Below are 72089 nucleotides of genomic sequence, written 5' to 3'. Positions count from 1 at the left end.
GCGAAGAAATTAGGTCGGTTGCTCAAGAATTAAGGGAAATGCAAACAGCCACAATAGAAACACTTAGAGCGGAAATCAGTACAGTCGCTAAACAATGCTCTGAAAAAGCTACACAATTACGCGACGAGTTTAAAGCAATGACAGTAGAATTTTCGCGCACAATGGATGAGAGGATTGACGCGAAATTCGAACAACAGAACACTCAAATTAACGAACGTCTTAGTCTTCACATACAAAACAGTGATACGCGTTTCCGCAAATTTATTGATGATCAAAATAAAGTAAAACGTCAAGTAATGGAAACAATCACTACTCAGAGACAGGAAGACAAACGTAAAATGTTTGCGAAGGCGAAAACATATGTAGACAACAATATTGCCACAGTGTCCGACGAAATTAATTCCATCAAACAGTCGAACACAGAATTACGTGACGAAATTTCGGATCTTAAGTCGAAAACAGACACATACACAACCGATTTTCAAACAGTGACCGACAGACTCGACCAATTAGAACTAACACAGGATTCCGATGTCGTGAAAGCTGATGTTAGAAAACTGAACGAAACTACACGTAAATTGCAAAACCAGATTAATGCCACTGACACTAAAACCGATGATCAGGTAAAAATACTGACTGAAAAATGTGATGAATTGGCCAGTCGTATTAATGTCATCGAAAGTACTAATGACAATAAATCAGACGATACTTCACCGGTTTCATTTAACCAAACACCTGAATTTCAAAATTTACAGCAAACAATTAATGAGATCGATTCGTCTAATAACACCTTGCGTAGAAAATTGTCAAGTTTACAACAGGAGGTAACAGAGATGAAAAACACTTCAGTTAATAACACATCACAGCAGACGCCATTTTTCGAACATTTGCCAGACTCACGCAGCGCGTGTAATTTGAGTAATCTACAGAGAGTACGGGACTTAGATTCCGAACAACCACAGTTCAACAGATTTTCTTGCAATCCTGATCCCGTTCCATCACACAGAGACGATAATTTCGATTACAAACATTTTCTGTCAGTAAGAAAATTTAAAGTGTTTAAAAACGACAGAACACAGATTCACCCGCTAGATTGGATTCAACAATTTAGCTTTGCTTTTCCACCGACTTGGCCTGTAACGCATAAACTTGAATTTATTTTTAGCTTTTTGGAAGGCGAACCGGCAACTCGTATGAGACCGATCGCGAGGCAATGTTATTCAGTAGAAGAGTTTCAGAATGCGTTTCTATCTGCGTATTGGTCGAAGACGACACAGCGTGGAATTAAAGATCAGTTAATTGGCTTACCAAATTATGAGAACTCCAACTTTCCCAGTGTCACTCAATTTTTTGAACACATGGTGCAACAAAACCAGTACCTAAGTGAACCTTATAGTGAATCTGCACTTATACAATTATGTATCTCTAAATTGCCACGATCATTAAGAGTTTCACTTCTAACCGGTCAGCAAAAAGAAAACATTTCGGCATTCAGGGATCTGCTGCAGCTTTTAGAAGTGCAGCAATCTGATTATTCTTTTGTAAACAAAAACTTTTCGTATAATAACCAAGGTCAACAAACTTACAGTAATTATGATCAGGGACGTAATTTCAATAGGAAAAGTAACAGACGCTTTAGGAACGACAACTACCAGAACTTAAATCACAGACAAAATTCTGATTATCAATATCGTCAAAATTTTCAGCAACAGGAAGCACATTTCGGTAACAATAGACGCTTTCCACCATAACAGCATGAAAGTCAACCGGTTAACATACCTAACCAACAATGGAATGCACAAGGTCAACCAGGCTTTAATGTTTCACCGCGTGGACGTATAGTCCCTGATAACAACAAATAGTAGCACACGGCAGCAAGGAAATAACTATGTACAGAGAAGACAGTATTTAAATTCCTATCGCAATGCACCGTATAGGAATGACTATTACGATAGACGTAAAAATAATGACGACAGTTTTCAGCGTACATCTAACAACAGTCGGTCATACCAACAGCAAAATTATTCACAAGAACCTATTCTCATGAATGAACCCGATAGTAGGTATCATCCAGAGCGTAATACGTCTGGAAGAAGTAATAGAACTGTTCAAATTGTAGAAATGCCACAACATCCTCCTGATAATAATAACACGTCAGATAGAATCTGACTAGATACTGTAAAGATCACATCTTCCAGTAATACAAGCACTACTTTTGACACGCAAAATGTTGTTCACGAAAATGTAATTACGTTTGACGACATCAGAGACACTCTTTTGCAGGAAAGACCAGTTGTTCAGAAAATTATTTCGCATCCTGTCATCGAAATTAAAATTGGTTCATCGAAATTTTCAGCAGTAATTGATTCCGGATCACCTATGTCAGTGATAAATGAAGAGACTTTTAACGAGTGTAACAAAGAGAATACGTATCCCACATTACTATTAGACAAAACCAAAGTGAAAGGAGCAGTATCGAGTAAAAGTGTAGACGTTAAATTACAGACGCATTTATCATTTTGTATTGGAGGTCATACTTTTCACTCAAATTTTTGGATTGTTCCTTTATTGACAACAGACGTAATTTTAGGTACTAATTTTCTCGTACAACACGACGCAGTGGTTGATTTTCAAAATTCCTATTTAATGTTGAAGGACGAAAATGTGCAATTGGCTTTAGAATTTCAGCATTCACTATCAGCAGAAGAACAAACAATTAACCGCACAGAGGTCATTTCCGCAACACGTAACATAGACTGGAAGCGCGCATTGTTCACAGACACGTACGTACATAACTATCATACTCCAGACGAAGCTGACTACGACGTAATGCAGATGATTTCCGACAAAGTTAAACAAAGCAGTGCAAATACCGATGACGAACGAACGCAATTACACAAAATTCTTTTACAGCAAGCTCCAGTTTTCGACAACATTCCTGGTACTATGTCCGGCTTTATGTACGAATTTCAAGTCAAACAGCACGATACATTTAAAGCAAAGCATTATCCCATTCCATATATCCACAGAGAACAAGTTAAAAAAGATTTGCAGGATATGCTCGACCAAGGAATTATAGAACCGGCAGTTAGTCCGTACATAAACCCGCTACATATTGTTAAGAAAAAAGATGGCTCACTTCGCCTTGTACTTGATTCACGTCACATTAATGACATTATTATTAATGAAACAGATCGACCACAGACATTAGAGGAACTTCTACAGAAATTTCACGGTACAGCTATTTATTCTACACTAGATTTAAAATCGGGATTTTGGCAAATTCAACTTCATCCGAATTGCAGAAAGTATACAGCTTTTCTCTGTTTTGGCGACTGTTATCAATTTTGCAAATTACCGTTCGGCTTAACTATTTCCTCTGCAGCTTTTATTCGCGGTTTGAACACAATACTTCCGACAGAACTTAAAGACAGAATTACGACGTACGTAGACGACATTCTTATTGCAGAAGCTAACTGGTCTGAACATAATCTGATTTTAGAACGACTATTGCAAACTTCCCATGCACAAGGACTCACAGTTAACCTCAGTAAATCGCATTTTGGTAAAACTTCTATAAAATTTCTTGGACACGTAATTTCAGCAGAAGGCATTGCGCCTGATCCGGAAAAACTTCAAGCTTTACGTGACATTACTGTTCCTACGACGAAGAAACAATTACGCAGTTTTTTGGGCTTAATTAACTTTTTTCGTAAATTTATTCATCACTCTGCTTTAGACACGCCTAGATTATGCCAATTAACAGGTAAAAACACTATTTGGTCATGGGATAAGCAAGCACACTCTGAATTCGTGAACCTGAAACATGCTTTGTTGAATGCTCCACTTTTATCGCACCCAGATCTTACCAGAAATTTTTCCATTGCCACCGACAGTTCCAACACAGCTTTAGGCGTACACATTTTTCAGGAAATTGAAGAAGATGGGTCTACAGTAATCAAAAACATCGCTTTTGCAAGCCGCATTTTGTCACCTGCTGAACGAAATTATTCCGTTACTGAACTAGAAACATTATGTGTTGTATGGGCTTTTACGAGATTTAGACACTTTCTTTATGGCAGACATACCACCGTTTACACAGATCACAGAGCTATACAATTCTTACTTTCGGCTAAATTTACTCATGATAGATTAAGCAGATGGAAACTGTATTTACAGGAATTTAATTTTACGATTGTTTACATTCCCGGCACACAAAATGTAATAGCAGACGCATTATCCCGTTCTCTCAGCAACAATCAGCAAGACGTAGCAACCAACTTCTGCAAAGCAAATTTCAGCGTTATGTACATTCAACAAGTTGCATTTGAAAATTTTATTTCATCGTCATTACAAGACATAGCACGAGAGCAGAATAAAGACAATGTGTGGAAAGAAATTAAACACCTTTGGCAAGATAAGAATAATGTTACGATTAGGAACCACTACACTGTACGCAATGACATTCTGTTTCGCCGTTCTCATCCAGACAGCAACAATTGGTTATTATGCACTCCTGACGAACTTGTTAACAAATTAATCTGGTATACTCATTTAAGTTACGCACATTACGGAGCAAGAAAATGTTTTCTTATATTGAGACAGAACTGTTATTTTACAAACATGGAAAAACGTATACGACGAGTTTTAGCGTCATGTAAAATTTGCCAGAAAGCTAAATCAGACACCACTTCACACATTCCTCCATTATATCCCATTGTACCTGTTAAATTAAGACATATGGCCGCAGTAGACATTTTTGGTCCAATTCCGAGAACTAACAGAGGTTTTTGCTACATCTTTGTCGCTGTTGAACTCACTTCAAAATTTGTTACTTTCACTCCGTTACGTAAAGCTACTGCCAAAACTGTTTCGAAAGCATTTGTAAAGCATTTTCTATTTCATGTAGGGCATGTGATGAAAGTAATTTCAGATAATGGATCACAATTTCGTTCTGCTATATGGACACGCATGTTACGAGCTAGAAACATTTCTCCGATTTATATATCCAGGTACCACGCTTCTTCGAACCCTTGTGAACGATTAATGAAAGAAATTGGTAAACTGTGTAGAATATACTGCCACAAAAGACATGTTAATTGGGACACACACATACACTCATTCCAAGATGTAATTAATTCCATTCCAAATGAATCCACTATGCTATCTCCGTCTGTTATACTGAAAAACGTTGAACCACCAAACAAAATCAAAGAGTTAGTAAATTTTCCTACATCTCGTCGACTAAGACACCACGAAATAATTGACATTGCGCTGAACAACATCAAACGTGCCGCAGAGCGCCGGAGAAGACAGCAAAAACAGGTTTGTAGACGCCGAGACTTTCACGTTGGACAGAAGATATTAGTACGTACACACTATTTATCCAGCAAATTAAAAGGTAAGTGCAGTAAATTTGAACTTCTATACGCAGGTCCATATCGGATTCGCAGCATTCCTCACCCCAATGTTGTACACGTCGAAACTTTGAGAACCAGAAAATCGAAAGGCAATCACCATATCTCCAATGTTAAACCGTTTATTGAATGAACATACTTTATGATTTATCACACTGTAATACATTTTCAGATATTTATGTGAACAATTATTGATGATTATCGTATTTTTTCTTGGCAAGTGCCCAGCAAGGTAAGGTTAGCAGGTCGCTCTTCTTGTCGTTACACATCAGACCGTGCATATTTTCCAGATGAACTTACACATTTTGTGACCACTTATGCAATTACATTTATGTGACTACCTATTGATGATTATCGTATTTTTTCTTGACAAGTGCCCGGCAAGGTAAGGTTAGCAGGTCGCTCTTCTTGTCGTTACACACTAGACCGTGCATTTTTTCAGATGAACTTACGCATTTTATGAATAATTATGTAATCCTCTGTAATGACGCATTAATTTTATCAAATTCTCTCTCCATTGAAGTCTTTAATTAACAAGCCGAGCACAACGAATATCACATTTTGTCTTTCTTATGTATGTACGATTGTTTTCATGTTTTGTTTGTATGCACTGTGAACTAGTTAAGGTATAACACACACCATTTGACTTTTTGCCCTATGATATCTCAACATCGTGACTGTTTTACATTTTCCTTTTTTTTTTTTTTTGCTGCTGCATTGTGATATTCTCTGTACATTTTTTGCCTTTGAACACTGTCTATGCTTTTGACATATTACGTTTTTCTGTCATGTTATGCTGTATGCTTAATTGTGTCACCATTAACCAGTCATTATTTAATGGGTATATGATTTAAATGCAAGACATTAATCTTTGTTCGTCAATTTCAGAAAGAAATGATGCGTAAAGGAAATGAATTAAACAGAAGTGGGAATTTCACCTACGGAATAAACGAAAGAAGATGCAATAAGCTAATGAGGACGAGTAAATGGATCAGAATTAACAAGCATTAACCAGAATATATTATACACATCGCAGAATAGCAGTCTTAACTAATTTTTTCTTTCGGAATACAAGGCGATTGATGCAAGCTGTCAGACAGAACTACACATTTTAGTTTTAAGTGATGAAATATGCTAGGGATTAGGAATAGTTGTGTGATGAATAATGAAATGATTTTTGCAGATGATAATGAATGCTGATAATGAATAATGATGAAGAATATGGTACTATGAATAATGAAGTTTTTGTTTACAGGTGATGATAATGATGAAGTTATGATGATATGAATAATGAAGTTTTTTCTTTACAGATGAGGATAATGTTGAAGTTATGTATTTATGCTATGTAGTTATTTAAGTATTTGTTGCAGTTTACTTTGACAGCAGGTGTTATATTGCGTAGTAGGATGACTGAAGGTTTTGGAAAGGACAGCCATGGAACACATATTTTTTATACACATTTCACTACCTGTTAATTCGAAGTTCACTACTTTTCAGCATAGTCTGCGTTTCTTCTTTCAGCTCAATAATCCATTTTGTATTTTTTCCAGGAGAAGCTTTTCATGATACTTACTAAACTTGTTACTTATTATACCTGTTCTAGTACTTGCAATTTATTTTTTTTTACCCATTTGTATATAATTTACAAACGTGATCACATATAATACCTTGTGTCACAACCTTGCTACAGCTGACTCATGACGAATGACGTTACACATTTTTTATTTATAGGAACAACCTAGAAGCAATTTTTTCTCTTTATTTTTGTTTTCCCTTATAATTACGCAAGCAATGCATTGCTAGCACAAAAAACAAAATGTATTACCAGTCCCATATAATGTCACTAGTTTATGATAATTCTGCATAATACTAATTAGCTCTGAATAGTATGTCACTTGAATAATGACTTCTTATTGTAATGAGACTACTTATTATGCCCATGATTCTTAATGCTATGATTGTAATTAACTGATTTTTAATAATGACTTGTTAATTCGATAATTGATGGCCACTGGGTGCCAATAATTAGTGTCACTTAATGAATTATGTATTAATTGTCATTAATTAGCTACTGTATTCAATTCTGACTTCATGTTTTTAATAATAGGCCACTGAGTGCCAATAATTAATGTAACTAAATGTTTTGTTAGTAATTATGCCATTAATTAACTACTGTTTTCAATGATGACTTCTCCTATTAATACTGAATGATGATAAAAGTTGCTAGGCCACTGAGTGCCAATAATTAATGTAACTAAATGTTTTGTTAGTAATTATGCCATTAATGAGCTCCTATTTTTCAATGATGACTTCTCACGATAATACTGAATGATGATAAATGTTTTGTACTAATCAATAATTGCTAGCCACTGAGTGCCAATAATTATTTGTAAATATGTCATTTGAATGAGGAAAAATGTTTTGTAATACTCAATACTTGATGGCCATTGATTGCCACTCTTGTCTGTAAATTAATTAATGAACATTTTTCTGTAATATTACATTCATGGTACAGAAATGTTCAATAACTGAGCTATGTATGCCGCATACTACTTATGTAATCACCTATTAAGGCTTGTCTGTTAGTTAATGTCCTTCAACTTCTGAGCTAACTACCCTGAATTACTGTAATATCCATTTGTCCTATACATCCTCCTAATCATGGAGCACTATATTTGGTTTTGCACTAATTCTACGTTGGTGTGCCTCTTAAGAGCATGGTGTTGACACGACATGCTGTCCACCACCGTAAGCGAAGAAGACGTTATTATGGTCCCACTGTTTGGTGTACCTGATGTACTGCCAAATGATAGCATGGAATAATACTACGACGTTTCACTGTCTTGATACGCTGATAAATACTTCTGGGAACGGAACTGCAGATTGTATCACTTAGTTGTGATTCTGTGGAAAGATATGGACTTTCAGTGCAACTATGTGCAAACTAAAGTGCTATAACCATGATGCAATCCTTTCCTTTCCTATCCTAATAGTGAAAAACGTTTTTAGCTAACATCATTTATGTTCATGGCCTATACATTTTTTCGATTTATTGAACTCCAGTGCGAGTACACTTATGTCACCTGTCGACACGATTTTTTGCTATTATGTTTATTTATTGTGAAAATACTAAAGACATTTTTTGATTTGTTCTGAAGTGCAGTATGTGTGCACTCTTGTCATTTATATTGTATATACTTTTGTGATTTGATGATTTTTTTTTGTACACTTGCGTTTATTTCTTATGAAAATGTTCAAAAATTTTCAGTGCATGTGCACTCATGACACTTGTCAACATGATTTTTTTTGCCTGTTATGAAACTGCTAAAGAATTTTTCAGTGTGTGTGCATTTTATTATCTGTCAAATAATTTGTATATACATTTTTCCTGATTTGTTTTGTACTTATATTTTGTCTTGTCTGTAATGTTTTGTAATTGGTGCATGCGCACAACATTTAATTCATGTATTACATCCAAATATTTTGTAAATGTTAATTAATTAAAGGAAAAATTTGTTACGATGGCAAGTCCAAATGACTCACCATCGCTGCCAAATTTTTGCCCCCCCAGTGGAGGGTTATGAAACACGTATGTTGTGCGGCAGCGATGCTGAGACATTGTAGAATCTCTGACCAGAGCAGTTGCGCTCGACTCGCAGTAGCGAGCAGTCAGTCAGTCTGTGTGCAGTAGTCAGTCCTCAGTAGTGCTAGGAGTCTGTGAGTAGTGGTAGCCCAGAGCAGTCGGCGGGCGTCGGCACAGCAATGGTCGAGATTCAGGATGAGGTATAATTTTATTAAATAAGTATTCATGCAGCTTTGCGCTCATCACATAATCTAATCTATATTCGTTGTAATTAATTTTCAAATCGCCCCAATAATAATCTGATTTCAAAGCAATTTTTAACTAAACAATGATTCGAATTCCTTCCATTTCCTTTAAAGAAAATTTTCAATTAACTTCAAAAAAAAAATTAATTATTGCGATGCATCTCCTCCTGGCGCAGAATAAGAGCAGATATTTCACATGCAGTTACACTAAGGTAAGAAATTAATTCTGATTTTTGCACAGGGCCAAACACCGACATTTCGGTTAAATTAAGTTTGATTATCACTGTAGTTTCATTGTCATGGGAACATCTTACATTTTGTGTCGAGAGCTTATTCTTGGGTCAGATTGCTAATTTTTGTTTAATTGTCATTGTCATTAATATTTTTGCGGGAAGGTTACGCTTAGCTCCATTTCTATTAAGTATTGTCATTCGAATATTTTTGTGGGGAGGTTACACTTAGCTGTGGCACCATTTCTAATAAATATAGTCTTTCAAAATTTCAGTGGGGAGGTTACAACCTGCGACCGTACAACCATGTAGACCTTAGTTTCAAGTCACACAAATAAATGCAGGGTATTCCCCTTAAAATAATTAAAAGGTAAAATTACAAACCCTTCAAAACGTAAAAAAGTCTCAAACTCAGTGAACAGACATCATGCCACGCGGCTCATGACCAAGTTTATAAATCCGAGTAAAGAACTTCATTAAAGACTAATGGTGAAACAGCAAACTATCACACACACGAGACGAGAGTTAAGTTTCACTAGGAAACCAATTAATCTGGAAGTACGGCAGAAATAATGGCCTTGGTAATTCACTACAAGTAAGAGTCACAGTGGTATATAGAGATTTTCACTCTGCAGCGGAGTGTGCGCTGATATGAAACTTCTTGGCAGGTTAAACTGTATGTCGGATCGAGACTCCAACTCGGGACCTTTGTCTTCTGCGGGCAAGTGCTCTACCAACTGAGCTACCTAAGCACGACACTTGGGTAGCTCAGTTGGTAGAGCACATGCCTGCGAAAGCAAAGGTCCCGAGTCCGAGTCTCAGTCCGGCAGACAGTTTTAATCTGCCAGGAAGTTTCACAGTGGTATAGATTATCGCCAACGCAGTGACTGTCACTAATTTCCACCAATGAAATAAGGTACAACACGGCTGTGTCCAAGATTAAGCACAACAAATTAAATTGTTCCAGCGATCCATAAGGCACCAACAGCAGGGGCACAGATATCACAGCGCGAGCAATACTGATCTCAAAATTTTCCAGTAACGGTCCTTGCAAGCAGGGAAACGATGAGGGCAAAACTGCAAGCGTACAGGTCCGCACGATATGTATAAAAAGGGAACTGCAAATTCACTGAAGGTCGTTTGAGGACTGCGTCGATACAGCAGCATAATTGCCACTAACCAAAGGAGTAACAAGTCGATCTCAGCACAACCAGAACAAACGGCCGAAGGAACCGTTGCGCACGAAATTCCACGCGCGATACCCTTACGCAGCGCCCCTCCTGCCCCTTGTCACGTCACAACTCACTGCCGGTCTATTTCATACTCTCTGAGCCAGCGATCATCTACGAAAAGTGCAAGATAAATTCACGCTGCCTGTCGGGGCTACAGTGAAAGAAGACCCCGTGAAGACAAAGATAAAATGAACTGGAACCGCCGCGGCTCTAAAGTACAGGATTGTTAGCACCAAGCGAACTATATGCTCGTTGGTGGCCGATGTCTTTTTCAGGGAGACTCTAAGCAACGCAAGCACGGCAGATGTGTGCTCTTAGGAATCTGGTGACAGATTTCATCTGAGTAGCACCTTTTCTCTCTGGCCACGAAGTTCAGCTCTGACAACACATAGACCTTTCAAACTGCCGGGCAGATTAAAACTGTGTGCCGGACCGAGACTCGAACTCGGGACCTTTGCCTTTCGCGGGCAAGTGCTCTACCAACTGAGCTATCCAAGCACGACTCACGACCTCTCCTCACAATTTTACTTGCAGAACTGGTTAACATCGCAGCGCCGGGAATTTTAGGAGACAGCCATTCACCGCCTTGTGTCACAGTGGGACAAGTGTCTCAACAGCCAGGGTCAATTCTTCTAACATACAGGTACTGGTTTCTGTAATGATGTCTCGGGCGCGATTCTTTTTGAACGCCCCTTATAAATGCCCATCCTTATACTGCAACCAAACGTTAATAACAATCCTCGATAAATATAGAATTCCCCAAAATTCACGGTAAGTTGGAAATACATGCAACTGAAATTTACTTCAACTGTTACGCACCAGCATAAACTTGGACACAATAGTTAATAATGCAATGTTAATGTAGACTTAGAGAAAGCTTTTGACAATGTTGACTGGAATACTCTCTTTCAAATTCTGAAGGTAGCAGGGGTAAAATATAGGGAGCGAAAGGCTATTTACAATTTGTATAGAAACCAAATAGCAGTTATAAGAGTTGAGGGGCATGAAAGGGAAGCAGTGGTTGGGAAGGGAGTGAGACAGGGTTGTAGCCTCTCCCCGATGTTATTCAATCTGTATATTGAGCAAGCGGTAAAGGAAACAAAAGAAAAATTCGGAGTAGGTATTAAAATTCATGTAGAAGAAATAAAAACTTTGAGGTTCGCCGATGACATTGTAATTCTGTCAGAGACAGCAAAGGACTTGGAAGAGCAGTTGAACGGAATGGATGGTGTCTTGAAGGGAGGATATAAGATGAACATCAGCAAAAGCAAAACGAGGATAATGGAATGTAGTCGAATTAAGTCGGGTGGTGTTGAGGGTATTAGATTAGGAAATAAGACACTTAGAGTAGTAAAGGAGTTTTGGTATTTGCGGAGCAAAATAACTGATGATGGTCGAAGTAGAGAGGATATAAAATGTAGACTGGCAATGGGAAGGAAAGCGTTTCTGAAGAAGAGAAATTTGTTATGATCGAGCATTGATTTAAGTGTTAGGAAGTCGTTTCTGAAAGTATTTGTATGGAGTGTAGCCATGTATGGAAGTGAAACATGGACGATAAATAGTTTAGACAAGAAGAGAATAGAAGCTTTCGAAATGTGGTGCTACAGAAGAATGCTGAAAATTAGATGGGTAGATCACATAACTAATGAGGAGGTGTTGAATAGGATTTGGGAGAAGAGAAGTTTGTGGCACAACTTGACTAGAAGAAGGGATCGGTTGGTAGGATATGTTCTGAGGCATCAAGGGATCACCAATTTAGTATTGGAGGGCAGCGTGGAGGGTAAAAATCGTAGAGGGAGACCAAGAGATGAATACACCAAGCAGATTCAGAAGGATGTAGGTTGCAGTAGGTACTGGGAGATGAAGAAACTTGCACAGGATAGAGTAGCATGGGGAGCTGCATCAAACCAGTCTCAGGACTAAAGACCACAACAACAACATAGTTAATAACAATACAATTGGCCAAAATTCAAAGTTAGCTGCGAGCTACAGCAAACGGCTACCACAGCCAACAAGAAACAAGCAGCCAAATTTCTCAGGAAGTGTGGGTCAAGATAAGGTTCGCCAGTTTATAAGTAACAGGTCTTAAACTTAATGCGTTGAGAAGTGGAAATACGAGTTACAACTTTAAAGGAGGTATAATGAGGAAGAAACTCAGGCTTGGCAAACAGGCCTTAACCTCCTGAGCTATTTAAATTCACCAAACAGATCCAACTACTGGTTCCCGTTTCAACGGCGACTCTCCGCCGCGGCACGCCTGGAACGACCAACTTCAGTTAGCTTGAGCCACCATGAGGCCGTGCGGCGACGTTAGTGCCGCCATGCGAACAAACACGCCCTGTTCCGGGACACAATTCGTCTGACAGTCTGTAGGGAAGCAGCATACTCACGCCGTATAAAATTCACATCAGCCTTTCCATTGTGTGCCAGCCAGTCCGCTGTAACTAGCTCTGACGTCATAAATGTTGCGCAATACTTTAAAAATCAAGTAAATAACCCGAAACGTTTCTAGCATGTCAGGAGTAATACTAAATCAATATGTGTTGGATATCAGTTCAATAACTTTAACCATTTTTCCAAATTTGGATGTTTTTCAGTAAAAATCATTGGCGCAACAGAAAAGAGCTAGAAACTTAAAAATTTATATTTAGATTCCTTTTTCATAATAATTTAGTAGAAACAGTATTCTGGATCTCACAAATTAAAATTTTATTTGAAATTCATGATTTTCTGGTTTTTGTCTTAGAAATTAAGGAAGCAAGATAGATTAAGTAGGCGAATAAATAAAGCTAGGATGTTTAAATTTAAGTAGAAGGGAGATCCGCTATAATCATAAAGATGTGAGAAGTTTCAACTGAATAACTCTAAAACTATAGCGATAGCGTATCTCCAAAGGGCAAGTTCAGAGCTCGTCTACTGCGTGTAGTGTAAATAAATTAATTATCTCGCCCAAAATATTTGACTTAGCCACGTCAGACTTTTATTATGATTACTTACCTGTGTGCTGATTGCACATTTAAATTGAGAGCTTCATCGGCCATCAGCAAAGGAAGCAATGATTTATTCGATAACTTAAAGTGGTGCATTACTAGCCCAGCGGCTAGTCGGGAGAGCGGATTTGATCAGGCGTTCCCTTAGCCTTCCGCACCGCTGCTTTATATATAAGAACGCTGCGCGAGAGAGAAAGGCCCCAGTTCTCTCCAGACGCTGATTAGCGCACCACCTGTGCCGGGAGTCGCGTCGCGTCGGTACCATTGTTATAAACAGCCTCGGATGCCGTAATAAGTTACTCGGGATACGCGTAACCATGAAATCGTTTTCGAGTGAAGTGTTAATTCTGGGATGACTTTAATGATCTATCTTCGGTTTGCGTATGTCGTATTTTCATGTGCCGCCGCGGGACAGACATTCTACCATTATTTAGCATGGAGTTTCATGAACATTATCATCAAATTATGGCGAGCATTCACTTAAACATTTAATTTGAACAGTTATAGTTGCATCAGCGCATTAGACTCTGAACTGCTCTGGTAGTTGGATTGTGTGAACCCTTTTTGATCTGTGACTTTCAGAATAGAGTGAACATTTTAGAGAGAATGGTTTTTGATTATGAATCCCAGACAATCTCCTAATTCCTCAGAGCTATAAGCTGTAGCTATAAATGTATTTCTCAGATGAAGTGGGCACTAGGAATTCTAATTACAGACTTCACGTTTTGCTAATCACTTTCTGGTTGCCAATATTGTAGTTAGAGAGCCAGTGTTGAGAACGGCAAACAACAGCATTAAATAAATAAATAAATAAATAGTAGGAACATTTTAATAACCAATAATTCCACCCGCTGCCCCACATATGTTGCTAATCGGCCGGGAAATGCATCTTTTCTACATTACATTCTAAATACATAACAAATATTCCACCCGCCGCCCCACATATGTTCTTACTATGTTCATTAAACGACTGTGGGGAACTGTATCAAGCACCTTGCAGATGTCAAGAAACACGGCATCTACCTGGGAACCTGTGTCTATGGCCCTCTGAGACTCGTGGACGAATAGCGTGAGCTGGGTTTCACACCGTCTTTTTCGAAACCCATGCTGATTCCTACAGAGTAAATTTTTAGTCTCCAGAAAAGTCATTATACTCGAAGATAATACGAGTTCCAAAATTCTACAACTTATCGACGTTAGAGATATAGGTCTATAGTTCTGCACATCTGTTGGACGTCCCCTGTGCACGATTCGCCTTAGTGACTTGATTACACATGCTCTGCTCTTCATATGTGTGGTCATCATTAGAGTCGTGTTCTGTTCGACAGGAACGAACTTGCACAAAGGTGATAAAATTACGAGAGGATTCTCAGATTTTCCTCTTCATTTGTTAAGTGGTTTTTTTTTCAGTCTCATAGCCTTTACAGAGATAAATTTTCTATCTTTTACAGCAGTGCTGTAGATAAAATTTGTTTTTGAACGTGAGTGTTCCTCTCTGTAACATCGACGAGTAGTGGACTCGCAAACGAAGTTCCGTGATAGAGGCGCCTCTCCGTTCGACAGTATTGCTGAAAATGCGATGTGAATGAGAGGCGCGGCGCGCTGCAGTATGAGCAATGCAATAATGAAACCACCGTTTCATTCCGGCTGCGCTGACCTGATTTGGGCGATGAATAAGCGCGCCGGCGCCGGGCGGGGCAGCGTGCAGCGTGGTCGCTGTGCGCGCTCCTGGCTGCGGTAAGGACTCCCCAGTGGCTGCCGTAATCACATCAGCGGTCCGCGTGCTGCCGGCCGCAGCCAAGCCGGTCGCTCGCCGCCGGGACCACACGCCGTATTACTTCTCAGCCCAGCCGCTGCTGGCGGACAGGTACAGTGGAAACAGTGGCCGCTCTCATATGGACTACTGTGCGAAGTCATCAACGATGAATACATACGTTGTTAACCCTAGGATGCCTAAGGACGGGGTTCGCTGAACCCACAATTTTTTTATGTCCCCTGCTTTTGCCCAAATAACTTTCATACTACATATTCCCTTTGAGTTATTGTTTGTTGGCTATTTTATGGAACGTTAGTGTCAATATATTTTATAGAAAATTCCTGCTTTGAAAGAAAAAAATAAACAAACTTATTATGGATCCAACAAACACTCCCCCCCTTAGGCTTCCATGCTATAGAAAATTTTCCTTACAAGGGAACCTCCCCATCGAAACCCCCTCAGATTTCGTTATAAGTTGGCACAGTGGATAGGCCTTGAAAAACTGAACACAGATCAATCGAGAAAACAGGAAGAAGTTGTGTGGAACTATGAAAAAAATAAACAAAATATACAAACTGAGTAGTCCATGCGGAAGACAGGCAACATGAAGGAAAGTATGAGCTTAGGAGCGCCGTGGTCCCGTGGTTAGCGTGAGCAGCTGCCGAACGAGAGATCCTTGGTTCAAGTCGTCCCTCGAGTGAAAAGTTTAATTTTTTATTTTCAGACAATTATCAAAGTTGAGGCACTCGCACATAATCAACTTCGCTCTCCAAAATTCCAGGACATGTTCAGATTTGCTTGGACATATGAAGGATTTGACGGTCTACACACGGAAAGATTTGAAAACGTTAAAACCATATGTTTTGAGAGAGCACAGGGAAAACTGTGCGACTGTGAAACTGTTGCATTCATTTACTGCAGTTTATGTGACAAACTCTTATGTTTTCATCACCTTTTTGGGAGTGATTATCACATCCACAAGAAAACCTAAATCGGGCAAGGTAGAAGAATCTTTTTACCCATTCGCCAAGTGTACAAGTTAGGTGGGTCGACAACATATTCCTGTCATGTGACGCACATGCCGTCACCAGTGTCGTATAGAATATATCAGACGTGTTTTCCCGTGGAGGAATCGGTTGACCTATGAGCTTGCGATCAAATGTTTTCGGTTCCCATTGGAGAGACACGTCCTTTCGTCTACTAATCGCACGGTTTTGCGGTGCGGTCGCAAAACACAGACACTAAACTTATTGCAGTGAGCAGAGACTTCAATGAACGAACGGACAGATCATAACTTTGCGAAAATAAAGAAAGTAAAATTATCAGTCGTGGGAAGACTTGAACCAAGGACCTCTCGTTTTCTAGCTACTCACGCTAACCACGGCGCTCCAGAGCTCATAATATCATTGATGTTGCCTATCTTTCACATGGGCTACTCAGTTTGTATATTTTACTAATTTTTTTCACGGTTCCACACAACTTCTTCCTGTTTTCTCGATTGATCTCTGTTCAGTTTTTCAAGGCCTATCCACTGTGCCAACTTATAACTAAATCTGAGGGGGGTGCGATGGGGAGGTTCCCTTGTTAGTAGAATTTCGTCTTTCTCATCTCTACAACAATGCAAGTTAGTTTCTTGTTGGTTGGTATTCTTGATATTCACAACAATCGGTTTACTTTCAGAGGAAGTGATTGTTGATGTCAGTCAGCTGTTATTTATCTTGTAAACTTGGAGTGAGTTAGTGCAGTTCCCAAGACGTAGGCCTCCAGTAACTTTGGTGTCCTACACAGCAAAAACGAAACCAAGTAAAAACTTACTAATGTTGTCAACAATGCACCAAGATAAAGGCACTGTTGGAGGAGAGAAGAATAAAACTGAGATAAATGCATATTATAGATCCACTAAAGGTGGAATTGATACCATTGATCAAATGGCGCATATGTACACCTGCAAGAGGGGAACAAAGAGATTGCCTCTATCTGTATTTTACTCTCTCATCGACATTTGTGCTATCAATGCAACCACCATATTCATCCAGCAACATCCAAGATGGAATGAAAAGAAACACAACAAATGGAAACTTTATCTTCTGCAAGCTGGGATGGAACTAGTGAAATAGCAGGTAGAAGAAAGAAGTGCCAATGCAAGAGGGTTATCTAACCAAATTGTTCAATCAATTGAGACTATTCTACAAAAGAAAATCAAAGAAGTGACAACAGAAGCACGTCAGCCTCCTGCAGGGTAAGGTCGGTGCCATATTTGTGTAAGAAAAGCTAAAACAAAGAAGCAGAAGTACAACAATCTAAGTAAACCAAAACAGTATTGTGAACAGTGTCATAAATATTTGTGTAACACACATTCAGAAAAAATTGTGAAGTGTGTCTGTTGCCTTGAAATTGAGGACTCAGTGTAGTGTATTGTATGTATTGTAATATGTCAATTTTTTACTCACTCAATCCAATATTTATAACAATTAACAACATTTATAAACCGATGCCTTAGTTAAAACACGTAAACCATTTTGAAAGGTGTAATTTTTCGTCAGTAAACTTATTTAATACCTGTGGGCTCGTCGAACCCCCCCCCCCCCCCTTAGGCATCCAAGTGAGAAAAAAAGGCTTAGGCGTCCTAGGGTTAATCCTGTTGTGGTCTTCATTCCGAAAACTGGCGAGGTCTGGTAGCGCAGGACAGAACGGATCAGGTTGTGGAAAGTGGCCCAAATCAGTTGCTGTTAGTTGCACAAACATACAAACTTTATAAAACAAAAAAGTCTCTTTGGGTTTGCTGCCTGATCCTAAAATCAACTTGACTCGATATTTCGGCGAGCCAACTGGTCGCCATCTACAGTAAAATGCTGCTTCTGCTGATGAGTCCCGCTGAGAACTGACGCCAGGTAGCAAATCGACGTCCTATATAGGCCCCCGTTCAGTGGCGCATGCGCCGCCCATCACGGTTTCTGCCTTCCAAGAAAGGGAGGTGGCGCCGCCCTTAGTGAAACACTGCTGGCAACGATATATCGCAGTCAAGGCCGCACCGAAGAACGTTCAGTTTTGATGCGAGATAATACAGGATTCGACGTCTTGCTAAGAGGAAACAAATTGTCTCTGTTGATTAAATTATCAGCCAACCTAATTACAATCGCCTCTTTATAGACACTGATCCAAAAACCGGAAATGTTGGCAACTACCACAGTTTCATCAAATTTCATACTGTGTCCCTCATTTAGGCAGTGTTCTGCTACCGCCGATTTTTCCGGCTGTTGTAGCCTCGTGTGACGGCGATGTTCCACACACCTGTCATGCACTGTGCGAATCGAACGGCCAATGTAAGCTTTCCCACATTGACTCGGAATTTTGTACACACCGGAATTCCTAGGCCCCAAATCATCTTTCACAGAGCCGAGCAGAGCCCTAATCTTAGAAGGTGGACGGAACATACTCTTAATGTTAAAATTCCTTAAAATTCGTACAATCTTAAAAATCGGCGGGTAGCAGAACACTGCCTAAATGAGGGACACAGTATGAAATTTGATGGAACTGTGGTAGTTGCCAACATTTCCGGTTTTTGGATCAGTGTCTATAAAGGCGATTGAAATTAGGTTGGCTGATAATTTAATCAACAGAGACAATAGGTTTTTGCCGGCCGAAGTGGCCGTGCGGTTAAAGGCGCTGCAGTCTGGAACCGCAAGACCGCTACGGTTGCAGGTTCGAATCCTGCCTCGGGCATGGATGTTTGTGATGTCCTTAGGTTAGTTAGGTTTAACTAGTTCTAAGTTCTAGGGGACTAATGACCTCAGCAGTTGAGTCCCATAGTGCTCAGAGCCATTTGAACCATTTTTTTGACAATAGGTTTCCTCTTAGCAAGACGTGGAATCCCGTATTATCTCGCATCAAAACTGAACGTTCTTGGGTGCGGCTTTACTGCGATATATCGTTGCCAGCAGTGTTTCACTAAGGGCGGCGCCACCTCCCTTTCTTGGAAGGCAGAAACCGTGATGGGCGGCGCATGCGCCACTGAACGGTGGCCTGACCGCACGAAGCGGAAACTTCCTCTCTGCTCTGTCACAACCGACCGACTCCTACTCCAGTACGCAGACAGCTTTCATAACAGCTCAGTGGGAATCACAGGAGCTATACACAGTTCCACGTAAACACTTGCACCAATAACTCTGACAATCCTAAAACCAATCACTGTGGAGCAACAAGGAGAAATCACAAGTCGACACACAGAGTTTCCATAAGAGGTCGGCGACCAAATACACGTCGTCCAATGAGACGACCGACCGAACGACTAACCAAGGTCGTCTCTACTAAAATTACGTGTCTCGGCAACGGTCGGGCGAGTCTTGGCTGTCTAGAGCTCACAGCAGTTGCAACCCGACTCAACTCGATGTCCGTTCGGAACTCGGAGGCACGGCGAGCCGGGCACACTGGCTCGGACCCAACCATGCGGAGGGAACACTTGTCCATTGGGCACCCGACGTCTCTCCACAAGGAAGGAACCGACCCACGTCCGGCAAGATAACTAACTGACGAGGCCCAGAAACGGTCAAAAGACCAAATACACGTCCCCTACTGAGACGACTGACCGAACGACCAACCAACGTTCGTTCCCGCTCCAGTCTCGTTCCGTCGGAGTGGGCACGTGGGTCGCCAGCGGTCGGCGAGTACTGGCTGTGCGAAGCTCACTGGCGCTCCGTCCCAACTGAACTCCCGACACACGACGAGCCGGAAATACTAGCGGTCGCTTCATATACACTCCTGGAAATGGAAAAAAGAACACATTGACACCGGTGTGTCAGACCCACCATACTTGCTCCGGACACTGCGAGAGGGCTGTACAAGCAATGATCACACGCACGGCACAGCGGACACACCAGGAACCGCGGTGTTGGCCGTCGAATGGCGCTAGCTGCGCAGCATTTGTGCACCGCCGCCGTCAGTGTCAGCCAGTTTGCCGTGGCATACGGAGCTCCATCGCAGTCTTTAACACTGGTAGCATGCCGCGACAGCGTGGACGTGAACCGTATGTGCAGTTGACGGACTTTGAGCGAGGGCGTATAGTGGGCATGCGGGAGGCCGGGTGGACGTACCGCCGAATATCTCAACACGTGGGGCGTGAGGTCTCCACAGTACATCGATGTTGTCGCTAGTGGTCGGCGGAAGGTGCACGTGCCCGTCGACCTGGGACCGGACCGCAGCGACGCACGGATGCACGCCAAGACCGTAGGATCCTGCGCAGTGCCGTAGGGGACCGCACCGCCACTTCCCAGCAAATTAGGGACACTGTTGCTCCTGGGGTATCGGCGAGGACCATTCGCAACCGTCTCCATGAAGCTGGGCTACGGTCCCGCACACCGTTAGGCCGTCTTCCGCTCACGCCCCAACATCGTGCAGCCCGCCTCCCTTGGTGTCGCTACAGGCGTGAATGGAGGGACGAATGGAGACGTGTCGTCTTCAGCGATGAGAGTCGCTTCTGCCTTGGTGCCAATGATGGTCGTATGCGTGTTTGGCGCCGTGCAGGTGAGCGCCATAATCAGGACTGCATACGACCGAGGCACACAGGGCCAACACCCGGCATCATGGTGTGGGGAGCGATCTCCTACACTGGCCGTACACCACTGGTGATCGTCGAGGGAACACTGAATAGTGCACGGTACATCCAAACCGTCATCGAACCCATCGTTCTACCATTCCTAGACCGGCAAGGGAACTTGCTGTTCCAACAGGACAATGCACGTCCGCATGTATCCCGTGCCACCCAACGTGCTCAAGAAGGTGTAAGTCAACTACCCTGGCCAGCAAGATCTCCGGATCTGTCCCCCATTGAGCATGTTTGGGACTGGATGAAGCGTCGTCTCACGCGGTCTGCACGTCCAGCACGAACGCTGGTCCAACTGAGGTGCCAGGTGGAAATGGCATGGCAAGCTGTTCCACAGGACTACATCCAGCATCTCTACGATCGTCTCCATGGGAGAAAAGCAGCCTGCATTGCTGCGAAAGGTGGATATACACTGTACTAGTGCCGACATTGTGCATGCTCTGTTGCCTGTGTCTATGTGCCTGTGGTTCTGCCAGTGTGATCATGTGATGTATCTGACCCCAGGAATGTGTCAATAAAGTTTCCCCTTCCTGGGACAATGACTTCACGGTGTTCTTATTTCAATTTCCAGGAGTGTATAATACGACAGTGCTCTTATTGATAAGCGCTGCTGCTGCCACTCACGGGCAGGTAAGACAGGAACTTCGTGACGCCAGTAAATGGAATAAGAAAACGAGGCGGCAGTACCGTAAGAAGAATATGACAAACAATAAACGGCACGAACACGAGCCGCGCACGTCTCAACTGGTTTGATCCATTTCAGTACGCTAGTCTGTCCTTCACAACTCTCTTTGTCTATGCACAACTGCTGAAGCCCACATCCATTTGAATCTGCTTGCTACATTCAACCCAGTACAACAGTATCTACAACTGTATACTACTGTGGCCAGATTCTTGGGATAGCAAAGTGAACATATACAGATGGCGGTAGTATCGCTTATACAAGGCATAAAAGGGCAGTGCACTGCCTGAGCTGTCGTTTAGTACTCAGATGATTCATGTGATAAGGTTTCCGACGTGGTTATGGCCGCACGAAGAGAATTAACAAACTTTGAACGCGTTATGTTAGTTGGAGCTAGACGCATGAGACATTCCATTTCGGAAATCGTTAGGGAATCAAATATACCGAGATCCACAGCGTCAAGAGTATGCCGAGAACACCAAATTTCAGGCATTACCTCTCACAACGGTCAACGCACAGGCCGACGGCTGTCACTCACCGACCGAGAACAACGGCATTTGGTGTTGTCAGTGTTAACAGACGAGCAACATTGTTGAAGTAATCGCATAAATCAATGTGGGACGTACGACGAACTTATCCCCGTTAGGACAGTGCGAAGAAATTTGTCTTTAATATGCTATGGTAGCAGGCGACCGACGCGAGTTCATATGGTTCAAATGGCTCTGAGCACTATGGGACTTAACTTCTGATGTCATCAGTCCCCTAGAACTTAGTACTACTTAAACCTAACTAACCAAAGGACATAACACGCATCCATGCCCGAGGCAGGATTCGAACCTGCGACCGTAGTGGTCGTGCGGCTCCGGACTATAGCGCCTAGTACCGCTCGGCCACCCAGGCCGGCAAATGGCAGAATTCGACTGTGACGCAGACCCCGTGAAGCCATGGACCCAAGTTGTCAACAAGGCACTGTGGAAGCTGGTCGTTGCTTCATAATGATCTTGTGTTTACATGGAATTGAGTGGGTCCTCAGGTCCAACTGAACTGATGATTGAAAATGATTGTTTTTTTACTTGAGGGCCATTTTCAGCCATTCTTGGATTTCACGTTCCCATACAAGATGGAATTTTTGTGGATGAAAATGAGCCATGTCACCAGGCCGCAGTTGTTCGAGGTTGGTTTGAAGAACATTCTGGACAATTTGAGCGAATTATTTGGCAATTCAGATCGCCCAACATGAATACCCTCGATCATTTATGGAACACAGTCGGTAGGTCAGTTCGTGCATAAAATCCTGCACCGGCAACATTTCCGCAATCATGGACGGCGACAGTGCCTGCATCTCAGTATTGCTGCCAAGGACATCTAACGACGTGTTGAGTCCATGCCACGTCTAGTTGCTGCACTACTCAGGGCAAAAAGAGACTCGGCACGCTATTACCAGGTGTCCCATTACTTTCGTCACCATAGTATACTCCGCGAGCCACACTATGGTATATGATGGAGGGGTTTTTGGGTACCACACTCACCCCCCCCCCTTCCCCCCCCCCCCCCACCCCCGTCTCCCTTTTCCTATTCGTGTCGACTATTATGTTGGGAGAAAAAAGAGTTTAAGTAAGAAGTAAGTGGGTGAGCTCGAATATTTCTCTACAGTAATGCCCCCCAGGGGGTCCACAACTCTTTCGTGGATACGTGCGTGGCGAGCACAGGGCCCCGAGCCATTGCAGCCTTCTTTCTCTCCAGAGCCGCATTTCCTTTCCCTTCCCCTCCTTTCCCCTCCTTGCTCCTTTCCCCTCGCCCTCTCCTCTCCCTCTCTTGGTGTCCTTGCTTATGTTGGCCCCCGCTATCCTCCTGGTTCTGTTGGTTTTACAATTCGGCTTTGTTGCATAATCATCTCCTCCTTTTGGCATTCTTTGGTCCCCCTCTGGGGTTTGACCTCCATTACAAAATTTCTCCTCTGTAGTGTGAGCCATTTGGGGAAGAGCACCTTACCTAGTGTCTCCGACATGCGCCCTCCTAGTACATTCCACCTTTTCTTTCACGTCGTTGTCTGATACTAGGGTGCATAGCTAGCACGGTAGCCAGCCCATGTGGTGGGGTCGCTATGAACCCTTTTGGTTGAGCCCCCTGAACACACAGGCATCACACTTCTGATACCTGAGCTGTGACCTCCTCATGCATGCCTTGGAGTGGTTGCTCGTTATCCTGGAGCATCGGAACTCCCGGCAATGGCCGCCGTGCCAGACGGCCCTTGCTGTGGCTGGGTGGCGCCCGTGAGGAGAGCCCCTGATCGGAGTGGGTGGTATCAGGGCGGACGCTATGCAAATGAAACGCATACGGGTCCAGAACTCTGGCCGTTCTTCTGCGGCCGTCTCTCTGCGTGGAACCGATTCAAGTGCTGCTTCTCTTGCCCCTTCAGCCTTCCCATCCATGGCAACCCCATGGGAAGAGGGTCAGGCCCGTGCCTGTACCCATCTTGACACAATTCCTGTGTCCATTACCCCTCACCAGTCTCTAAATATGGTACAAGGTGTGATTTTTCACAGGGACCTCATCCTTTAAATTGATGAGGAACTTCGGGACAATCTCGGATGGCGGGGTGTTCACTTTGTTCGGCGTGTTCAGAAGGGTCCTAAAGATAATCGTATTGATACTGGTGCCTTTATCCTGGCCTTTGAAGGGGATACCCTCCCTGAGAAAGTTAAGATTATGGTCTATCGATGTGATGTGAAGCCGTACATCCCACCTCCTATGAGGTGTTTTAAGTGCTTGCGTTTTGGACACATGTCTTCCCGCTGGTCACAGGCCCCTCTCTGTGGTGACTGTGGACGTCCACTCCATGAGGGGAGTCCCTGTGTTCCCCCTCCTGTGTGTGTAAATTGTCATGGTAGTCATTCTCCACCAGATTGCCCAGTATATAAGAAGGATAAAAAGATACAGGAGTATAAGTCGCTAGATCGTTTAACCTACAAGAGGCCCGTAAGAAATATACACGACTTCACCTTGTGTCCATGACATCTAGTTACGCCTTGGTTACATCTTCACCCCTTCCTCCCCCTTCCTTACACCCATCCCGGACCCCTCTCCTCCCCCCTTCCCTTGAGGCTTCCACACCTTCTCCTCTGGGCGCTGCTCCCCCTCCCCAGCCGGAGAAGTGTCCTACTCCTTCGGCGTCTGCCGGTCAAGGGCGCCTCTCCCGGGATGCCCCTTCCCGGCACTTTCCAGGCCAAAGGTCTGCTGCCGCGCGACGACCGCGAGAGCCGCGGTCTGTCGGCCCCCAGGTCGCCCGGTCTCTTTCTGTTCCTGATCTTGCTGCAGCTGGCTCCTTTATGCCACACAGCCCTCCTCGATCTCAGCCTGAAAAGAAGAAGAAACGTAAGTCCCGGGACAAAGAGCCTCTGGTGTCACCGGAGGTCCCTTCCCCGACTTCACAACCGGATTCTGACCTGTCGTTCATGGATGTCGCCCCCTCCTTGTCGGTGACGGGTGGGGACCCGGCGGTATGCCTGGATTTAGCGTGTTCATGCCCCATTTAAACCATCGTTCTGTGGTTCTCCAATGGAATTGTAATAGATACTATCATCACCTTCCGGAATTGAAATCCCTTCTTTCGTCCTACTCTGCAGCTTGTGTGGTTCTACAGGAATCTCATTTTACTGATGCTCTCTCACCGACCCTCCGTGGGTTCCGTGTTTTCTGTCGAAATCGGGTGGACCCCTGCGGGCTTCTGATGTCGTTTGAACGTTGGTCCGTACAGACATTGCTAGCACGTGGATTTCTCTTCAAACCACAGGCACATAGACACAGGCAACAGAGCATGCACAATGTCGGCACTAGTACAGTGTATATCCACCTTTCGCAGCAATGCAGGCTGCTATTCTCCCATGGAGACGATCGTAGAGATGCTGGATGTAGTCCTGTGGAACGGCTTGCCATGCCATTTCCACCTGGCGCCTCAGTTGGACCAGCGTTCGTGCTGGACGTGCAGACCGCGTGAGACGACGCTTCATCCAGTCCCAAACATGCTCAATGGGGGACAGATCCGGAGATCTTGCTGGCCAGGGTAGTTGACTTACACCTTCTAGAGCACGTTGGGTGGCACGGGATACATGCGGACGTGCATTGTCCTGTTGGAACAGCAAGTTCCCTTGCCGGTCTAGGAATGGTAGAACGATGGGTTCGATGACGGTTTGGATGTACCGTGCACTATTCAGTGTCCGCTCGACGATCACCAGTGGTGTACGGCCAGTGTAGGAGATCGCTCCCCACACCATGATGCCGGGTGTTGGCCCTGTGTGCCTCGGTCGTATGCAGTCCTGATTGTGGCGCTCACCTGCACGGCGCCAAACACGCATACGACCATCATTGGCACCAAGGCAGAAGCGACTCTCATCGCTGAAGACGACACGTCTCCATTCGCCCCTCCATTCACGCCTGTCGCGACACCACTGGAGGCGGGCTGCACGATGTTGGGGCGTGAGCGGAAGACGGCCTAACGGTGTGCGGGACCGTAGCCCAGCTTCATGGAGACGGTTGCGAATGGTCCTCGCCGATACCCCAGGAGCAACAGTGTCCCTAATTTGCTGGGAAGTGGCGGTGCGGTCCCCTACGGCACTGCGTAGGATCCTACGGTCTTGGCGTGCATCCGTGCGTCGCTGCGGTCCGGTCCCAGGTCGACGGGCACGTGCACCTTCCGCCGACCACTGGCGACAACATCGATGTACTGTGGAGACCTCACGCCCCACGTGTTGAGCAATTCGGCGGTACGTCCACCCGGCCTCCCGCATGCCCACTATACGCCCTCGCTCAAAGTCCGTCAACTGCACATACGGTTCACGTCCACGCTGTCGCGGCATGCTACCAGTGTTAAAGACTGCGATGGAGCTCCGTATGCCACGGCAAACTGGCTGACACTGACGGCGGCGGTGCACAAATGTTGCGCAGCTAGCGCCATTCGACGGCCAACACCGCGGTTCCTGGTGTGTCCGCTGTGCCGTGCGTGTGATCATTGCTTGTACAGCCCTCTCGCAGTGTCCGGAGCAAGTATGGTGGGTCTGACACACCGGTGTCAATGTGTTCTTTTTTCCATTTCCAGGAGTGTAGACTCTACGGTCACAGTTTGCAATCTTTATCTCCCCCCTGACAGGACTCTTACAGCTGCTGCCTTAACTGTCCTTCTTCAGCAACTTCCTCCTCCCTTGCTCCTCCTTGGGGATTGTAATGCTCATCATCTCTTGTGGGGCAGTGCCTTTCCATCTAGACGAGGTCCAATTTATTGCAGACCACGACCTGTGCCTTCTTAATGATGGCTCTCCTACTCATTTCAGTGCCGGTCATGGTACCTTTTCTGCCATTGATCTTTCTCTTTCTTCTGCCTCTCTCCTCCATTACACCGGTCGCCACACGACGATCTTTGTGATAGTGACCATTTCCCGTTGATTATCACGCTCCCTTCCCGCTCCCCGATGGACAGATTACCTCGTTGATCTTTTCAACGTGCCGATTGGCATCTATACACAGTACAGGTCGTGTTTTCTCCCTCTTTGCCGGGTTGTATTGATGACGTCCTACGTGACGTGTCTGACGCGATTGTTCGCGCTGCTAGCCTTGCTGTCCCGCGTTCATCTGGGCCATTTCATCGCCGGCAAGTCCCATGGTGGAGTACGGCCATTGCCATTGCCATCCGTGATCGCCATCGAGCTTTGCAACACTTTAAGAGGCACCCATCCGTAGCCAGCCTTACTACCTTTAAACACCTCCGCGCTAAAGCCCGTTATTTAATCAAACAGAGCAAGCGGATGTGTTGGGAACGATTCGTTTCTTCCCTTGGTTCTACTGTCCCTCTGTCACGGGTATGGGCTACACTTCGCTCTCTCCAAGGTTGCCATCGGCAGTCCACTCTCCCAGGCCTTAACCTCCCAGATGGCCTTTGTACGGACCCATTAGTTCTTGCAGAACATCTTGCGACCCATTTTGCAGTGGCATCAGCGTCAACCTCCTATCCAGCTGCTTTCCTTCACCAAAAACAGCGGGCTGAAGCTTCCACCTTATGTTTCACCCCTTGTGAGTCAGAATCTTACAACGAACCTTTTACTGAATGGGAATTTCTTTCTGCTCTATCTTCTTCTCATGATACGGCCCCTGGCCCAGATTCCATTCATAGCCAACTGCTTCAACATCTCAGTGCTCCACAACGGCAACATCTTCTTCGGATGTTTAACCGTATCTGGCTCCAGGGTGACTTCCCTTCTCAGTGGAGGGATAGCATCGTGGTTCCTGTCCTTAAGCCTGGTAAGAACCCCCTATCTGTTGACAGCTATCGGCCAATTAGTTTGACCGATGTTGTTTGTAAGTTACTTGAACGGATGGTAGCCCGTCGGCTCAATTGGGTCCTCGAATCTCGGGATCTATTGTCCCCTTACCAGTGTGGCTTTCGAGAGGGACGGTCTTCAATCGATCATATACTTCGCTTGGAATCCGCAGTTCGGCAGGCTTTTTCCCAGCGCCGCCATTTGGTTGCAGTGTTTTTTGACCTTCGCAAGGCCTCTGACACGGCCTCGCGCCATCGCATCTTACTTACCCTTCATTAGTGGGGTCTTCGGGGCCCACTCCCGATTGTTATCCGCCAGTTCCTGTTCCATCGGTCATTCAGAGTTCGAGCTGGTACTGTTTTTAGTTCTCCACGGACCCAGGAGATGGACATCCCACAGGGTTCTGTCTTGTGTGTCCTTCTTTTCCTCATTGCTATCGATGGACTTGTGGACTCTGTCGGTCCCTTGGTCGCCCCTGCCCTGTATGTGGATGATTTCTGCATTTGGGTTAGTTCCTCCTCGATGGCATCTGCAGAACGGCAGCTCCAGGTAGCTATATGGCGTGCCTCTGCATGGACCCTCTCACATGGGTTTCAATTCTATCCTTTAAAATCGCGGGTGGTCCACTTCTGTCGCCGTACTACGATCCACCCTGATCCAGAGCTCTATCTCGCTGCACAACGATTGCCTGTGGTCCCACAGTTTCGTTTCCTGGGTCTTCTTTTCGACAACAAGCTCACTTGGCTGCCCCATATCAGACTCCTGAAGGTAGGATGTTTCCGTAAACTCAATGTCCTTCGCTTCCTTGCCCACTCCTCCTGGGGTGCGGACCGTTGCCTCCTTCTCCGTCTTTATCGTGCTCTAGTTCTGTCTCGCTTGGACTATGGTTGTCAAGTTTATGGTTCAGCTGCTCCTTCCACACTGCACGTGCTGGACCCAGTCCGCCATCATGGTATCCGTTTGGCCACCGGTGCCTTCCCTACTAGCCCTGTTGATAGACTCCTGGTTGAAGCTGGGATGCCCCCCCCCCCCCTTTCTGTTCGGCGGTCCCAGCTTCTGGTGTCTTATGCACTCGCTATCCGTTCCTCTCCCGCTCATCCTTTCTATTCTATCCTGTTCCCAGACCATGGACGTCGTCCACCCGACTCCCGCCCACGGGCGTGTTTACCGGTTGGGCTCCGCCTTGCGTCTCTTTGCCGTGATTTTCAGCTTCCTTCTTTGTCCTGTCTTCCTCGCTCCCTCCCCTCCACATCCTCCCCCCCCCCCCCTTGGTTAGTTCCTCGGCCTCGAATTCGGATGGATCTCCACCGAGGTCCGAAAGATTCCATCCCCCCCGGTGGTGTTCCGTTCCTTTTTCCGCCAAATTTTATGGGAGTTTCGGGATGCTGTTGTTTTTTACACTGCTGGCTCTAAATCTGCTGATCATGTTGGGTATGCCTTCACGTCCTCTGTTGGAACGGAAAATCATCTGCTGCCACCTACATGTGGGGTGTTTACTGCGGAATTGATGGCAATTTCCCAGGCCCTTACCTTTATTAAACAGTCCCAACACAACCGCGTTTTGTTATGTACGGACTCGATGAGTTGCCTTCTTGCTATTGACCGGTGTTTTTCGCGCCATCCCTTGGTCTCTGCCATCCATGACCATCTCGCTGATATTCACCGTGCTGCTTGTTCCATTGACTTCCTTTGGGTCCCTGGCCATGTGGGTATCGCGGGTAATGAGCTCGCTGATCGTTTGGCTGGGGGAGCAGTCACTTACCCCCCGTTTTCTGTAACCCATCCTGCAGCGGATTTACGGCTTCACATCAAATCCCACTTCGCAGTCACGGGCCAATTCTTGGGAGGCTACTCCCCTGTCTAATATACTTCGTGCGATTAAGGTGACACCAGGCCCGTGGCGTTCTTGCTTTCCCCTCTCCCGAAAGGACTCGACCACACTGTGTCGTCTCCGCTTTGGCCATACCAGGCTGACCCATGGTTTTCTTTTGCGTGATGAGCCACCCCCACTTTGTGGTTGTGGAGCCTTCCAGTCAGTAGCCCACATTTTGGTTGAATGCCCCCTTCTTTTGGCTCTGCGTGCTAAGTACAGACTCGCCCACACTTTACCTTTGATGTTGGCTGACAATTCCCGGATGGTCTCTCTGGTTCTCGGTTTCCTCTGGGAAAGTGGTTTTTATTCTCAGTTTTAAAGTTTTTAATCTCTCTCTGGTGTTGGGGCAGGGCGGTGAGTGTTTAGGTGTCTCCCACTGTAAGCCGTATTTGGAGATTCCCGATTCACCTCCCTGACTGAGATCCTCTTTTCTTCCCCTTTTACTCTGTTTTTACCTTTTTTTTAAGAATTGGTTAGTCTCCTTTTCCCATACGTATTTCTACATTCTAGCGGTTGCACCTTTTAAGTCACAGGTGGTCTTGCCTATGCTGCTTCAGCATAGCGTTGGGTTCGTTCTCTTGCCGACTTCCTCATTTTGTTTTTTACCATTGACAACATGACTGCCCTTTTACGTTTTTACCTTTTTCCCTTTTATTGTTCTGACTTTCCTGAGATGTCCCATTAGCGGCATGGACCATATTTGAAACAAGGGACTGATGACCTTGCTGTTTGGTCCCTTAAACCTCAAACAATCAACCAACCATCTACAGTAATGAGCTTCACGCGAGATATTCATTATGTGATAAGAGGTATCTGGACACCTATTAATGAACATCCACCCTTCGCTGTTATGACGGCTCGAACTCTGCTGGGGACGCTTTCAATGAGGTGTCTAAAAGCCTGTGGAGAAGTGGCAGCCCATTCTTCTTCAAGAAGTGATGTTGGACCCTGCGATCTGCATCCCATAGTTGCTCTGTTGGCTTGAGGTCGGGACTCTGGGGAGAGCGGTCCGTTTCAGGTGTGTTACTGTCCACATTCCATTGTCTCACAGAATTATGAGAGGCTTGCCACAGTGGTAACACCGGTTCCCGTCAGATCACCGAAGTTAAACGCTGTCGGGCTGGGCTGGCACTTGGATGGGTGACCATCCAGACTGCCGCGCGCTGTTGACAAGCAGGGTGCACTCAGCCCTTATGAGGCAAACTGAGGATCTACTTGATTGAGAAGTAGCGGCTCCGGTCTCGGAATCTGACATACGGCCGGGAGAGCGGTTTGCTGACCACATGCCCCTCCATATCCGAATCCAGTGATGCCTATGGGCTGAGGATGACACGGCGGCCGGTCGGTACCGTAAGGCCTTCATGGCCTGTTTGGAAGGAGTTTAGTTAAGTTTTTTAGATGTCATGCTGACACAAACAATCATGGTTTCCGGACTGTTCCTACACAGTGCACAATGCTGTAAAATTTGTACATATCATTCTAAATTTAGAGTTTTCTTAAGGGCAACACGGTGACTACACATTAAAACGAAAAATACCCCCATGCAGTAACAGGAAATCCTTTGTACTTCATTGCTGTAACTATATATGATGCCAGATAACTATCTCCAGGCATTCGCCAAACCCAAACGCTTCCATCGGATTGGCACGGGGTACAGTATGATTCATCTGTCCACATCACTCTCTTACAGTCATCGATTGTCCAGTGGCGTTGATTTCTGCACTACCTCAAACGTCACTTAGAACTGTTTACTGAAATGTGTAGTTTACAAGAAACCGCTCGACCATTGCACCCAGTTCTTTTAAGTCCCTAACTTACAGTCACTGTAGCAGCTGGGCTGCTGGTAGCACTTTATAACTCACGGGTGATGTCATGCGCTGATTTCATCCGATCTCTTACAACCAGCTTCCGCTGTGCTCGACGGTCCCTGTCTATAAGTGCATGAGGTCTGCCTTTCTCGGTTTAGCGTGGTTGCTACTTCGCGTTTCCCCTTACCAATCACGTCACCAACAGTCGAACTGGCCAGCTATACAAGGATTGAAGTGTCCCTGACGGATGTATTACTCAGGTGACATACAATGACAATATCACGTTCCCCCCTGCGGGTTCGGGGGTTAGAATAGGCCCACGGTATTCCTGCCTGTCGTAAGAGGCGACTAAAAGGAGTCTCAAATGTTTCGGCCTTATGTGATGGTCCCCTCTCGGGTTTGACCTCCATCTTTCTAAATTCTTCCGAAGAGCGAGCCAATTGGGGAAGGGCGCCTTACATGGTGCACTGTATCCGTCATGCATTGAGACCTTTAGCCGGCTTTTTCGTTGTTGCAATGGTGTCCGCTCGTTTTCCATCTCTTGGGCGATTACCACCCTGCACTCTGTGGTGTTGTTTTTAACTGCGACAACGACCTTGGACAGTTTTGCACCTAAGATCCAGCACGGTAGCCAGCCCGTTGTGGTGGGGCCGCCATGTACCCTCTTGGTTGTAGCCCCCTGACAACACAGGGATCGCTCTACTGATGCCTGCGCCGTTAACTCCCCACGTATGCCAAGGAGTAGATGCCCATCTCCTTGGGGCATCAGGACTCCCGGCAATGGCCGTCCTGCCAGGTGGCTATTGCTGCGGCTGGGTGGCGCCCGTGGGGAGGGCCCTTGGTCGGAGTAGGTGGCATCAGGGCGGATGACCCGCAATGAAGCGTGGTACATCATCTCTCGCTGGCGGCCAGCCGTCAGCAGTCTCTAAGCGTTCCAAAGCTCACTTTAAGGCTAATGTGTATGACCCCAAATCGTTCCCCTCCCTGGCCACACCATGGGAGGAACGAAAGGCTATGAATGAGAGCGACAGGTATTCGCCCCGGTATCTCGTCTGTACCAGAGCTGACGGGGAATCGTTTGTGTCTGTGAAGCCTCAGTTTTTTGTGGAACATTTAGAGGACAAGTTCGGGGAGGTGGAGGGCTTGTCCAAGACGCGGTCAGGGTCAGTCTTAATAAAAACGGCATCCTCTGCCCAGTCACGAGCCTTGCTCGCTTGTACGAAGTTGGGGGATGTTTCTGTCACTATCACCCCCCATAAAAGCTTAAATATGGTTCAGGGAATTATTTTTCACCGCGATCTCCTTTTACAGTCCGATGACGAGCTGCGCGCCAACTTAGAGCGACGAGGTGTACATTTCGTCCGGCGCGTTCATCGGGGTCCGAGGGACAATCAGGTTGCTACCGGTGCCTTCATCTTGGCCTTCGAGGGTGATACGTTACCGGAAAAGGTCAAGGTGATGGTCTACCGATGTGACGTCAAGCCCTATATCCCTTCCCCGATGCGGTGCTTTAAGTGCTGGAAGTTCGGTCACATGTCCTCCCGCTGTACTTCTAGCCTCACATGTCGAGATTGTGGACGCCCATCTCATCCCGATACTCCATGTGCTCTGCCTCCCGTCTGTGTCAACTGTGGAGAGCCTCATTCCCCTTGCTCGCCGGACTGTAGTGTCTTACAGAAAGAACGCAAAATCATGGAATATAAGACCCTGGACCGACTGACTTACACTGAGGCCAAGCGGAAATTTGAACGGCTACATCCCGTGCGCATGATGTCATCTTATGCCTCCACTGTCACTCCTGCTCCAGCTCCTTCAGCTGCAAGATATACAGTCAGCTCTCGGAACCAGAGGACCTCACCTGCCCCCTTGACAATGGGGGCCCCTTCTCTTGCTGTTGCTCCCACACCATCTACCTCGGGAGCAGCACCCACTAAACCATCGGGGACGCCAGTCCCCCCTTCTCAGCCAGAGAAGCGTAAGTCTTCTTCGGCTTCTCTCGCTCGGAAGGGATCCATTGGGTCACTCCCTTCCCAGGTTCCTACCAGCGGCACAGCAGACACCAGCCAGTGGCTGAAGCAGCCACAGGTCGCTGGTCGACGGGCTTCGCGTTCAACTTCGGTCCCAGAGACTGACTCCAATAAGCCCTCTCACCAACGGCAACCAAAGGAACAGCGAGAGAAAACGACTCTGAAGACCCGTAAGTCCAAGACACCTGCGGTGGCACGTACTCCACCGCTACATAAAAGCTCTGCATCTGAGGATGAGGTGGAGATCCTTGCGTCCGCTGAGGACCTCGATCTCGCCGATCCCTCAGACGCAATGGGTAGCACTTGCACGGGTGCTCCATCGGAGGCAGCAGGTGACCCAGCGGCATAATCTGCCTTCCCAGTCCCGTCACGCCTTTCTCCGCAATGGCTACTACCATCCTCCAGTGGAACTGCAGCGGTTTCTTCCACCATCTCGCTGAGCTCCGCCAACTTATCAGCCTTCACCCTTTCTTCTGCATTGCTCTCCAGGAAACTTGGTTTCCTGCAATGCGAACCCCCGCCCTCCGTGGCTATCGGGGTTATTATAAGAACCGAGCAGCTTATGAAAGGGTGTCTGGTGGCGTCTGCATATATGTCCTTCACACTCTGCACAGCGAGTCTGTCCCTCTCCAGACGCCCTTAGAGGCTGTCGCTGTACGCGTGTGGACGCCACAGGCTGTTACCGTCTGCAGTGTTTACATTCCACCGGATGGTGATGTCTCGCAGCATGTCCTGGCTGCACTGGTCGCCCAATTGCCGCCACCTTTCTTGCTCTTGGGCGACTTCAACGCCCATAACCCTCTGTGGGGTGGGTCAGTGGCCACAGGTCGAGGCGCCATCGTTGAGGGTTTCTTGTCGCAGCTCGATCTCTCGCTGTTAAATGATGGTGCCTTCACACACTTCAGTGTGGCGCATGGCACCTACTCCGCCATTGACCTTTCAATCTGTAGCCATAGCCTCTTACCGTCTGTCCAATGGAGTGTGCATGACGACCTGTGTGGTAGTGACCACTTTCCGATCTTTTTGTCACTACCACAGCGCCACTCTTCTGGGCGCCCTAGCAGATGGGCTATGAATAAGGCTGACTGGGACTTGTTCTCCTCCACTGCCGCTTTTGAGCCTCTCTCTACTGATGACATTGATGCGGTGGTTCAATCGGTCACCACCGGCATCGTTACTGCCGCCGAATCAGCCATTCCCCGTTCCTGTGGGTCCCCTCGGCGGCGGACTGTGCGTTGGTGGTCGCCTGAGATCGCTGAAGCGATTAAAGATCGCCGGCGGGCGCTCCAGCGTCACAAGCGACATCCCTCCATCGACCACCTTATCGCCTTCAAACGCCTGCGTGCGCGGGCCCGCCTCCTTATCCGCCAAGGCAAGAAGGAGTGCTGGGAGCGGTATGTATCCACCATTGGCCTCCATGTCACTCCATCGCAGGTCTGGGCCAAGATTCGACGCGTCTACGGCCATCGGACCCCTGCCAGCGTCCCTGCGCTCTCACTGAATGGAGCAGTTTGTACTGACTCCGACGTCATTGCAAATCGCTTAGCAGAGCATTTTGCTATGAGTTCCGCCTCTGCGAATTACCCCCAGGCCTTCCGCTCCATTAAAGAGCGGATGGAACGTCGGAGCCTTTCGTTTCGCACCAACCACCTAGAATCTTACAATGCTCCATTTAGTGAGTGGGAATTTCGCAGTGCCCTAGCTGCTTGCCCTGATACCGCTCCTGGGCCAGATGGCATCCACTGTCAGATGCTGAAACACCTTTCAGTGGACTGCCAGCGGCGCCTTCTCGATCTTTACAACCGTCTTTGGGTCGAGGGGGAGTTTCCGTCGCAATGGCGGGAAGGCGTTGTCATCCCCGTTTTGAAACCTGGAAAGAACCCTCTGGAGGTGGACAGCTACCGTCCCATTAGCCTCACCAATGTTCTTTGCAAGTTGCTTGAACGGATGGTGAGCCGGCGCTTGAATTGGGTACTGGAGTCTCGGGGCCTTCTTGCTCCGTCTCAGGGTGGGTTCCGTAAAGGCCGCTCCGCCACCGACAATCTGGTGAGCCTGGAGTCGGCCATCCGTACTGCCTTTGCCCGCCGTCAGCACCTGGTCGCTGTCTTTTTCGACATGCGGAAGGCGTACGATACGACATGGCGTCATCATATCCTTTCTACGCTTCATGGATGGGGTCTTCGTGGTCCTCTGCCGATTTTTATCCGCAATTTTCTGTCGTGTCGTACCTTCCGCGTGCAAGTCGCGGCCTCGTATAGTTCCTCCCACGTCCAGGAGAATGGTGTGCCACAGGGTTCTGTTTTAAGTGTCTGTTTTTAATAGCCATTAACGGGCTTGCTGCGGCCGTGGGAAATTCCGTCTCCGCTTCCCTGTATGCTGACGACTTCTGCCTTTATTACAGCTCTACTGGCATTGCAGCGGTTGAACGTCAGCTACAGGGCGCTATCCGCAAGGCGCAGTCTTGGGCTGTAGCGCATGGGTTTCAGTTTTCGGCAGCCAAGACCCGCGTTATGCATTTCTGCCGGCGCCGAACAGTCCATCCTGAGCCGCAGCTTTATCTTGCCGACGAACTGCTTGCTGTGGTGGAGACCCACAGGTTTTTGGGGGTGGTTTTCGATGCCCGGTTGACTTGGCTGCCTCATATCCGGCAGCTCAAACAGGCATGTTGGCGGCATCTCAATGCTCTGCGCTGTTTGAGCCACACCCGCTGGGGCGCCGACCGCTCTACCCTGTTACGGCTCTACCAGGCGCTCATCCAGTCCCGCCTGGATTATGGGAGCCTGGCTTATGGCTCAGCATCCCCATCTGCGTTACGGGTGCTGGACCCAATTCTCCACAGCGGGATACGCCTTGCCACTGGTGCTTTCCGCACCAGCCCTGTGGACAGCGTACTAGTGGAGGCAGGTGTATCTCCACTGCGGTTCCGACGCCAACGTTTGCTGGCCGCTTATACTGCCCATGTTCTAAGCTCGCCCGGGCATCCTAACTATCGTCTCCTGTTCCCGCGATCGGTCGTCCGTCTGCCAGAACGTCGGCCCCGGTCTGGTTGTACAATAGCGGTCCGCGTCAAAGAGCTTCTCTCTGGGCTTCGGGTTTTCACTGTTCCACCTCCTTTCTGGGCTACTTTGCATACACCCCCATGGTGTGTTCGTCGCCCTTGCCTTCGGCTCGACTTGGCACAGTGCCCGAAGGACTCAGTCCTTCCAGAGGCCTTCCGCCGCCGCTTTCATTCCATCCTGGCCACGTATCAGGGCTCTGGCATTGTTTACACCGACGGCTCGATGGTTACTGGTCGAGTCGGTTATGCGCTAACTCTAGGGGACCATTCCGAACAACGTTCCTTGCCGGATGGCTGCAGCGTTTACACTGCTGAGCTGGTCGCCATCTTTCGTGCCCTAGAGCATATCCGCTCCTGCTCAGGTGAGTCCTTCGTTATCTGTAGCGATTCCCTGAGCGGTTTACGAGCTCTCGACCAGTGTTTTCCTCGTTCTCGTCTGGTGCTGGCTATCCATGAGTCTCTGCATACTCTTGCCCGTAGCGGCCGCTCTGTGGTCTTTGTGTGGACCCCCGGTCATGTCGGTATCCCGGGTAACGAACATGTTGACCGCATGGCGAAAGAGGCCACCAGTAAGCCACCTCTGGACGTTGGCCTCCCAGAGACTGATTTGCGGGCAGTCTTCCGCCGCAAAATCTTGGCGCTATGGGACGATGAATGGCGCGAACTGACAACGCGCAATAAACTCCGTGATGTCAAGGAGACGACGGCTGTGTGGCGGTCGTCCCTGCGAGCCACTCGCAGGGACTCAGTAGTTCTTTGCCGGCTCCGCATTGGCCACTCCCGGCTGACACACAGTTATTTACTGCGCCGGGAGGACCCTCCTCTATGTCGCTGTGGGGCGGCTTTGACGGTGGCCCACATTTTGATGGCATGCCCCCTTTTAACTGTGGTCAGGCAGACATTTAGGCTGCCTGATACGCTCCCTGCCCTTTTAACAGACGACTCCGCAATGGCTGACTTAGTTTTACGTTTTATTCGGGCAGGGGGCTTTTATCATTTAATCTGAGTGTTTCTATTTTCTGTTATTGTTTTGTGTTGATTCTGGCCTTTGGCCTATGCTTTTAAACTGATTTTTTAACGTGTTTCTAAGTGGTTGGCTTTTCCTTTTTTTATTTCTATGGTCGGCCAACCACCGTCACACTCTGTGTGGTTTTAGTTCGTTTTGTCTTGTCTTTGTCTCAGTTTCTCTTGTTTTGTATCGTCTGTGTTCTATTCTGTTCCTCGTTTTTATTCTCTGTGGGTGTTCTTTGTCTTTGGAAAAAGGGACCGATGACCGTAGCAGTCTGGTCCCTTTGATCCCCCAAACCAACCAACCAACCAACAATATCACGTTCGAGATCTCCTGTCCGACCCACTTCACTGTTACTTCTCCACTGACACCACAGTATTCACCGCCTCCTTTCATTCTGGCAAGTCTGTCTCTCGTGACTTCTAGTGGTCAATTCTGCGTTATATAGGGGTTTCCAGATACTTTTGATCACATAGCGTACGTAGGAGCAAGCAACATATTACACTACTGGCCATTAAAATTGCTACACCACGAAGCTGACGTGCTACAGACGCGAAATTTAACCGGCAGGAAGTAGATGCTATGATATGCAAATGATTAGCTTTTCAGAGCATTCACACAAGGTTGACGCCGGCGGCGACACCTACAACGTGCTGACATGAGGGAAGTTTCCAACCGATTTCTCATACACAAACAGCAGCTGACCGACGTTGCCTGGTGAAACGATGTTGTAACATGCTTTTTTATTCCAGTCTCTGATCACAACTGAATGCAGAGACCGGAATAAAAAAGCATTTTACAGTATTGGATCACTGTTTGTACATGCTATTATGTCGCAGTTGGTGAAACGATGTTGTTATGCCACGTGTAAGGAGGAGAAATGCGAACCATCACGTTTCCTACTTTGATGACACTCGGATTGTAGCCTATTGCGATTGCGGTTTATCGTATCGAGACATTGCTGCTCGCGTTGGTCGAGATCCAATGACTGTTAGTAGAATATGGAATCAGTGGGTTCAGGAGGGTAATACGGAACGCCGTGCTGGATCCCAACGGCCTCGTATCACTAGCAGTCGAGATGACAGGCATCTTATCGGCATGGCCGTAACGGGTCGTGGAGCCACGTCTCGATCCCTGAGTCAACAGATGGGGACGTTTCCAAGACAATAACCATCTGCACGAACAGTTCGACGACGTTTGCAGCAGCGTGGAATATCAGCTCGGAGACCATGGCTGCTGTTACTCTTGACGCTGCATCACAGACAGGAGCGCCTGCGATGGTGTACTCACCCACGAACTTGGGTGCACGAATGGCAAAATGTCATTTTTTTCGGATGAATCCAGGTTCTGTTGACAGTATCATGATGGTTACATCCGTGTTTGGCGACATCGCGGTAAACGCACATTGGATGCGTGTATTCGTCATCGCCATACTGGCGTATCACCCGGCGTAATGGTATGGGGTGCCATTGGTTACACGTCTCGGTCACCTCTTGTTCGCAATGACGGCACTTTGAACAGTGGACGTTACATCTCAGATGTTTTACGACACGTGGCTCTACCCTTCATTCGATCCCTGCGACCTCCTACATTTCAGCAGGATAATGCACGACCGCATGTTGCAGGTCCCGTACGGGCCTTTCTGGATACAGAAAATGTTCGACTCCTGCCCTGGCCAGCACATTCTCCAGACCTCTCACCAATTGAAAGCGTCTGGACAATGGTAGCCGAGTAACTGGCTCGTCACAGTACGCCAGTCACTACTCTTGATGAACTGTGGTATCGTGTTGAAGCTGCATGGGCAGCTGTACCTGTACACGCCATCCAAGCTCTGTTTGACTCAATTCCCAGGCGTATCTAGTCAGCACCCCCTATAGAGGAAAGCCTGCGCGCCCGCTCAGTGACGTCACGCACGTAGTCTGGTGCCGGTGCTCGCAGTCCGTTTGGCCACAGCAATAAGACTGTTACGGAAACCGCACGAGGAAAATTCGTAAAGAAATCTGACATACCTCTCTCATGAATTACAAGATTTCCTTTCTCAAATGACCCAGTTCTTTTGTCTGTAACTTATTTCTGCATACCATTTAGCCCCGACGTAAAAAGTGGCTGTAATAACTTTCATTATCTGAGGCATCAAAACTCCCAAATGAATGGACCCATTTCATTGTAGTTTATTTTAAAGTTGCTTTAATGGGGATTGTCACGACTTGTTTGATGGCAGTTTGGTTAGCCGTTCAAAGATCGTCAGCTACACAAAGTGCAAGTGTTTGCCACCAGTGTGCTCTTTTCCAATACCATTCCTAAACTCTAAGTGCTGTAGTATAAATTGTAAATCTCGAAAAGGCCAATATAAACGTCTGCAACGGTATACATTTATCTTTTATGGCTGGCCACCATTCACCATTCTTCCGTTTTGCAGCTCCTGTGTAAGACGATTTTTAATGACAAAAATTTTGATTGAAAGCCACCCGCGAAAGATTCTCGTATGCTCTCGCGGACTTTCTATTAGGGTTTTTGTTATGTTTTTTAAGTTAAATATTGCATCACTTTGACGCAGGTCTAATAGTGTGGACAGCAATTTGCAAAGTAGCACACTGGCAGCTAACATTTTAAGGACACTGTTATTGCCGCTGCTTATTCCTTATGTAGCAAAATCTATTTTAAAACCTGGTTGGATGATATACGTGTGAATTAAAAAAAGAAACACGAAAATTGGGCAAATAGTGTTCGAATTATAACACCCCCTAGAGAGAGGCACTGGTAATAAGCAATAGTATGAGTCGTTTCAAAAACTAACACTGCCCTGAAAGACATGTTCTACATATGTTTTAGTCCACCATTTCAGCAACCTCGTATTCATGCTTTTTTTTAAATTTAAAGAAATTTCTCCTGTTAATATTTTTTAAGTAAAATGCAGTTCTAATGAATGATATGATATCTCTTCTCAGTTTGTGCACCTTTCCCTAAGAAACTTTCTTTCCATTAAGAGATTCTCACTGACCTGAGATGAGTATGTAATGGTATTGCCATAAAGTTTTGGTATGCCAATACAAATTTCAATGAATTCTCTTTTCTCAGTAAGTTAACTAAATTTCCATTATGTATTGAAATTACATGAGGTCTCAAAATACAGATTACCAGGTTAGAATTTCGCTGCTCTAAACTGAATACCTTTGAAGAAAGAATGTTTCTGTACTAAGAAGTATATACTTTGAAACAAACTGTTTGCATGAATTGCACATAAATAAATTTCAACTACGAAGTAAACTTTCATTTCATCTGTTGAGAAGTTTTATGACGTGATGTGACCTGTGATGAAATAATTGTGAAAAATGAACACTTACCTTCATTTGGCATCACATTTGGGCTGCACTCACCAGTGGCTTAGATACTTCATCCTTCCGTAAGTTTGGGGAAAGGGGTGGGGGTGGTGGTTCAGCTCTATTTAGTTGCAATACTTTAACAGATCATCATTCCAAAATATATATACTGGTAATTGTTTAGAAGTGGAAAAAAAGTTTCATCTACTGACCATGCTGATATGAATGAATGCAAATTAAGTAAAAAAATTCTGTGTATGAATGAATTTATTTATTTCTTTTGTTCATCTTCCATACACTCTTGTCAATCACTAACACATGGAATGAGAAAAATTTTAGATTATAGTGGTTCACAATAGAAAATTATAGATGTACAGCATGAATACTATGTAGGGACAAAATAATTAAGACTTATGGACACCAAGGCCAAACATTAACAATAACCACATTCTTGAGACTTAAGTTTCATAATTTTAGGAATAATAATGATAAATTTTGAACAACATTAATTATTAAATTGCTATTTTATAATCTCCAGGGTAGTAATGGAAGGTCTTTAAGTGGTACACTAAAAGAATGCAAATAAAACACTGCACCATAAAGTTTTGTGTAGGAAGAATGCATATGAAAGCACTGTAGTAGAAAAATGGCAATGCATATAGACATTATATTAGGTCACCCTGTAAATTGCAAGTAATTACCAACTGTAAGTGTATGTTATGTGGCAAAAATGTGTCAAGTGGTGTTGGAATATGATCTGCTAACATTAATTAGATTAGGTGAGTGAAAAGCAATTGTGACAGGCTTAAGCTTTTTTAATATTCTTTTATAAACAAATATATTCAAAAAGCCAACAGAAGGGCATACCTGAGAGTCCACCTCAGATTTTTTCTCCTCAGCAAAGATGAGCTAACAAGAAGGCACTTTATGGCACAGAGCAAGCATCTATTTAAAGAGCTCAGTAATTAGTCAACCTGAGGATTAGTGGCACTCAATAGTGCTTGTAACAGAAGTGAGAGCTGTTCCAGAATTACATTACTATTAGATGAGGAGACCTGCCAATCATTATACACAAAGGCCATGAAAGTACTGCAAAGCCCTCCCCCACCAGCTTCTCCATTTGTATTGGTAGTAAAATATATGCAAACATGATCTACATAAGAAAATGTTGAGAGAACAACAGTTATAACAGCTGCAGAGAAAGTAGTAAACTCAGAAAAAGAGGGGCAATTGTCACAGCATGCACATCTGCACTCATAACAGTGACAGTAGTAGAAGACAGAGGAACACCACGAACACTACGTGAAATCGAAGTTTGTCTACCTAAAGAATGCATAAATACTATAGTAGCTTTTTCAACAGTAACAATTAATGAATCATTACAAATTGGCAGATTTCTCACATGTATCACAAGCTAAAGTAATAACTTCAGTATACAAAGAAAAGTATTGCAGAGAATGTAGAGAACTATAGAGCAATTTTGCTCTTGTCTTCCATTTATCACCAAAACAAACTAACCTTGTTTGCAAAAAAAGTGGAGTCTGCTATAGCACAGTTTGTGTAAGTTTTTCTCAAAATAATAAAGGAAGGTGATCAAAATGGCATTGTCTTGTCTTTGTCAAAGACATGTGCCATGTTGGGCCACATAACTTTATTACACAAATTAGAAATACTATGAATAAGGCATGCAGCAAAGAAGTGGTTTAAGTCATACTCGGAAAAGCAAGCGAAATGATTTTTAGGTTTCACATACTATAACAAGATTACTATTGGTCCTCTCTGCCTGCCACACCCCCTCCCCTCCCTCCTGTATGTATCATTCACCACCCAACTTCAACTGAGAAAGAATTAGTGTAAGATTCTTTATATTAAAGATTAATTTCTTTGATAAAAATTTCACGTTAGGATATTAGTGTTGATAGCTGTTAGCAGCTGTATATTAAAATATTTATACAAACTCTCAGCCATAAGTTGCAATTTGGTAAGTTTGACTAGTTTCAGATTAACCTGACTAGTTCAGCTTAAGAGGCATTTGTTGATGTGGCAATATTACTGATGACAGGTTTTGTATTAATGATTTAAAAAGAATCTAAGATAAAGATTTCAAAATTATGTTGTAAGAGTTTGCAGTTTTCGCTGAGTGTTTTTTGAATTTTTTTTTCCATTAACCTTTTTACAGTAGTTGTTTAAAAATATATTGACACCAACCCAAACAACACTTTTCATTATTGCCTGGGATGAATGTCCATTGCAGCATACCCCATCAAATAATAAAAAGTCATTTTCGTGAAGAGTAGCAAGTGCTACTGCACAGGCAATAGCACGTTGATTCGTACAGGCAAGAAAATCTCTTTCATGTTCTTTGAGAAGTTTGCTGATGACAATATAAGTGTAGACAATCATATTTAAAATAGTGTCTGATGGGTATTTTAGTCCTCCATGATCAAGTCTCTGTATCAAACTAAAATGTTCGTTTATTGGCAACTCCTTTTCAATCACAATTTCATTAAGGCAACTCTCACATTTCAGCTTCTTAATCACTGCATGAGCACAGTAGCCTGCAATGAAAGTTAAAGACGTTGCAATATCTTTCACTGAAAGAACATCGTCTTGAGTTACACTGACTTCTATGTCTAATGTGTCTGTTTCTTCAACTTCAGAAAACATAAAATTTTTTATGGCCCCTACTGTGATATTGCCATAGGAAGGAGAACATAAAACTAAAGGCATTACACTTTGAATTCGAAGCTTCTTTTCTGCTTCATAGACTTGTGTCACTGAAACATTGTATTGGGAACCTGCAAGCTGTCTATACTTTCCAAAACGCCGCTCAAGCACATCTGTTTGTAGCTTGGCTGTCAGTAAATAGCTCATACCTAGCTCTTCAGTACAGTATCGAGCAATCTCTACCACGGCATATGTTGTATGCTGAATAGCAAAAAATGTTTCTTTTGTGAGAAACCCACTTGACAAACCCTTTGCTTTCCACACATCAAGCCAGTCTAGAAAATCTAGCAAAAATTGCATAGAAACGCTATCAGTTGTCAACGGATCCATATAAGGATTCTGTTTGTGTTTCCCTTTAAACACTGATTTCACATTCATGACATCAAACCATTTTGTTATTATTCGAATGTATTCTGCTGTTGATGGTGCATGTCTCAAATCAAATTTATCACTAGCTACCTCAAGGCCCTCTGACACATGTCGATTGAATATCTGCAGCACTAGTTTCATGCTCTGTCTTTCTAATGATGTAGGGCAAAGTGATTTGAGAGACAATGTGTGACAATATTTTACTAAAGAACTGGAATCTATGTCATAAATCTGTTTCAGTGTTTTAAAAGAAGCTACAGAAAACTTATTTTCTTCCACTTCTTTTCTAACTGGAAACTGAGGATAAAACATATCTTTACCATCATTTTTTTGGTTCAGCCACACATTTCTTATGCATTTAACAATGTGTACGGCATCAATTAAAAAGAAAAGTGGGCGATTAGGATCAGATGGATGTTTAAAAACTATATTAACAGCTTTATCCAGAGAAAACATTGACATGGTTTTGCTATTGATTTTGTTGTTGTCAGTTACCACACAAAAAACCCTATAGCCTATTAGTTCAAGGCCATTTATTATGGCCAGTAGCACATCGTATAATGCATTAGATGAAATGGTTTTCACCGGTAAAATGTGAACAACATCCCTGTACAAAGACTTGACACTCTGCAACATAAATACAAATGCTGAATTTGCAGCACATTCCGAGTTATATGACATGCCCAAAATACTACCTCCTTTATATTCCAAATAAGAATTTAGATGAATTTCATCTACACTCAAAACAACATTGACATCATTGCTGTTCAAGTATTGAAATTTCTGTCTTGCATAGGACAGGAAATTACTTCCCCCAAGCCTTTCGTGAGATGGATTCACATTAAATTTGCTGCAGACCCTACGCAGAGTGCTTGGATGTGGCATTTTCATTAATGAGCTGCTACGTAAAAAATTGTAAGCATGAGATGAAATGGAAAATAGCAAACAACACAGTATCATAAATGTAGAACTAAACCTATGATTAAATTTCTTTACATTTATGAGACTAACTTGTTCATATATAAAGTCTACCATCTCCTTTTCACTCTCCTGTAAACTGTCTTTCAGCACTCCTAGACTGTCTTTCACTATCTCTACAATACTATCTATAGAAGTTTCTGAGTGCCCACAATCTGTGTCTGAAAACTCCTGCAGTACACTGACAATTTCATGGATATTGGTTACAATTACAGGAAAAGATCTTTTTCCTAATGTCTTAATTTGTACATCTTTCTTAAACAATGAAACATTTAAATTACTATCTATAACGACAGAATGTGTGATTAATGGTGCTGGATTTCTTATTATCTTTAAAAAACAAACAAAATCACTGTGTTTTTCGATCACACTCCACTCGTTGGGCAAATCCACTTCCTTCGTACGCAACATCAACTCTTCTAAAGAACTGAAGCTGAAAGTGTTTTCATAGTCCTTCTGTGATGCTAAACTATATTGTAACGCTGCAGCTAACTGCTCATTTTCAAGCCTTTGCTTTTTCTCCTCTGGCCCTTCACGTCTACTTTCTTCCTTTGAAAGGTAGGAAGGACAGTTTGGGAGTAGTGATGGAACTGCATGTGGTCTCAAACGTGGTTTGAGAAGGGGGGCTCTTAATAACTGACCAGTCCTTTCATCCACAATTTGTGTTTCCCAAATAACATCATCCTTGTGGAAGTGAACATGACATACCTGTAATTAAAAATGAATAAAAAATGAAAACTGTGCTTACAACTGAATGTGATGACAATATTAATAGTGTGAAAACAATTTATGAATATAAAGTTAGTTTCTAGTTCTAAAATACAAATAGACTCCCAACTAAAATGCAGAATACTCAAGTGATAAATGTGGCCATGGCATAGTAACTCTATAAAACAATAACACTTCAATATCAAAACACATGCAGTTACATGTCATGGCAACAAGCTCTTAAAGAGATGGTGAAATGAAGAAAGTACTTTCCCCATCAAAAATTACAAACATTGACTAATGTTTGTAGCATGATTCAATAACAGTGACAATTTTTTTTATAATTTAGCCTTGAAGCTCATATATTCACAAGAGGGGTGGGACTTTTGCTTAATGTCTTGCTCTATTCCCCCCCACCCCCCACCCCACACACACACCTCGGACACAAGAAAGCATGATGACACCAAACTCACACAGGTGTAATCCATAGAAGCAACTGTGACACAGTAACAGAATAATACAAAGTAATTGTCACACTGTGTAACCTTTAGAACTACGAAATACTTAAAGGTAGTGCTTTTTATCAGATAGACACTGTTTTGCTTTTGATATCAGTTCATAACTTACATAAAAACTGACAGTATGATGAACTAATACATTGCCACTTATGTGCTACCTATTAGGCTAAACATGAGCACACAATTGCTTTCAAGTACTGTAGCTGTGTATCTATAAGACAGCTGTGTAGGTCACTGGCATGTATCTGAAATTCCAGACCCAGAAAGTAAGAATTTGTAAAATCCACAAGTATTTTTTATGTTTTCACAGTTTCTCCCTTTGCATTTTGTGATGGCCTGTTAATCCATTCATGTACTCATTCATTTTTCCTGTCTATAGTTCACTGTTAAGTCTAAAGCCTACTATATTCCCTAATAGTAACATTCCTTGCAATGACTTCAAATTCCCACCAATAATTTATTAAAAACAAGCGACTGAGACACTGTTTTTACTTCATTTTCAATTTCTGGGTAAACCACATTACTTGTTTTTGAACAGGCAACTTCCTAAAGACTTTTACAGCAAAAAGAAACACTAAATACAGAAGCAGAATACATCGAAAGTCGTCTGTATCTTAAGTGCACGTACTTAATTATAAACCGACTTTTATTCCTAACAACAGGCAGCATAAACAGTAAGTATAAAGATATACTGAGATATTTAACTACGTAAGTATGACTGTGCTTAGGCTATACTGGTTGAACTTACAGAATTCATATAACCTATACCAGCTAAACTGTAGAATTGCCAGGGCAAGAAAACGAAACGCTATTTAGTTCGGCACTTATTCAGTTAAGATCTATTAGTCAAAATGTCGCTGACCTTCCTTACTGCATAAGTGCCTATTCTGTGTTAGCACACTTAACCTCTTTTAAGAAATAAACAAAACAAATACTTACTCTTGAACTTGAAGAAGGAGTGAAGTTATGTCTGCGAATACGTGACAACCATTTCTTCCTCGTTGCTTCATCCTCCGGAAATTTAAACACGGTTACTTTTGGTCCACCGTCGTAATTTCCTCTACAATTCGGCACACAACAACGATACGGCATTTTGCAGGCAACGAAATTTTCACAGCAAAGAAAAACAGATCACCAGTTTAGTGCACAGAAACTAAACAATCAAATCACGTACACTAACGCAGGAACACCATTCACTATAATACTAAACTGACGCGTAACTCGCCGAACGACTATTCACAAGCACTGTTCCGTGAAACTGTTGAAGAAGGGACTATGTGTGTAGCCATCTTGTGACGTCACGCACTACGTAGACAGGCTTTCTTTTACAGGGGGTGCTGATCTAGTCCGTTATTACGGCGAGAGATGGTTGTCCTATGTACTGTTTTCTCAGGATCTATGCACTCAATTTGCGTGAAAATGTAATCACATGCCAGTTCTAGTATAACATATTTGTCCAATGAATACCCGTGTATCATCTGCATTTCTTCTTGGTGTAGCAATTTTAAAGGCCAGTAGTGTAGTTGGCTCTTAGCGGTGTCCGGATACTTTTAGTCACATGGACTACGTAGGAGTAAGCAACACATTAGCCGACTCTTATAGGAATGTAGGCAGGGAATTTTAATTGTAGACTACACCGTTACGCACAATACCTCTCGCGTAGCGTCTGTCACTGGAGATAGATGACCATCTCCGTGACGCATGCGCGTTTGCTACACTAATCCGTAACGAAACCTGCAGTTACTCTTTGGCTCTTCTATTTTCCTGTCCGCTAAGAGTCCAAGACCGTGGAGCGATACTCAACTATCACTCGGATGGGGTTTTGTAAGCTACCTCCTGCCTGGGTAGATTCACTTCCGAGGGTTCTTCCAATGGACGCTTAGTCTGGCCTCTACGTTACCTGTGTATCGTTTTATGTCGCAGTTCTCTTCTACGTCGCTCCGTACGGAGACTCCCAGATATTAAATGAATGTGACTGCTTCCAACGATTGTTCGGAAATCGTATAGTCGAGCAACAACGGGGTTTTTTGCCTGTCCACGACAATTTTTTGCCGTCGACGGTTAACTTTGCAAAGTTCTTTAATTTATATTATTTGTTTTTGTTAATGGGTATACAAGGAGTAATGTTTGTCTTACGAAAATTTACTGTTTAATGTGTTGTGGAGCAAATGGTGTGCTTAATCAGTTTTACTGTAATCCAAAGGAAAATTAAACAACTTAATCAAGAAAACCAGTATGTAATGCCTATAATGAAATCAGTCCTTCTGAAATTTACTCAGTCTCGTGAGCTCCTAGTTCTATTGCCCTGTGCAATAAACTGCTAAAATTCCCCATGCAAATAAACAATGAAGTACATTTTCCTTAGCTCTTGAGTTGCAATGGATGAAATCTTGGTTTGGTATTCTCTTCTCCCCACAGTAGGCATACAAAGTATTCTATCTTGGCTCAGCGAAGTACAATGCCAGCCGTAAAATAGCTTCATACAAATAATGTCAGTAGATCAGTTGGTAAATGAATAACCTTGCAAATGTTCAGTGATAATTTGGATATTGCCTCAGCGCTGTGCAAAGCTGCCCGCATTAAAAGTGTTACAAACATTAGTACCTTTCTGGTTCTGGCACATTAATATTTTTCTGACTCAGATTGAAAAATCATTTCTTTTAAAAAATACTCATTGGATTTAAACAAACATGACATGAAAGATGGTGAGGTACTGGTAACGGGATATGCTAAGACCGAATGCTTCAGTTTGGAAATTGTATTCAAAATAAAGTTTCTCCTTCACAGAATCTAATATGAAACATTTTACATTAACTTTAAAATTAGTGAACTTCTAAACCTGCTTACAATTTTCAATTACTGAAGTAATTAAAAATGTTTGGATTGTCACAGACTATTACAAATCGGGTAAACCTAATCAACGTATACATTAAATCTAATGGCAAATACTTGGTTCTTACACTTAAGGGTCAGGACCGTAAAATTAGCAAAATCCACATTGCGTCGCTGCATACTTAAAACTAAATATACAAAATTTCATTACCTTACAAGACTGTGTTATGCTGCTTCCATAGGCCAAGAACAAAATTCTCACAGGTAGCCACTGGCTTTGAGTCTTACACCCTACCTTTAACAGAGTGCAACAGCTACTACTACTACGCCCCGCCCGCCCTTACTTACAATCGATTCTGCCACTCACGCAACATCTTTGGTTCAGTGGTGTCAAAGATACAATCTCCTCTACATGTGATTACTGTTTCATGTCATTTTTCATGAAATATGTTACAAAACCGAGAGCCACGTACAAGTGGATCCCTCACAACTGCCGGTCCATGCACCAAACGCCGGCCTCCTTCTGATAGTCCACTACTGCGACAAGAGCATTATACGTACACAACCACATGCCGCTTTCGACGTTACCATATCATCTATTCGAGAGGCGTTTAATAAGCAATGCAACACATTTTTTCCCTAAGGAGTTTGGTTTTATTCAGGACTCCAGTACACGACATTATTCCACACTCTTTCGGCTACAGAAACCTACTTTTCAGCGTAATATCAGTTCAATGAGACGGTCTTACGCCATCTTACTGGGAGGACCTGTATGCTCGCTTGGTATCACACTACCGGCCGACGACGGAGCCAACGTCTTGCTGCATCATTAACCTCCCCATCAACCAAGTACCGCATCCCGCCGGGCGCACCCTTCATTGGACCAAACAGATCAAAGCTATCGGATCCGGGCTGTAGGGTGGATGAGAAAGAACAGTCCGAGGAAGATCTGTGAGCTCCTCAAGGATACGCCGACTTGCGTGAGGCCTTGAATTGTCACGGAGAAGGAAACGTTCGTTTAGACTTTCTCGGCGATGAACACGCTGAAGTCGTTTCTTCAGTTTCCTGAGGGTAGTACAATACACTTCAGAGTTGACGTTTCCACCACGAGAGGCAACATCAAACAGAATAACCCCTTCAGAGTCCCAGAAGACAGTCACCGTGAATTTACCGATTGTGGGTGCGATTCGAAGTGGTGAACCCATGTTTCGTCGCCTGTGACGATGTTCGACAAACAACTGCCACGATGAGCCTCGTAACGAGCAAGAAATTGCGCACAGATGGTCCTTCGTTGCTCTTTATGGTCTTTCCGTAAGGCAGCGAGAAACCAAGCGGCCATACACATTTGAGAAACCTAGATGGTGGTCGTGAGGGTCAGCACTACCAACGGAGACGTTTAGTTGTGCAGCCAGGTATTTGATAGTCATCCGTCGATCACCTCGAATGAGAGTGCCTGCGCGTTCCAAAACTCCAATGTAGCAGGTGTGTACGGCCGCCCGACACCTGGGAGATCGAACAGGTCTGCACAGTCTTGTCGTGATGATGACAGACGCCTCGCCAAACGACTCATCATGCTTTTGTTCACTGACACGTCTCCCTAGTCATCCTGCATCGCCTGTGAATATCTGCGATGCTCTGGTTATCCACCAAAAGAAAACGACGGCTCTTTGCTTGGAACTCACCTCCATTACAGGTGCCATTTTGAAGACTATGTATAACGCTACCGTCTATCGGAACTTCATGAAACTGCGGAGGATGAAGCGAGAATATCCCACGATGTCCCACAACAAATTAAGCAACCGCAACTGCCCGAGAAAAATAACGTGTTGCACTACTTGTTGAAGGCCCCTCGTACATATTATAAACAACAGTGGCTCTATAACACTTCCTTGGGTCACGCCCTAAGATACTTTTCTTCGTTAAGAATGGCATACCACGCTCTGTTTGCGAGCAACAACAGTTTTCACCCATTAGGCTACATGTCCATCCACTAGCTGATAATTATTCACTGATATCTCAGCATGTGTCGTATCCGGCTCTCCCAACTTTTAACCATGTTGTGCCATAAAATCCTTTTTACTCGGGTTTTCCACATTGTTCTAGAACGTCACGTTTCAGCAGTTTCTATTCTGTTCCTTTTTGTGCTGTTTATCACCTGCATTCCACTACCACTAAAAACTACACTCCTGACGGATACTTTCAAAAAACACCCGCTAATATATAAATTTTATATTAGATAGAAAAATATATAACAAAGTACTGATTCTGTTATCAATCTATACTTGAGATCCTCTGCAATTTAGCCATTGCCAGCTATTTTGCGGCCCAAATAACAAAACCCGTGTACTAATTTTAGTATCATTTCCTAATCAAATTCCCTCAGCATCGCCTTATTTAGTTAGATTACGTTCCCTCCCCTACTCTTACTTTTCTTGATATTCATTTTTTAATCTCTTTCCAAGATACTAACCAACTGATCTTCCAAGTCCTTTCCGTTTGTGACAGAATTTCAGCGCAATCGGCAAATCTCAAAATTTTTATTCCTTCTCGCTGAACTATTTCCTGTGGTTTCCTTTACTGATTGTACAAATGGACAGATTAAATGCTAAGAGGTATACGCTACAGCTCTGTCCTATTTTCTTCTCAACCATCGCTTCCCTTACACGCTCTTTGACTTCTGCAATCGCAGTCTGGTTTCTGTACAAGCTACACAGAGCCTTTCGCTCCCTAGATTACACACTCGCGACCTTATAACGCAAAGAGTATTTTCTATACAGCATAATAAATCCTCCGTTACGTTCTTTCGACGTCTTGGGACACATATAAATTCACAGACGTGACTGTGTGAACAAAAACTTGTTTTATTTCAAATAAAGCTCTTCTTAAATTATATGAAGGAGAACAACATAAAGAAGAAAGGTAATAAAAATATTAGAGCCGAGTAGCTTTCAGTAACGGAAACGAAAACCAGGAAAGAGAATTTTAAACAGTAGTAATTCCGAGGTATCGATAAAAAAATAACATCAGCTAAAACTAAATGACAAATTGAAGGACGGTAAAAAATGACACGCAATTAAACTCTTTCATGCTTTGACATTATTAACACATGGCTGTGAGTTAATTAACAAGTTATTTTCGGTTTTTGTGTCTGTGCATTTAACTCAAATCCTTTTCGATTCAAAAGATTTAATGAACAAAAATTAACACGGCCCACTTCATATCAAACTGTACCGAGTGCAGTTATATCATTTTAGCAGTATTATATTGCGTCAGCAACCAGGACGCGTTTCTGCTAAACAATTTACAGCTCAACAGGCGAGAAATTTGGAGTAAAGTTGTTTAGTACTATTATATGTGTAACTCGTCCCAGTAGCTTGTGTTTCTTTTTGCCGTTTATTAAAACAATATGTTATCATTTCCATAGTTACATAGCTGTGTCTTCAGACGTTTATATGGGCGCTCAGTCAATCGACTCTGGAATACAGCGAACAAATCAGGTAGCGTACACAAAAAACGTAATTTATGCAACCCTGTTCCACGTGCATGTAAGGCGAAATTTACAGCACTACTTTAGTGAAAGAGGCATCAAGGAACAGTCAGTGTGGTAATGAAGAGACTTGTAGGGACCCAAAATTTGGTAATTTCCAAGAAGGATTGCCTACCGAAGTTGTGGTGTCCAAACGATACATATCGAATTTGCGATCGTAAATCGATCATGCGACTTTGGTGGCAGGCGTTGTGATCAATTATTTGTGATCGTCATTTTTATCTGTTTTCGATCGTTCCCTTAGTCGCTCTAAATTACATAACTCCGCAAATTATTTGTGAGTTGCTAGGGAATCCCAGACGATTTATATCGTTAGTGAATGGGATGTCTGGTGTTCTTGACGTTTCGTCAGTGGATTCTCTCACACGGAAAAATCTAATTCCATGTTTATCCAGCGTGGAAAATTGAATCGCCTGGGCACCGCGGTCGGCTGCATTGAACAATGTGATTTGTTTTCATCATGCTGGAAGCAGGCAAATGTCATACCTCTATCATAACTGGAATAGATTTCGAGATATTAAAGAGCTATACATCAATAAGGCGTTTTCCTTCCATCACAGAAGGTACTGCGTTTTTATAATTAATGCAGCGAAACTTGGTAGACATTCTAATGTGTTAATGTGGAAGAGGTATACGGTGGAAAAAATTAGTTCCAGTTTTGGCCCTCAGGTACAAATCTGACGCTGTGAATGAGAGAAAAACGGAATTTTTCCATACATAATGAACTAGGAAAGCTACGTGGGCAGAAACGGTCAAACAAGAGAGACAGGCATAAGGTTGATCTTACTGTTAACCGCTGCTTACACAGTTTCTTCAATTCGAGCACCTGAGTCGTCGATGAGATGTTTTACAGTGCCAAATTTGAACATGGTGGCCAAAACTGAAACTATTTTTTTCCAGCGTATATCAGTTCCGCATTAAAGCATTAGCATACGTGTCTATCTGTTTTCAAAGGCATACGATAATTAGCGCGAACAATGGACCTCGGTGACTATCTGCACTTTAATTATAACTACTCGTTATTTGAACGTCTCAGTAGGAGAAGTGAAAGGACTCTGCAGTCTAGGAAACAAGGTGGCGCAGAACACCTGTAGCAAGAAAGTTATTAGAAATGGAGTGCTACAGAGGAATAATTTCTTCAGTAAAAGATCTCTGCTGGTATTTCATAATTAAATGTAGATAAAGACAGAGTTCCTGAAAGTGCATGGCTGTATCACTGCTTTCCTTGCCATTGAAATGCTGACGAGCGGAAATTTTGAGAAGTGGCTGGAAGCGTTGGAAATGTGATACTGTGGAAGACTGTTACAAATTAAGTGAACAAAAAATTTACGAAACGAAGGGAAACTGAAAAAAATAACACTGTGGAAAACCCTTACAAGAAGAAAGGACAGGTTAGTGGGACATATACTGCAGTCTTAAGGAATCGTTAACCTGCCGCTGGGAGGGGCAGCAGAGGACAAATGTTGTAGGAACAGACAGGGGCTAGGATATGAAAAGCAAATCAGATGTGGTGGTCGTGTAGAGATGACAAGATTAGCATACGAAAGGATAAGATGGATGACAGCAACGAGGTAGTCAGCAGATTGATATCTAACAAAAGAAAATAAAAAGAAAATTTTAAAAAAAGGAGAAATATTTTGTGAAATGGTATGTTCAAAAATTAGAAATAAAATAGATCGTAGGAACATTTGTCGCGTCTTTAAAAGATGCTCGAAGACATATACAGTAGCTGAGATACTAATACGTTAGCGACGTAAGCAGATCAGTGAGTGAAACACTGTCCTCAACAACTCTTTAACATTCTGACACCCTAGGTCATCCATTAATCTCCAAACTCTCAACCGAAACCTCGTTTACTGTACGTGATTTCGAGCATGACTCAAAGACTCATCAAATGTTTCTCTAATTTTTTTAAATTTCTTACTTTTAGAAAATAGTATCACAAAACATTTCACAGACTTTTTCAGTTTTTTTCTATTTTCAAGGTGTATTCGGTATACATGAAATGTAATATATTTTAACGCCGATCGGTATTGTATTATTATTAAGACTGTGTAGATCAAGAGAAAACACGAAAGTTTCAGTTCATGCTGTGATTTGCTGTTGTCTGATACTTCGTTTACGTAGCTATCGGCAGCTGCTTGTGAAGTATTTCAGTTTTCACTCATATCACTAATTATGTTTCTCTTGAATACCTTGACTACTTTCAAGCAACTGAATCTCTTTTGTAAAACTAGGCCACACACTGGACAATTTGATACCTTTATTGGTCCATTTCCAACTCTTGCGTTGACTATGAAAAATCAGACAAAAATGCGTTGTGTAATCTCAAGGAGTATTGTTTTCGCTCCACTCAAACATTTGAACAACAAAAACGTAGTCGCCTGATACAACACGTCACTGGAGAACAGGCCCTCCTGTGGAGAGTAGCACATCAGAAGGTCCATGTGAGGACGGGCAGTAAAAAGTTATCACAGGCGCCGATTCGAGCAGGCATGCACACTTTATAGAAAACACACATACCATGGGCCAAACGTATACAGCTAGCTATTCAGATGGATGGTAGAGCCACGTTTAACTGCAGCGTGTGCGCGCTGGCTTCCAGAAATCAGCGTGAACTGAGAGACCCAAAGTCCCAGTTGATGATGGGCCTTGTATGACACCACAATGCTGCGGCTAGATGCAACGTGTGCGACGGTAGGAAATGTGATAAAACGTTAAAGGATAACCTCCACGGTGCTAGATGGAGCTGTAGAAGGCAAAAACCGCAGAAATAGCGAGAGAGTGGAATGAATCCGAGGAATAACTGAGGACCTAGGTTGCGAGTGCTACACTGAGATGAAGCAGTTGGCCCAGGAGCGGAATTCGTGGCGGGCCCCATCATCAGGACTGTAAGATGACAAAAGTACCCTATAGGCTTCAGCAACTGACGAACGTCTCGTGTCTCAGTGCCTTCCCTTCGATTTTGCCCATTCAGAGCGTCGTCTTGCTGCATGGGCAATGAAGTGCCGTCACTGCTGCAACAGCGAGAAGAGTAAGTTGACTGTCTTCACTGATGTGTAGTGTTGCAAACTAACAGTTCCCTCCGCTTATGGTGTAATGCCATGTGGAAAATGCTCATTTGCCCAGAGCTTGCCTATTCAATGCTCATATGGGGCAATATAGCAGAAACGCGCCTATAAGGACTGCCTGTCAAGTTTTTACACGAACAGTTAAAGCAAACTTTTTGTACAAATCATTTTGTTCTTTCTCAAAAAATTCACCATCAAAATTTATATACTTACGCGTACATTCGAGTCGTTTGTACACACGAACACTTGGAATGTATCAACTCACATACCGTTAATGTAATTCCATTTTCAACCCAGAAAACAGATGTTTCAGCACTAAATACACGGAACACAGAACGACACTCGCAAGTAACAGCAATAGTTCTACATTTGCAGCCGTCATTTTATATTTGCAGAGCCCCTTATGAGCATGAGCCACAGACCACCAGACGTAAACATTGGTCTAAAAATTCTCAAATGCCGAAAGAGCTTATAATAGAAAAAAAATCACCGTGTACTGCTACAAAAATGCGCAGTGGAGAAAAATAAACAAATAATGTACAGTGCTCAGCAATGGATCCTATTCTCAGGTCTAAAAAATCTGTCAGGAGATCAAGGCAGAGGCAGGCGCGCTCGCACCCCCCCCCCCCCACACACACACACAGGCCTACAGAAAATCCTACTGGCTTTACACTCAAAATCACGTAAAAAAAGATGGCAGAATTATTGAAAACATTATAAAAAATAATAGTGCCTGTTAGAGAGCAGAGTTTACATGAAAAAGCGGAACTAACACAAAGTAAGTACACTCAATACGGCCACGCAAGCAGCCCTACCACTCACCAATCTGCTCATTTAGCAACACCATATCCACATAACATTTTCGAGAACAACAAAAGAAATAGCCCACTGCTTGAATAGTGTTCGCCGTTGTGGGATCCGTACCAGATAGGGTTGATAGAAGAGATAGGGAAGATCCAACGGAGGGCAGCGCGCTTCGTTACAGGATCGTTTAGTAATCGCGAGAGCGTTACGGAGATGACAGATAAACTCCAGGGGTAGACTCTGCAGGAGAGACGCTCAGTAGCTCGGTAGGGGCTTTTGTTGAAGTATTGAGAACATACCTTCACCGAGGAGTCAAGCAGTATATTGCTCCCTCCTACGTATATCTCGCGAAGAGACCATGAGGATAAAATCAGAGATATTAGAGCCCACACAGAGGCATACCGACAATCTTTCTTTCCAGGAACAATACGAGACTGGAACAGACGGGAGAACCGATAGAGGTACTCAAGGTACCCTCCGCCACACACCGTCAGGTGGCTTGCGGAGTAGGGATGTAAATGTAGATGTAGAATTATTTTAACCTAACGATAGTTAGAGGACAAGATAACCTATCAGGGTTGACAGCAGAATATAATTAATAACAGTACTATAATCTAATATTTGCATAGCAGAAAAAAGCCATACTTTCATAGCACGCCTAGAACTTTGGAAAATACGATTATACGACGTTCGCCTCGGCTTTTTGTGACTTCACTAATATTTTGTGGCAAATTCAAATTGTGCAAAATCACAGAAACTGATCTTTTTCTTAGCTAAATGCTCATGAAAAATCGAATGTATTCCTGTCACTGATATGCATAAGAATGTCTCTATATCACACCAGGTCATACATCATCTGATCAAAAGTATCTGGACACTCCTATGTAATTCGAAATTAGCCGGGAAATTTCACGAAAGGCGGACACGCCCGTGTAAAACGACGGGGGGGAAGGGGGTAGGGGGGAGGAAGGGCGCATTGTGTTGGCAGCAGAGAAGTTGTAACAGCAGAACTTGTCTGTCAGGAGAGCTCACCGATTTCTATTGTAGACTAGTTATGCTGGTTATGTGACTGTGAAATGGAAACGCGAAGGAAGAACCACGGCTAAATCAATACAAGGCAGATCTCGTGTAGTAACGGAAAGGAACCGCCGAGCATTGCTGAACGTGATTGTAAAAAACCGCACGAAATCAGCGTGAGTTCCAAAGTGCTGTCAGCTGTTTAGCTAGCACAGTGACTGTGTGTAGGGAGTTAAAAAGAATGGGGTAAAATGGTCGAGCGGCCCCCCGCATGGCACACATTTCTGTAGTCAGCCCTAAAGTTGGTTGGTTGGTTGGTTTGTGGGTTTGAAGGGACCAGACTACTAGGGCCATCGGTCCCTTCAGCCCGAAGCGACGCTTGAAGTAGTGTCGAGAGCGACGGCACTGGGCACCGGTTGACTGGGGACGAGTGAATTGGAGTGATGAATTACGCTGCACCCTGCTGCCAGTTTGATGAAAGGGTTTGGGTTTGGCGATGGCTGGAGAACGTTACCTGCCGTCATGTGTAGTGCCAACAGTGAAGTAGAGACGATCAAGCATCCACCACTACCCTCTCTGGTTTCGGGTGTTGAGTATGTCAGCGCTGCCATTCCTTCTCCACGGATATTCGGACGCGTTATTAAAAGTGTCTCCTGAAGCCATCATACAGGCTGGCCGTACCACATATTAGTGTCCACGAAATGTCCGGATGCTCTTTATTACATTCTGGTAGGCCTGTAACGGCAAAATTCTTTCACTTCAATTGAGCTTTATTACTCGTTTTGCCCGAATGGAAAAGATCAGTACTGAAAGCTTTCCAGTGTCTACTGAAACCAGTGATGAGATTATCATGAGCATGGCAGTGCTTCATGGTTGTCGTCGAAAAGTGCAATACTGTGTGTTACCTGAATTGTATTCCCCCAACATCGATAATTTTTCAAGGAAATAGTTTTTTCTTGCGAAAGTCGAAGCATAAGGAGTGAAATAAAACGTAATGCTTATCCCAGCGTTTCCAAGTTACCTCTGTAGGCAACAGATAGAAGTTGTTACGTGTGACAGAGGCGAAAGGCAGTCTGGCGACGCCGTTAGGTAATCTCCGACTTTCTCAACGCTTAAAGCATCGCGCACCCCCCCCCCCCCCTTTTACTTGCACACGACTGTGGCAAGTCTACATGTACATCTACATCTACATGGCTACTCCGCAATTCACACTTATGTGCCTGGCAGAGGGTTCACCGAACCATTTTCATATTACTTCTCTACCATTCCACTCTCGAATGGCGCGTGGGAAAAAGTAACACCTAAATCTTTCCGTTCGAGCTCTGATTTCTCTTATTTTATTATGGTGATCATTTATCCCAACGTACGTGGATGTCAACAAAACATTTACGCATTCGGAATAGAAATTTGGTGATTGAAATTTCGTAAATGGATCTCGCCGCAAAAAAAACGCCTTTGTTTCAGTGACTGCCACCCCAACTCGCGTATCTTATCAGTGACACTCTCACCCCTATTACGCAATAACACGAAACGAACTGCCCTTCTTTGCACTTTTTCGATGTCCTCCGTCAGTCATACCTGGTAAGGATCCCACACCGCGCAGCAATATTCCAGCAGAGGACGGACAAGTGTAATGTAGGCTGTCTCTTTAGTGGGTTTGTCGCATCTTCTAAGTATTCAGGCAACAACGCGCAGTCTCTGTTTTGCCTTCCCCACAATATTATCTATGTGGTCTTTCCAATTTAAGTTGCTCGTAATTGTAATTCCTAGGTATTTAGTCGAATTGACAGCACTTAGATTTTTGCGATTTGTCGTATACCCAAAATTTATCGGTTTTCTTTTAGTACCCATGTGCATGCCTCGCACTTTTTCTTGTTTAGTGCCAGTTGCCACTTTTCGCGCCATACAGAAATTCTGTCAACATCATTTTGTAATTGGAACCGATCGTCTGATGATTTTACTAGACGGTAAATTACAGCGTCATCTGCAAACAATCTAAGGGGGCTGCTCAGATTATCACCTAGATCTTTTATGTAAATCAGGAACAGCAGAGGGCCTATGACACTACCTTGCAGAACGCCAGATATCACTTCTGTTCTACTCGATGATTTACCGCCCATCACGACGAACTGTGACCTCTCTGAGAGGAAATCACGAATCCAGTCACACAACTGAGACAATACTCCATATGCACGAAATCTGATTAATAGTCGCTTGTGAGGAACGGTATCAAAAGCCTTCTGGAAATCTAGGAATATGGAATCGATCTGAGATATCCTGTCGACAGCATTCATTACTTCATGGGAATAAAGAGCTAGCTGTGTTGCACAAGAACGATATTTTCTGGATCCGTGTTGGTTATGTATCAATAAGTAATTTTCTTCAAGGTGATTTATAATGTTCGAGTACAGTATATGCTCCAAAACCCTACTGCATATTGAGGTCAGTGATATGGGTCTATAATTCAATGGGTTACTCCTATTTCCTTTCTTGAATATTGGTGTGACCTGTGCTAGTTTCCAGTCTTTAGGATTAGACCTTTCGTCAGGTGAGCGGTTGTATATGACTGCTAAGAAAGGCGCTATTGTCCGCAGCTCGTGGTCGTGCGGTAGCGTTCTCGCTTCCCACGCCCGGGTTCCCGGGTTCGATTCCTGGCGGGGTCAGGGATTTTCTCTGCCTCGTGATGACTGGGTGTTAGTTAGGTTTAAGTAGTTCTAAGTTCTAGGGGACTGATGACCATAGATGTTAAGTCCCATAGTGCTCAGAGCCATTTGAAAGGCGCTATTGTGCCTGAATATCTCAAAGCAACCTGATTGGTATACCATCTAGACCGGAAGACATACCTTTCTTAAGTGATTTGCGTTGTTTCGCAACACCCAAGGTATCTACTTTTATGTCACTCATGCTAATAGCTGTTCTGGTTTCGAATTCTGGAATATTAACTTCGTCTTCTTTTTTGGAGGAATTACGGAAAACAGTATTTAGTAACTCCTCTTAGTGGCACCATCATCGGTAACATTTTCATCGCTATCGCGCAGTGACGGTATTGACTGTTTTTTGCCACTGGTTTACTTTACATACGACCAGAACCTCTTCAGGTTTTCTACCATATTTTGAGACAATGTTTCATTGTGGAAACTATTAAAAGCATCTCGCATTGACGTCCGCACTAAATTTCGAGCTTCCGTGAAACTTAGCTAGTATTGGCGATTTTGCGTTCTTCTGAATTTGGCATGCTTTTCTCGTTGCTTCTGCAACATTGTTCTGACGTGTTTTGTGTACCAGGGTGGTTCAGTCCAGTCTCTTATTAACTTATGCGGTATGAATCTATCTACTGCTATCGATACTATATCTTTGAATTTGAGCCATATCTGGTCTAAATTTGAAAAGCGTCAGAGCTTTTCATGTTTTTAATTAAAGGAGATAATTGCTTTTAAAATCAGTCATTAGTTTATTGCAATATATTAAGTGTGATGGAGGTGAATTATTCTGTCATTAAGCTTCGGTAAAGGGCTATGAACCTTCTCTTTGCAAACTTGGTACACTTTGTGCATGAAAGGAATTCTTCTGTTGCGTTCCTAGCTGGGAATCCCGGCGACCAGGTGGACACAGGTAGTGCACCCACAGGCGAGCGGCGGTCGCGCACCTATGTCGGCACGCTTCACAGAAGGCAGGCCCCCAGAGGATTAGCGACAGGAGAAGACGCTGCATACATCAACACGCTGCCAAGGGAAGCTCTGGACATTCGCATGTGTGCCCGAGGCAGCGGAAACTATAAACTTAGAGCGAAAAACAGCTTTGCCGCGACTCTAGGTAACACGGACAGAGCGGCGAGTTGAATAGCAACAGCACGACTTGGGTGTCCAAGAATCTCAAGGGGCCCGGGGAATTTCGGCCGTTTCCCGCGAGCAGAACACCTGGGAACGTAGCGGCAATACTCAAAGGGAGAAGTCTTGGTTTATTTCTATACTCTGTCTCACACAGGGTATGGCTCTCTTTTCCTCACGGAATGCGACGGCAAGGAGAGAAGAAATTTTGAAAGGGGCTTCTTCATTGGCAAGAATCTAACGTTGGCTATGAAAAATAGTACGAGCTACGTAATTTGCTGGAGGGGAGCGGCTCTCTCTCTCCACGTGCGAGGTGCGCACTAGTATTGGGCAATTCCGAATATTGCATCTGAGGAGGCAGGAGTTCACTCTTGACTGCTTCCGATAAGTCGCAAGGATTCTCTTATCGCTTGTCATGAGACGGTGCACATTGCATTCGTCGCAAGCAGCGTAGAGAGCAAAGTTTGTTAGATCCAAGTAGGCGAGCGTTATCAAGAGCTTAACTCAAGATCAAATTTTGATTTACTACATCTCCGATGACGGTAGTTCTGTTAGAACAGTTTTGAGCTTTGTTTAACGCAGCTTCACGTAGGTTTGCACTTGCAGATGGACGCATACCGTCGTCCAGTAATGATAACTTCCAGTAACAGGTTTCGGCCACCATTTTCAGCGTAGAGCATGTTAGACGCTATCAACTACGTCGCCGGCAGAGTCTTGATGCAGCCGCAAGCAACCAGCCGACTCCACCGCCACGCCGACGACGCTATGAACATGGTAATACAGAAAACGCCCGCTTTTCTAGCTGCGCATTCTTCTTTCGCTTTCTTCAATTTCTTTGCAATGTGTTAGATGCTCATAAAGACGCAAGGCACAGTATTCACCGTTTGCCCGTTAAGAGGGTCATAAGTTGCTTCCCCCTTGAACCATGGACCTTGCCGTTGGTGGGGAGGCTTGCGTGCCTCAGCGATACAGATGGCCGTACCGTAGGTGCAACCACAACGGAGGGGTATCTGTTGAGAGACCAGACAAACATGTGGTTCCTGAAGAGGGGCAGCAGCCTTTTCAGTAGTTGCAGGGGCAACAGTCTGGATGATTGACTGATCTGGCCTTGTAACAATAACCAAAATGGCCTTGCTGTGCTGGTACTGCGAACGGCTGAAAGCAAGGGGAAACTACAGCCGTAATTTTTCCCGAGGACATGCAGCTTTACTGTATGATTAAATGATGATGGCGTCCTCTTGGGTAAAATATTCCGGAGGTAAAATAGTCCCCCATTCGGATCTCCGGGCGGGGACTACTCAAGAGGACGTCGTTATCAGGAGAAAGAAAACTGGCATTCTACGGATCGGAGCGTGGAATGTCAGATCCCTTAATCGGGCAGGTAGGTTAGAAAATTTAAAAAGGGAAATGGATAGGTTAAAGTTAGATATAGTGGGAATTAGTGAAGTTCGGTGGCAGGAGGAACAAGACTTTTGGTCAGGTGATTACAGGGTTATAAATACAAAATCAAATAGGGGTAATGCAGGAGTAGGTTTAATAATGAATAAAAAAATAGGAGTGCGGGTTAGCTACTACAAACAGCATAGTGAACGCATTATTGTGGCCAAGATAGACACAAAGCCCATGCCTACTACAGTAGTACAAGTTTATATGCCAACTAGCTCTGCAGATGATGAAGAAATTGATGAAATGTATGACGAGATAAAAGAAATTATTCAGGTAGTGAAGGGAGACGAAAATTTAATAGTCATGGGTGACTGAAATTCGTCAGTAGGAAAAGGGAGAGAAGGAAACATAGTAGGTGAATATGGATTGGGGGGAAGAAATGAGAGAGGAAGCCGCCTTGTAGAATTTTGCACAGAGCATAACTTAATCATAGCTAACACTTGGTTCAAGAATCATAAAAGAAGGTTGTATACCTGGAAGAATCCTGGAGATACTAATAGGTATCAGATAGATTATATAATGGTAAGACAGAGATTTAGGAACCAGGTTTTAAATTGTAAGACATTTCCAGGGGCAGATGTGGATTCTGACCACAATCTATTGGTTATGAACTGCAGATTGAAACTGAAGAAACTCCAAAAAGGTGGGAATTTAAGGAGATGGGACCTGGATAAACTGAAAGAACCAGAGGTTGTAGAGAGTTTCAGGGAGAGCATAAGGGAACAATTGACAGGAATGGGGAAAAGAAATACAGTAGAAGAAGAATGGGTAGCTCTGAGGGATGCAGTAGTGAAGGCAGCAGAGGATCAAGTAGGTAAGAAGACGAGGGCTAATAGAAATCCTTGGGTAACAGAAGAAATATTGAATTTAATTGATGAAAGGAGAAAATATAAAAATACAGTAAATGAAGCAGGCAAAAGGGAATACAAACGTCTCAAAAATGAGATCGACAGAAAGTGCAAAATGGCTAAGCAGGGATGGCTAGAGGACAAATGTAAGGATGTAGAGGCTTGTCTCACTAGGGGTAAGATAGATACTGCCTACAGGAAAATTAAAGAGACCTTTCGAGAGAAGAAAACCACTTGTATGAATATCAAGAGCTCAGATGGCAACCCAGTTCTAAGCAAAGAAGGGAAGGTAGAAAGGTGGAAGGAGTATATAGAGGGTTTATACAAGGGCGATGTACTTGAGGACAATATTATGGAAATGGAAGAGGATGTAGATGAAGATGAAATGGGAGATAAGATACTGCGTGAAGAGTTTGACAGAGCACTGAAACACCTGAGTCGAAACAAGGCCCCGGGAGTAGACAACATTCCATTAGAACTACTGATGGCCTTGGGAGAGCCAGTCATGACAAAACTCTACCATCTGGTGAGCAAGATGTATGAGACAGGCGAAATACCCACAGACTTCAAGAAGAATATAATAATTCCAATACCAAAGAAAGCAGGTGTTGACAGATGTGAAAATTACCGAACTATCAGTTTAATAAGTCACAGCTGCAAAATACTAACGCGAATTCTTTACAGACGAATGGAAAAACTGGTAGAAGCGGACCTCGAGGAAGATCAGTTTGGATTCCGTAGAAATGTTGGAACACGTGAGGCAATACTAACCTTACGACTTATCTTAGAAGAAAGATTAAGAAAAGGCAAACCTACGTTTCTAGCATTTGTAGACTTAGAGAAAGCTTTTGACAACGTTAACTGGAATACTCTCTTTCAAATTCTGAAGGTGGCAGGGGTAAAATACAGGGAGCGAAAGGCTATTTACAATTTGTACAGAAACCAGATGGCAGTTATAAGAGTCGAGGGGCATGAAAGGGAAGCAGTGGTTGGGAAAGGAGTGAGACAGGGTTGTAGCCTCTCCCCGATGTTATTCAATCTGTATATTGAGCAAGCAGTAAAGGAAACAAAAGAAAAATTCGGAGTAGGTATTAAAATTCATGGAGAAGAAGTAAAAACTTTGAGGTTCGCCGATGACATTGTAATTCTGTCAGAGACAGCAAAGGACTTGGAAGAGCAGTTGAACGGAATGGACAGTGTCTTGAAAGGAGGATATAAGATGAACATCAACAAAAGCAAAACGAGGATAATGGAATGTAGTCAAATTAAATCGGGTGATGCTGAGGGTATTAGATTAGGAAATGAGACACTTAAAGTAGTAAAGGAGTTTTGCTATTTAGGGAGTAAAATAACTGATGATAGTCGAAGTAGAGAGGATATAAAATGTAGACTGGCAATGGCAAGGAAATCGTTTCTGAAGAAGAGAAATTTGTTAACATCGAGTATAGATTTAAGTGTCAGGAAGTCGTTTCTGAAAGTATTTGTATGGAGTGTAGCCATGTATGGAAGTGAAACATGGACGATAACCAGTTTGAACAAGAAGAGAATAGAAGCTTTCGAAATGTGGTGCTACAGGAGAATGCTGAAGATAAGGTGGGTAGATCACGTAACTAATGAGGAGGTATTGAATAGAATTGGGGAGAAGAGGAGTTTGTGGCAGAACTTGACTAGAAGATGGGATCGGTTGGTAGGACATGTTTTGAGGCATCAAGGGATCACAAATTTAGCATTGGAGGGCAGCGTGGAGGGTAAAAATCGTAGAGGGAGACCAAGAGATCAATACACTAAGCAGATTGCATGGGGGCTTAATAAATATATTAATGCAAATAATTTTAATAATTTTTTGTTTTTTTTTTTTTGCTTTAGTAGCTGTCTGTCCGATTACGAAGTCTCGTAACGGTTGGCCCTGACTGTTATTATTACGCTATCTGACTGCATAGAACAACAACAAAGAATGAAATGGAAATTTTCATTAACACAATTAATTAATTAAGTCCCCAGCAACTATAAAACCTACGAAACCAAAGCACAAGTGTAACTGTTCTGTGTGTGGAAGTATGACTCAACGTACGCATCTGGCACGGTTCTTCTTCAACAACACAAGAAATTTTAAATATCACTTATACTGAATTAATTAAAGGAAATAAAAATACCATAATTACTCAAGAAAACCAGAATTACACTCTAATCCAAGAACACAAGCCAGATGCTTTGTTGACTGAACCTGTAATGACGCATTATTTAAAACATGGAAATAATGAAAAATAAATCAAGTTTCGTTACCTTCATATATTGACCAAAATCACTCTCATAATTACAATATATCTCCACACCGACTCGCTATTACCACATCTCAACAAGAACTTTTCAGTATCACATCTCAGCAAGCACTCCCTACTAGCACATCTGAACACGAACTGACTACTACGAGCTCTCCCCAAGCAGTGACCTCTAGCACATCTCAATAATGACAGCCCGTGGAGGCGGCGGAACAATGCTCTCTAGCGATCTCTGGCGCTGTGGCTCAGTGTAGCCACCTTTCATATGCCCTTCCTCCACGGCTAGAATTTGATGGTATTTTTGCCAGCATTGGTGGTGAAAATACCACCAAATTCGTCAAAAAAATACAGACAAAAATAAAAGATAATATTAATACGTAAATATCATATAACTAGATAAAATTTTGGCTTTGCACTGACCTTTCAATAACCTATTATATAGAATACAGTAAGCAATACAAATTCTTTCATACATGTGACTTTACATAACAGTTTATACAAGTATTATGTGGTTAAACAGTTCAATCAATAGCGTCAGCAATGACGAATATGTGCAGGTAAGAGTCTCATAACTTTCCACAAACAGTAATACACAATAAATCAGTTTATACAAATATTCACATAAACGCTTTCCATAGCCCAAGAATAAGCAGTTGACAGTTCCAGCAGTAGCACCCAGCAATGGTCAACAGGTGCAAATACCACAAGTAACATTTTTTCAATAGAAACAGTCCATCAGTGGCACCCAGTACTGTTGAATAGGTGCAGACACCAACAAGTAACACCATTTCAGTAGAAGCAGTCCATTAGTGGCACCAGCAATGTTGATCAGGTGCACACAGCGACAGGTGACTTCATTTCAGTAGAAGCAGTCCATCAGTGGCACCCAGCAATGTTGAGCAGGTGCACACAGCAACAGGTGACTTCATTTCAGTAGAAGCAATCCATCAGTGGCACCCAGCAATGTTGAGCAGGTGCAGACATCAACAGGTGACATCTTTTCATTAGAAGCAGTCCATCAGTGGCACCAGCAATGTTGATCAGGTGCAGACACCAACAAGTAACACCATTTCAGTAGAAGCAGTCCATTAGTGGCACCCAGCAATGTTGATCAGGTGCACACAGCAACAGGTGACTTCATTTCAGTAGAAGCAGTCCACCAGTGGTACCCCGCAATGTTGAGCAGGTGCAGACATCAACAAGTAACACCATTTCAGTAGAAGCAGTCCATCAGTGGTACCCAGCAATGTTGAGCAGGTACACACAGCAACAGGTGACATCTTTTCAGTAGAAACAGTCCATCAGTGGTACCCAGCAATGTTGAGCAGGTACACACAGCAACAAGTCACATTTCTCAGCAGAAGCAGTTCAATAAAATACACTGTCACTGATCACACTGTTCATCAGAGTTTATAAGCAGAAATTAAACATGTCCTAGTGGCACCAATATTGTAGAAAAGGTACAAGTAACAGTCCATAATTTTTTTTTTACAATCACTGATCACACAGTTCATCAGCAGAAATTAAACATGTCCTTGTGGCACCAATCATGTAGAAAAAGTGCAAGTAACAGTCCATACTATTCACCATAACTACTGAGACAGTTCAGTCATGAACAGTAGTTTGAATGCACATACAATTTCTTTAACAAAATATAATCAATGCTCTTACACTAAACATACAAATCATAATAAACACACAAATGATATCAGTTAATTGTCACATTAACTATTACAGTACACAATAACAGTTAACCTATAATATTTATGGGTGTCAGTGCAAGCCACTACCAACAAATAAAATAATATTTAGGAGATAGGTGGGTAGGATTAGGAAAGGAAAACACACAAAACACATCCACTCATCTTTCATCCTCATTAAGTGCTACTGTGTAATTGAATAGTGTTAACTGTGTAAATGTAACTCTGTCCAAGATTTGATGTTCATCATGTGTACCAAGTAGTAGTGGCAGCAATGTATAACAGTCAATAATAGTTAGTCAACGTCATAGTCATCATGTCAAGACCAATGTTTGCCAAGCCAGAACAAAATGTACTGTTGCTGAACAACTGTCAGTGTACCAAGATATGCAAATGCTTTCTCTCTCAAAAAAAAAGTATATACTGCTTAGCGATTTGACAAAGTGTGTGTGTAGGCAATCTTCTTTCTACTTGAGTGTTCTAGTCTGCCATCTTCATCCTCCTTGTTCCATATGGATCAACAAAAAAAAAGAAATATGCTCCTCACTTACTTTACCTCTTATCCACCAAAACTCCAATAATCATCACTTAACTTCAATAATACCTCATTTACCTTACCTCTTGTCCACGAAACTCGAATAATCATCAACTTCACATAATCTCAATACCTCAATAATACGTCTATACATATAAACCTCAGCACCAATATCATTTCACTTCCATAACAACTCTTTCCTCTAGTCAGTCTCCTCGAACAAGTACAGACAAAATCCTAGTGCAACTTCAATTCATCATCCCATACAATCCGAAGACACAGTGTCCACACACAACCTCTGTGTAATCCATCTGACCCAAATTTTCTACTCATTATAAATTATAAGATACATTTTGGTTCCTTGTCCATCATTAAATAAAAGAAATGCATACATGACCTCTAACAGACTTAGTTCGAATAACTCTCAGTAATTAAGTACGATTACGGAGTGTGAATAATCATAATATTTCACAGTGTGTACACCACTTCAAGAATCATGGCAGAAGCAATCATGTGGAGTATTCCTTGTGTCAAGTGTCACTTCCTATTTCAATTGCTCACGAAAAATGCAGTGTAATACTGTCAATGGTCTAAACCTAGTTTTGGTCTGTCATGTCGTTAGCTTCCTTCCTATTAGCATAAATTTATACAGCTTCCATAAAACCTCAGCTCATGTGACTTCTATGACTTTCTTTTACTAATGTCGTTCGTCGAATTATAGCAGTTCATTTTCTTATCTTAAAAATATAAGGCACTGAGCGTAAGCAAAACATGCAATAGCGAGTAAATATACCAGTAGAGAACAGAATGTCAACAAGTGGATGCAGCACAATCCCTACAACGAGGCTCTGCCAAGTGAACAATCTATAATTAATACCACAGTGTAACCTAAACTCTATATTTGTACACAGTATATCAGCATTTCTATATACTAGATTGAAGAGTAGTTATGACAACAAAACAGAAATGTGTAAATATGCAATCCATACGCACAGCAGCAAACATGCCTTACACAATAAACAGGTCATTAGAATCACATCGCCATAAGCAAATAAATCTTCATATGTAATCTTAATAAGTAAACATGAAGGCGCAAGCAGATAAATCACAAAGTATAACTTACATATCTAACCACATCAGCACAATTAATCAGGTGACAATTATAATTTAAATAACTAAGCACAGCAGGCACATAATAAAAAAAATATGACGTCAGTGAAAAAGCATAGCAGCCAAGCGATGCATAATATACGCAAGTAATAACACTGTTCATTAATCAATAATTGTCAAAATCAGTAAATGTACACAAGCACGTCGCTTCACAAGTAATTTCATAGAACATAAAATTTAGCACAAAGTATGAGTCACGTAATCGCGAGCAGCAAATTACGTCTAAAGTACGTACCTAAGTGAAATTATGTTACCTGAAAAATAAACTCAATTAATAGTTACCCTTTTTAGTTTATTAGTTTCATCTTCGAAATGACCTTCTTCCTGAAAATTTTCTCCAAAGCAAGTCGTCTTAACGTCGGACACGCACAGAATTTACCTGAAGGTCTTAAATACTTTATACAACCGTATCCTGAAAAATACTGAACGTTAATAACATAATTTATGAAGTCCTTATAGCTTTATACAGAATTTAGTCGGAGAAATTAGACTGTGTATTTGTTTACGTCTGTCAGTGCATTCGCACTGAGCGCTCGATCAGCTGTAGGCGCGTGACGTAGGAAGGTAATTGTTTGCGGTCAACGACTGCCTTGTGCGGCGCGCAGACTGACTGTTGCTTTGAGTATGTGCCGCCGCCAAACACAGCGCGGTATCCTTGTACTCTCTCCATGTTTACGTAAACTGTTGGTTTCTCACAAGTATGTCATTCCACAAAAATTTTTACGTTAGATATGTGATGTATTCCCTTAGAGCGTCGAGATTTAAGAGTTTCTACTTCAACAGTGTTATCATGTATAATTTTGCGAACTCTATATGGACCGTTATAAAGCAGAAAAAATTTGCGACACAAGCCTTTTCCTTTATGAGACAAACGGTGGGACTTAATTAACACCTTCTGGCCAACTGACAAGATTTTTAAACGACCAGGACGTTTCGCTGATTTCTCTCTTCTAGCAGCCGCCGATGCAATATTTTGTAGAGCCAGGTTGACAACTTCAGAATGCCGCAGTTTCCGTGAAGGCGGAAAAGGAACGATTTCAGAAATGCGATTTTTCGGTGCTTTATTCTTTAATATCAGTGTAGGCGGTAAAGAAGTTGAATCATTAGGAAGTTCATTCAGAATGTTTTGAAAAAGATGAAGATACTGATCCCACGTTCTGTGATTCTGATGACAATAAAGACGACACAATTTATTGATTTCCTTCATCCATCTCTCTGAAGCATTAGATTGAGGGTGAAAAAGTGAAATAAAAATTGGTTTAATCTTACGACGCCGTAGAGTACGAAGCCAAATTTTAGAGCGAAACTGTGATCCATTATCTGATATTACCTTATCAACATGACCAACTTCTTTAAGAAAATGTTTGATGAAAGCATTAGATACTGAACGAGCTGTTGCTTTGCGTAAAGGTGTAAAACACACATATTTTGATGTCAACTCCACTGCTACGAAAATGTACGCAAAACCATTAGTAGAACGAACCACTGGACCGAACAAATCGACTGCAGCCATCTCCTTTAATTTCGCTGGAATGATAGGAAACAACGGTGCTCTGTGAGAAACCGTTGGCGGCTTAGCCTTTTGACATAATTTGCATTTGGCAAGAACAGATCGAATACGTTTTTCCATATTACTGAAGTAACAATTTTCTCGTAATTTATGAAAGCATTTTCTGGGACCAAAATGCGCATAACTGAAATGTGTGTTCCAAATCAATTTATTGACCCACTCATCAGGAATACAAACTAACCAAACAGAGTTGTCGACCGATTTCCGTTTAAAAAGAATGTCATTGCGAACTAAATAATGCTGTCTATTCGCTACGCTTTCCTTTCTCCTCCACTTCTCCTTAATGTCCTTCCAGATTGGATCCTTATTTTGCTCCTTAGCGATGTCCTGGAGCGAAGACGAAATAAAGTTCTCAAACGCAACACTTTGAATGTACATCAAACAATAATGGTTTTCTTTGCAGTCCTCTTCAGCACTTTGTTTCAAACCCATAGGTGCACGTGATAAAGCATCAGCAACAATATTTGAAGATCCCTGTATGTAAACAATACTAAAATCAAATTCCTGTAGGTACAACGCCCATCGTGACAATCTGCCATGAGTTAATTTTGTCGACATAAGAAATTCCAGAGCTCGATGATCGGTGTAAACCTTAGTATGTCTGCCAAACAAAAATGTGCGAAATTTTGTGAAGGCCCATACAACAGCCAAAGCTTCAAGTTCCGTAATCGAATAATTCTTCTCTGATTTAGAGAGAACACGGCTTCCAAAGGCAACAGTTTTCTGTACTACAACGCCGTTTTCTTCTATCTCTTGAAATAAATGTGCACCCAGGCCTTTGTATGATGAGTCCGTCGCCAAACAAAAATCTTTAGATAAATCCGGATGTGAAAGAAGTGGGGCAGCAACTAAAGCATCACGAAGTTGTTCAAATTCTGACTGAGCTTCCTCATCCCAACACCAATTAGAATTTTTTCCAGATAATTCACATAAACGAGGTGTGGCCAAATTGTCCAATCTAACAAAGCGTCTAAGAAAATTACAGACACCAAGGAAACTACGA

At 43.4% G+C, this 72089-nt stretch overlaps 1 protein-coding gene and 1 non-coding gene across 2 annotated transcripts; both read right to left on the bottom strand.

Annotated features, from left to right (window-relative positions):
- Nucleotides 1-11131: 11131 nt before the first annotated feature.
- Nucleotides 11132-11206, bottom strand: Trnas-cga (transfer RNA serine (anticodon CGA)). Its single transcript has one exon. It is a non-coding gene; the product is annotated as a tRNA-Ser (tRNA).
- A 32237-nt stretch (nucleotides 11207-43443) lies between these two features.
- LOC126260670 (uncharacterized) lies at nucleotides 43444-47588 on the bottom strand. The gene is made up of 3 exons (XM_049958007.1): nucleotides 47380-47588; nucleotides 43663-45922; nucleotides 43444-43514 (listed from the first exon to the last, which is right to left on the bottom strand). The coding sequence occupies exons 1-3, from the start codon at nucleotides 47530-47532 to the stop codon at nucleotides 43444-43446; spliced, it is 2484 nt and encodes an 827-aa protein (XP_049813964.1). The 5' UTR covers nucleotides 47533-47588.
- Between the last annotated feature and the right edge of the window lie 24501 nt (nucleotides 47589-72089).

The sequence above is a fragment of the Schistocerca nitens genome, chromosome 5 (genome assembly GCF_023898315.1).
Source record: "Schistocerca nitens isolate TAMUIC-IGC-003100 chromosome 5, iqSchNite1.1, whole genome shotgun sequence".
Taxonomy (NCBI): domain Eukaryota; kingdom Metazoa; phylum Arthropoda; class Insecta; order Orthoptera; family Acrididae; genus Schistocerca; species Schistocerca nitens.
This window is presented reverse-complemented; position numbering and strand designations above follow the sequence as displayed.

Coding starts and splice junctions, on each gene's coding strand:
- LOC126260670 (XM_049958007.1), bottom strand. CDS start 47,532: ATGCCGTATCGTTGTTGTGTGCCGAATTGTAGAGGAAATTACGACGGT. Junction 45,923..47,379: donor CTCCTTCTTCAAGTTCAAGA/GTAAGTATTTGT, acceptor TTTTAATTACAG/GTATGTCATGTTCACTTCCA. Junction 43,515..43,662: donor AGTGATTAAGAAGCTGAAAT/GTGAGAGTTGCC, acceptor TATTGTCATCAG/CAAACTTCTCAAAGAACATG.